The sequence below is a fragment of the Ranitomeya variabilis genome, chromosome 1 (assembly GCF_051348905.1).
Source record: "Ranitomeya variabilis isolate aRanVar5 chromosome 1, aRanVar5.hap1, whole genome shotgun sequence".
NCBI classification, from domain to species: domain Eukaryota; kingdom Metazoa; phylum Chordata; class Amphibia; order Anura; family Dendrobatidae; genus Ranitomeya; species Ranitomeya variabilis.
This window is the reverse complement of record NC_135232.1, coordinates 594,035,270-594,107,358: the sequence shown is the minus strand read 5'-3', so window position 1 is coordinate 594,107,358 and position 72,089 is coordinate 594,035,270. Positions and strand designations below refer to the sequence as shown.

Sequence of the window (72,089 nt, the reverse complement as noted above, 5' to 3'; positions counted from 1 at the left end):
CTTCAAACGAGCGAAGGATCCCTCCAGCTTGTCGTTCCAGTTAAATGTTGTTTTCTTACCCTTGGTTTTCTTAGATTGGCTGACTAACAGGTCTTGCAGTGGTGTGGCTATCTTACTAAAGTCTTTGATAAATCTTCTGTAGTAGCCTACCAACCCGAGGAACTGCCGGACTTCATGGATATTGCTGGGCTTCGGCCAGTCCTTGATCACAGTAACCTTGTCAGGGTCTGGGGCCACTCCTTCGGCGCTTACTACATGGCCCAGGTACTGCACTTTGGGCTTTAACAGATGACATTTGGATGGTTTTACCTTCAAGCCACAGTTGGACAGAGCTTCAGACACCTTGGCCAGGTGTTTCAGGTGGTCATCATAAGTCTTGTAGAAAATGACATTGTCCAGGTACAACAAGACGGTTTCGAAATTCTTGTGCCCGAGACAGCACTCCATCATCCTCTGGAATGTTCCCGGTGCGTTGCACTGTCCGCACGGCATGTAGTTGAATTCACAGAGACCCATTGGTGTCGTGAAGGCCGTCTTTTCCTTATCCGCCTCTGCCCCGGAAACCTGCCAGTACCCACTGGTGAGATCCAAGGTAGAGAAGTAGTTAGCAGATTTTAAAGCAGCTAGTGACTATTCTATTCTGGGCAATGGATATGCATCCTTATGGGTAATGCGGTTTATCCGCCTATAATCAACACACATTCTCATTGTGCCATCCTTTTCCCTGACGAGAACTAATGGAGCTGCCCAGGGTCTACAACTATCTCTGATTACCCCAGCCTCCTTCATCTTTCGTAACATATCTTTAGCTCACTGGTAATGAGCTGGAGGTACAGGCCCGTACCTCTCCTTAATGGGTGGATGACTTCCCGTGGGGATATGATGTTGAACCCTTTTACCTGCCCAAAACCTAGTGGGTGTTTGCTGAATACCCGTTCATACTCATGGACCACCCGGTAAGCCCCATGTTTCTGGTGTGATGGGGTAGAATCTATGCCCACGTGTAACTCCTGGCACCAATCTTCCATCTTTCCTGCAGAGCCATTATCCTCCACCTGATCGGACGGGACCAAGGGTTCTGTTGCCTTTAGTACATTATTATCAACAGTAAACAGTTTGGCATATCTGGTTAGGTGAACCTCCTTGTCTCCACAGTTAAGGACAATTACTGGTATCCTCCCCTTGCGGACTTCAACCACCCCTCTGGCTGTCAGGATTGTGGGCCTACTGTCTGAATGCACAGGTTCTGGGCCTGGTAGTCATTACCTCTGAGGCCTATTGCTGCCCGACACCATATTAACATTTCACTCCTAGGGGGTATTGCAATGGGGATCGGATCACTCACTGTGACACCGCCAATTTCTCCACCAGATAGTTCTACCTGCTGTCTCTGCACCAGAGCTCTGATTTCTTTTTGCAGGACTCTGCTCACTGGAACCAGCAGTTTCAGCCACCTGTTGTAATAGGACAATAACCTCTGCAAGACAATTTTAAATTACATTAGTACCAATGGTCATCACAGGGTTACATTCACGTCGATCAATATCAACAATCACCATTCCTTGGGCCTTCAATTCTACCCACCCCACCTTAATGGTGACCTCCTTGTACCACACCTGTGGCAAAGGCTGACCATTACTGGCAACTATTGTTAAGTCACTATCTGGGCCACGGGTAATGTCTGTTTCAGCCCAATAACATTTATAGAGAATATGAGGCATAGTTGTAACCTGAGAGCCAGTGTCCAACAAAACGTTCATCGGGATGCTGTCGATCACAAGGGGGAGAACTGGTCGTCCTCCGACGTACTTGGCTCGCCAGTTTTGTGGGCCTGGTCATCCTATTCCTGGGGGTTGGCCCCCTGCCCCAGGAGTCGCTCGTTTAAATGACAGTACCTTGCAATGTGCCCTGCCTGGTTGCAGCGGCGGCAGATGGGTCATTCATCCTGATGATTGCGATCATCGTCTCTTCCTCTGGTCGGCGAGATCCTCTTCTGCTGTCTCCATAGGATGTCCTCTGGTCTGGAAGCCAGCTTGATCTTCTCTTTCGGAGATTCCTGCAGGGACTGCACAGTTTTAGCTAATGCAGCTACGCTTTTAGTCAGCTCCTGAACCTCGAGGCGCAGCCAGAGGAAGGATCATCATCCAGGATCTGTGCGTCGGCCTCAACGGGGTCCTGAGGCAAGGATGCCACCTCTTGGTGGTACGTGAGGGCTGGACACCTTTGGGGCACTGTGCGGCTGGGATGAGGCTCATACAGCACCTGGATGGCCGTCCTTAAATTGTGCAAAAGTCCAGGTCAGGGTCTTGCAAGGCCAGGATGCGCAGCTGTGTCCTGTGGGTGTTGGACTGGAGACCCTCAATGAACTGTTCCTTTAAGAGTTTATCTCCACCTGTACTCTGTTAGGGTCAATCTGTTTGATGGCCCGCAGTGCCTTTTGCAGATTAAGGGCATAGTCCTGTATGTTATCCTGTGCTCTCTGCTTGCACCCTTTAAACTTCATTTTGATTTCTGCAGTGGTGCGGGTGTCAATGGTGGTTTTTAGTTTGGCAAATATCTGCTGCACCGTTCCTTTTTCCACATTTGGCCAGGATTTCACTTCTCTTAGGGCTGCGCCTATCAATTGTCCAGTTAGAATGTTGACTTTCTGATGTTCGGTCAGGGGATATACCTCAAACAAGCTGCAGAGCCTTTCCTTAAAGTCACTTAATGTATGGGACTCTCCGGAATACTGTGGAAGCCAGGCCCCTCCAGGAACATAGGGCATGGACAGCGGCATGATGGGCGCCGTAGCTGCAGCGAGATCCAACCGGCTTGTTGGGACTGCAGACACTGCAGGGTCTGGTAGCGGTATGGGGCCTGCAGCTTCATCCACCGCGGGGCCTAGGGGCATCACTGGGCCTGCAGGTGCATCGGCTGCGGGGCCTAGGGGTACAATGGGGCCTGTGGCTGCGACTGCCGCCAATCCTCCTCCCGGGTCAGACATGTCTTTTCCCCCTTGCTAACCTGGAAGAAGCCGGTGTCTCTCCTCTGGAGTCTGTAGGGGTTCCTCCTGTGCGCAGTTTGCAGTGGTTACACTTCCCACAGGTGAAGCGGGGTCCTAGGGTGTATGGCGATGATGGTGTATGCCGGTGAATGAGTAAAGGACACTGCGTTGTAGTCTATACCTGGTTTACTGTAGTTATAACAGGCCTCAGTCCATCGTACCGGCAACAGGTACATTAGGAGTCCAGGCAGCCCGAAAACAAATGGAATCCCCTTGGCAAGTCAGGTTAGGAGCCTTCCACTTTGCGCTTGCTATAGTCCCTTGCTGTCTGAAGTGTCCTAACAAGGTCCTGATTCTTTCCCCTGTCCTGGGACAGGTACCTGTATGGTAGGCAGCTTGAGCCGTGCCTTCTGGGGTCCCTGCATGGTGACTCCAGGCTCCAGGGCGCTGCTGTACCACAGGCTTAATTTGGTCAGTATACGTGTAGTCCTTCACCCTCTGGTTCTGCTAAGTGTCCTACAGTTCCACTCTAGCCTCGGGCTCCCGATACCCGGTTTCTGCGCTCTGGCTCCTCAGAGGCCCACTCGCAGCCTCCTTGAGCCCTGAAATCTCTCCTCTGCTCCTTCCCTTTCACTGTCTGCTCCAGACTGAACTGAACTGAACTCATTGGTCTCCTGGGAGCAACTGTCTAGCTCCTCCTCCAAACTAGGATCTTTATCCAGGGAAGCTGTCCTAAAACAGGGTTGTGAGCTCTCCTGGCCTGGATTCAGAAGGTGTTGTGTGTGTGTAGCGCCCCCACTGCCGCAGGGCCGAGGGGTACCCGGTACCGGGCCTCTGAGTCTCTGCTCTGGGGTTGTCACGGTGGCTAGGCCCCGGTCCGTGACCCTGCCGAGGGGCGCACGGTGAATGATGTGGATAGATGATGTTAGTGGTGCAGTGCAGTAAATAACGAGGACACCAAGTTTGTAGTCTCTTTACCTCTTTACTGAAGATATTAGAGTCCTCAGTCCAGAGCGCTGTCAACAGGGCTGTCTGAGACCGGCCGGTCCAAAGGCACATCAGGAGTTCCCTTTACAGGTGGGAATCAGTGTCTACCTTCTAGCGCTGTGTGTTGTAGTCCTTCCCTGCTGAGCTCCCGGGGTAGTCCTCACAACTGCTTCTGTCTGTCTCTGATGTTCGTTCTCTCCGTCCCCCAGATGATATGGTAGGACGCACCCGTATGACGGGGTAGGCCTGGAGTTCTTCCGGGACCCTAGAGTCGCCCCTCTCCCACAGCTGCCTCCGTTGTCTGCTTAGGTGTTAAGTGAGACAGCCAACCTATAATTGGCTGTCCTGCCGTGGTTTGCAGTAGTACTTAAAGTCTCTTACTTGCTCGGCGTTCCGGCCACCGACTGTTTGCGCCTCAGAAGGATGTTGCCTCGGTCTAACAGCACGACTCCTTCTGGTCCTAATTCCTCTTTACTGTATTCCCGTTGTGCACTGGTTAGTTCTGATCTGAGGAGTCTGCCAGGATCCCATCCCTGACAGGTCCTCTCACTAGCTCTTCCCAGCTCCTTCTCCTTGTGTGAGTGTGAGGAGTGGCCTACTAGATAGGACCACCCCCCCTGGTGGCCGGAGTGTGAAGTGTAGTGAGGTGTTACCTGGTCAGAGAAACTCCTTTAGTGCAATCAGACGTACCATAGCTCCCCATAGTGGCGGAGCCACAGTACTGCAACGACCAGGACTCTGGGGCGCTGCATGTGTGATTTACCTGTCAAAGAGATCCCTCTTGTTTCCAGGCATAGCACTGCCCTCCCCGAGAGGAAGGCAACACTACTGTGGTATCCGAACTCCTGGGGTGACACATTAGCGCCAGACATAGCGTGGACCTTGGTGGCCAAAAAGTTCAATTTTGGTCTCATCTGACCACAGCACCTTCTTCCATACATTTGGGGAGTCTTCCACATGTCTTCTGGTAAACTCAAAACGAACCTTAAAATTTTTGTGTATAAGTAAAGGATATTTTTTATGCCCACTCTTCCATAAAGGCCACCTCTATGGAGTGTACTGCTCATTGTGGTAGTATGGACAGATATTCTAGTCTCTGTTTGGGAACTCTGTGTCACATCGGATTAAGGAAATGCCCGTTGTGTGTGGCACAAAAGAGGAGAAAAATCCAGGAAAAAAAGGTAAATGGAGCCCTGACAATAGGGAGATGGACGGAGGAATATCTCTAAACACTCGACTGAGACTGCACCGTGCTCCCTATCATCCCTAGACGGGTCCTTCAACATGTGACCGATCACGTGCCAAAGCCCTGGCTAGTCCTGAGCTAACCCTGACTATTGTGTAGGGAAGCAAGACACTAGTCTCACTACTACAGTAAAAAACACAGGGAGGGAGACAAAGGAGAAATTAAACAACAAATGGAACACCACAACTTTAACTGGAACAACTTCTCCAGGGAGGTCAGCATAGAAAACCTATAAATGGCATAGGAGAGAGCTAGGAGTGAGTTTAAATAATGGAAGGCAATGGCAGCAAGGTGCTGCAGCTCAGAGTAGAATCCCAGCAGGATCAAAAAGGAAATCTTAACACTTTCACCACTAAGTGAAAATCAATTTGAACCACTCAAGTTAAATGCTGAGCATACTCCAAAGAGGACCTGCGATCTGCCAATCACAATGGCCCTCTGATCCCAGATACCCCTAAGGTCTCAGCAGGACGCTCTACATTCTTGACACTCTGCAGCTCCTTCAGGGTTACCTTTGGTCTGTGTGCTGCATCCTTGACACAGCCCCCCGAGGAAGCTCTAAAATGCGAAACGCGAATCGGGGCTATCTTTAGGACACCTTACATAGGAGACTGCACACATGGGTAAGCATAACACATGGTCCGTGGCTTAGTTATACTTGTTTCTTCTGGGCAGGTTGCAATATAGGTGGGTGTTAGTGTGGACAGGGTGTATTCCTATGAAAGGGTAACTGGTCATTTGACCTAAGACCACTGCCCCCCTTCCCTACCTTATTATGTGTGCACACATTTTTTTGCACCTTTGCCGTCTCATGTGATTTACTGTATGCCTTATACGGTCCTGTGACTGCACCCTTACATTTTTTCATGTGTGCATGTCCTTGTTGGTGTTCTTTTTAAGTCATGCACCTTATCCTCAACACTTGTTGTTTTATGTGTCTGTATTTTGTTAATAAAATTTATTGGTTTTAGATATAATTGATTGTGTTATGTATTATTGATATGGGGCATTATGCTCCTTGGAGTTTATAGGGTTATATTTATAAGGGAGTTTTGCCCCCTTTTCTTCCCCGTTGGAGTGCAATGGGCACGTCCTGTAGAAGGGATTTTTCTACTAATAATTACGTCCACAGTGTTGGTTTATGTTATAACGTGTTGAGAGCTTTGGTGGGAGGCCTTCTATTGGCAGGTTTGTTGTGGTACTATGTTCTTTCTATTTGATGGTAATGGATTTGATGGTGCTCCGGGGGATCATCAGAGATTGGGATTTTTTTTATAACCAAACCCTGACTTGTACTTCTCAATTACTTTGTCCCTAACTTGGTCTTCATGGTGTTGTTGGGAGATCTCCTTGGTCTTCATGGTGTTTTTCGGAGATCTTCATGGTGTTGTTTGGAGATCTCTTTGGTCTTCGTGGTCAGGGCTGTCATCAGGGCATTACTGCCCTGACTGGCGTATAGGGCCCAATGAGCAGAGGGGACCCGCATCGGGCCCCGTCTCTTCTGCTCATCGGGCCCCAGCGGCAGGGTTCTGCCAGTGCAGAAACTGAACCAGCATCCGGGACGCAGGTTCATGCGGGCCCGCACGACAATAGTTAAAAGCCGCCAGCTTATCAGAGGCTGGCAGCTGACGTCAGCGCGCATGTCACCGTCGTACAACGTCATTGTCATTTGCCGGCGAGTAAGCGCTTGAAATACCTAGGGTGGACGTCAGCGCTGGACCGCAGCCAGGTATGGAGAAAGTTTTTATTTTTTATTTTTATTGAAAGCGGTAAGCCACAATATGTTTTGATGGCAGGATGGAAACACATGGACGGCAGACGGGGCAGGAATATGGGGCAGGATGCAGACAGATAATAATAATCTTTATTTTTATATAGCGCTAACATATAACATATTCCGCAGCGCTTTACAGGTTGCACACATTATCGTCGCTGTCCCTGTTGGGGCTCACAATCTAAATTCCCTATCAGTATGTCTTTGGAATGTGGGAGGAAACCGGAGTACCCGGAGGAAACCCACGCAAACACAGAGAGAACATACAAACTCTTTGCAGATGTTATCCTTAGTGGGCCTTGAACCCAGGACTCCAGCGCTGCAAGGCTGCTGTGCTATCCACTGCGCCACCGTGCTACCCCATGACAGATGGGGCAGGATGGAGATACACAGTGCAGGATCATGGGGCGGGATGGAGAAACATAGTGTAGGATCATGGGCCAGGATGTATACGATGGAGACAGATGGGGCAGGATCATGGGACAGATGGGGCAGGATCATGGGACAGATGGGGCAGGATAGGACATCACATGGGGGCAGAATGGATACTCATGAGGGCAGGATAGGAAAACATATGGCTGTAGCCAGGAATTAGACACATGGTGGCCAGGATGGGGGATATTATTATTATAGGGGCTAATTAAGGGATATTATTACTGCAGTGATGTATTTTATTTTTTGAGGATAATAATAATAATAATTTTATTTATATAGCGCCAACATATTCCGCAGCGCTTTACAACTTATAGAGGGGACTTGTACAGACAATAGACATTACAGCATAACAGAAATCACAGTTCAAAACAGATACCAGGAGGAATGAGGGCCCTGCTCGCAAGCTTACAAACTATGAGGAAAAGGGGAGACACGAGAGGTGGATGGTAACAATTGCTTTAGTTATTTGGACCAGCCATAGTGTAAGGCTCGGGTGTTCATGTAAAGCTGCATGAACCAGTTAACAGCCTAAGTATGTAGCAGTACAGACACAGAGGCTATTGACTGCATAAAGTGTATGAGAGCATGATGCGAGGAGCCTGATTATGTTTTTTTTTTTTTTTTAATTAGGCCACACAGGGATAGTTAGGTTAATGCGTTGAGGCGGTAGGCCAGTCTGAACAAATGCGTTTTTAGGGCATGCTTAAAACTGTGGGGATTGGGGATTAATCGTATTAACCTAGGTAGTGCATTCCAAAGAATCGGCGCAGCACGTGTAAAGTCTTGGAGACGGGAATGGGAGGTTCTGATTATTGAGGATGCTAACCTGAGGTCATTAGCGGAGCGGAGGGCACGGGTAGGGTGGTAGACTGAGACCAGAGAGGAGATGTAGGGTGGTGCTGAGCCATGGAGTGCTTTGTGGATGAGGGTAGTAGTTTTGTACTGGATTCTGGAGTGGATGGGTAGCCAGTGTAATGACTGGCACAAGGTAGAGGCATCGGTGTAACGGTTGGTGAGGAATATGATCCTGGCAATAGTATTCAGGACAGATTGGAGCGGGGAGAGTTTGGTGAGAGGGAGACCGATTAGTAGAGAGTTACAATAGTCCAGACGAGAATGAATAAGTGAGACAGTAAGAGTTTTTGCAGAGTCGAAAGTAAGAAAAGGGCGAATTCTAGCAATATTTTCGAGATGCAGATAAGAAGAGCGAGCCAGTGATCGGATGTGGGGGGTGAATGAAAGCTCGGAATCAAGGATGACCCCAAGGCAGCGGGCATGTTGCTTGGGAGTAATGGTGGAACCGCACACGGAGATGGCAATGTCAGGCAAAGGTAGGTTAGTAGAGGGAGAGAACACGAGGAGTTCAGTTTTTGACAGGTTCAGTTTCAGATAGAGGGAGGACATGATGTTAGAGACAGCGGTAAGACAATCACTGGTGTTTTCTAAGAAGGTCGGAGTGAAAGCAGGAGAAGAGGTGTATAATTGGGTGTCGTCAGCATAGAGATGGTACTGGAAACCAAATCTACTGATTGTTTGTCCAATAGGGGCAGTATACAAAGAGAAGAGGAGGGGGCCTAGGACTGATTCTTGAGGAACCCCAACAGTAAGGGGAAAGGGAGAGGAGGAGGAACCAGCAAAACATACAGTGAAGGATCGGTCAGAGAGATAGGAGGAGAACCAAGAGAGAACGGTGTCCTTGTTGCCGATGGAGCGGAGCATAGTGAGGAGGAGCTGATGATCCACAGTGTCAAATGCTGCGGAAAGATCCAAGCGAATTAGCATGGAGTAGTGACCATTAGATTTAGCTGTTAGTAGGTCATTAGAGACTTTAGTGAGGGCAGTTTCAGTAGAGTGTAAAGAGCGGAAGCCAGATTGAAGAGGGTCGAGAAGAGAGTTATCTGAGAGATAGCAGGTAAGACGAGAGTGGACCAGGCGTTCCAGGAGTTTAGAGATAAAGGGAAGATTAGAGACAGGTCTATAATTAGCGGCACAGTTTTGGTTGAGGGAGGGTTTTTTAAAAAATGGATGTATGATGGCATGCTTAAATGAGGAGGGAAAAATACCGGAAGTGAGGGAAAGGTTGAATATTTTTGTTATGCGAGAGGTGACAGCCGGGGAAAGGGACTGGAGGAGATGTGACGGAATCGGGTCACTGGTGCAAGTGGTCGGGCGAGAAGATGCAAGGAGCCTGCTTACTTCTTCTTCTGTAACTGGTTCAAAGTCAGAGAGTGAACTAGATGCAGTGGGGGAGGGAGGACAGTGCCTGGTAAGAAGAAATTGGGAGATGATTTCCTGTCGAATGTGGTCAATTTTTTCTTTGAAGTAATTGGCCAGATCGTCAGCGCGGAGATCTGTAGTTGGGGCCTGCTCTCTTGGGTTGAGTAGGGACTGGAAAGTGTCGAAGAGACGTTTAGGGTTATTGGACAGTAAGGTGATGAGGGTGTTGAAATAGGTTTGTTTGGAGAGGTGAAGGGCAGAGTTGTATGTTTTTAGCATGAACTTATAATGGATGAAATCTTCGAGTAGATTAGATTTTCTCCACAGACGTTCGGCGCACCTGGAGCACCGCTGCAGGAAACGTGTTTGCAGCGTGTGCCACGGTTGTCGCCGTCTGTGTCGAGTTGCTCTATGTATAGGAGGAGCAGCTTCATCCAGGGCACTTTGCAGGATACCATTTTAAATGGGGGGCGCGGTCCTGTTACTGTGCAGAGCAACACTGTCACCTTTTTTTCTTCTTCTGGTGTAGTGTAGAAGTTGGGAAAAAATTAAGTAATGTGTTCTGCAAGTGGCGCTCTAGATAACTGTTATTTCCTGCAGAGGCGAGCACTGGCTGGAAGAAGTGATCACGGTCTGTGCTGGATAAAGATGAAAAGTGAAGATGAAGGACTTCACCTAGAGATGTCACTGGTGATTCAGTGTGCTACCTGTACACTGACACTATACACTGCATACTATATACAGAGGTCCTGTGTACAATGTCGCTGGTGATCAATGTACTACCTGTACACTGAAACTATATACAGAGGTCCTGTGTACAATGTCACCAGTGATCACCGTATTACATTTACACTGACACTATATACAGAGCTCCTGTGTATAATGTCATTTATCACTGTATAACCTGTGCACTAATACTATATACAGAGCTCCTGTGTATAATGTCACCAGTAATCACTGTATTACCTGTACCAGGACACTGCATACTAAGTACAGATTTCCTGTGTATAATGGCACTTATGGTGATATTAGTATTGTGTTTTTTTATTTTATTAATGATCAGTATTGTAGTATTCAGTCACTATGTGGTGGTAATATGTTGTCCGGCCATGGTGTTACCGTATTTGTTCCTTGTATGTGCGGTTATTTGGTCCCTATGTGGTGGTAATATATGGTCTGGTCATGGTGTGGTGGTATTTATTCCCTGTATGTGATATTATTCTGTCACTGTGGTGGTAATATGTGATCTGGTCATGGTGCGATGGTATTTGTCCCTTGTATGTGATATTATTGGTCGTTTTATAAAGTTAAATAAAAATATACCTAAATTGTATTGCATATTTTAGCAAATGTTTAATAGGTTAGAGTAGAGTAGGACCTGGCCAAAAGAGTGTACCTTGTTGTGGTGGCGGCTTAAAAAATCTTTTGTCCAAATGAAAAGCTGCTGTCTATGTATGTGATCTGGTGTTGGGAACTGTTAATGTGTGATTGGTGAGCATGTGGTGCAGATGTGGAGTTTTTCTATGAGTGGGCAGTGGGACTGTGGAAGGTTCAAAGGACGGAAGTGGGACTGGGATGGAACCTGGGTGAAGTCTTAAGGGGGCCCTGAAAATTTTGCCAGTATGGGGCCCCGAAATTCCTAGTGGAAGCCCTGTCCATGGTGGTGTTTGGAGATCTCCTTGGTCTTCATGGTGGTGTATGGTTAGTGGTGCCTCTTGTTAATGGTGTTTCAGCCTCTGTGGCCTTTCAGAAAAGGTAAAGTGTATATACTGATAGACATGTGACACTTACATTGCACACAGGGGGATGTCCTGTCACATGCAATTCATGAAGGAAATTGTTTGTCAGGGAGTGACGAAGCGAAATGTGCATTGTGGTGTGTGGGGGCAGTGGTGTGTCATTTTGGTTGGTATCGAGCTTTTACAATGGATTTCTTTTGACCGGTCATTTATTTTTCATCATGTTGTACTGTGTGCTGATCATACAGGCTGCAGGGCTATTGTCGCACTATACACTTTTTTTGGTGATTAATATTAATTTCTATTATAGATTTACCGTTCTGATCATCTAACATTTAACCCCTTAATGACAGCCAATACGTCTTTTAACTGACCTGAGATATAAGAGGATAGCCTCCCCATACAGGTGACAATCCAGCAGCTGTCGGCTGTACACTATAGCTGACAACTTGCTCTATCAGCCATGATCACGGTTTGCACCGTCCAAATCTGTTTAACCCCTTAGATGCTGCTGCTGTCAATATAAATATAAATGGTTAACAGAGTGTAGGGGCTTCCTCTTTATCCAAATTGGTGCCCTCAGATCATGATTGTGTGGTCCTGATGTTTGCCATGGCAATTCACGACCAAATAGTGGCCTTAGAGTCTGACTGCTATAGTAATCTGTTCAGAAGTTAGAGACATTTAAGTGGTAAAAATACACATTTTCATTTCTGTCATACCACTTTGCATTAATTCCTGTAAAGCACCTGAAAGGTTAATAAACTACCTAATTTGCAGTTTTCAATATGTCAGGGGATACTGTTATTAAAATGGTATCATGTTTTGGGGGTTTCCCAATATATGAGACCCCTAAAGTCACTTCAAACATGGATGAGTCCCTAAAAAAATAAATTTAGTAAATTTCCTTGAAAAAATGAAAAATTGCTGCTACATTTTTAAACCTCCTAAAATGCTAACAAAATAAAATAACATTTTACAAACAGTCCTGATGTAAAGCCGACATGTGGGAAATGTTATTTATTAATGGTTTGCTGTGGTATGACTATCTGGATTAAAGGGATAAACATTCAAATTTCGAAAATTGAAATTTTTTTAACATTTTTCTCAAATTTTTGATATTTTTTATAAATAAACACGAAACATATTGACCTAAATATACCATTATCATAAAGTATAATGTGTCATGAAAAAACAGTCTCAAAATCACTGGGATTTGTTGAAGCGGTGAAGAGTTATTACCACATAAAGTGACACTGGTCAGATTTCAAAAATTTGGCTCCGTCACTATACCTGCCTTATGTTCATTCACATCCTTTCTAGATTATATGAGCCACAGTGGTACTTACATCACAGATATATATATATATTTTTTTCCTGCATTGTGCACTTTATTTATTCCTATTTTTCCATCAGTGAATAATTAAGTTCAGCAGTCTCAAGTATTTTTGTCCTTTATTTTGGATATTTAATGTATTGCTTTATCTACCATGTGCCAATTAAGCTGACATATCATGCCCCCTGCATACATTGTGATTTTATATTTCGTTTTGTCCCCTTCTCCCCAGTGGGGTACTCGGTACCAGGCCCTTCGGTTCTCGATGGGGATGTCACGGTGGCTGACCCGGTCCGTGGCCCTAGGGACGTCCGTGGTAAATGGGGGAAAGGTCTTTAAAGGGATAATGTTCGTGACGCCACCTGTGGTATTCGGTCAGGGTGACCGACGCTGCTGTGAGAGGTCTGCTGGGGTGATGTTATGGCAGCTAGATAGTATGCCTTCCCACAGGTGAAGTGTATCCCCAGGGCTTCCCAGTGTGTAGATGGTGGATGATGTAAGGCGCAGTGAAGAACGAGGACAGAAGGTTGCAGTCTCTTTACCTTTACTGAAGGCTTCAGCATCCACAGTCCAGGGTACAGTCCACAGGGTAGGCAGAGTCTCGGTAAGGTCCTCACAACTATTGTAGATGTAATGTCTCTTTCTCTCTGTCCCCCTGATGGATAGGATAGGACAAACCCGTTTGACTGATGGCCTGAGGCTTTTTACAGGGACTCTAGCATGCCCTACCCCCCACAAGTTGTCACCGTGCCTCCTGGGTATAAGGTCAGGCAGCTAACGTGGAATTAACTATCCTGCCGGTCTCTGAAGTAAAGCATAGAGAACCTTACTCCCTCGCTGGTCCGGATACCGGATTCTGTGCCTCAGAAGGAGGCAGCCTTTTGCAGGGCAGAACTCCTTCTGGTTTCCTCTCCTTGTGCTATGACTTAGTTTCTCACTCGCTACAATACAATTCCCATCTAATTTCTCTTCCTTAGGATGCTGCCGCACGTGGGACAGGCGCAGCTCCGTGGCCTTCTGTCTAGGCCTCTGACAGGATCCCACCCCTGCCAGGGACCCACTACCTGAGCGAAGCCCAGATAGCAGCTCACTGGGTCAAGCCCAGCTTACTTCTGCCTCACTTCCTGTCCAGAACACCAGTTTTACCTAATTGTGAGGAGTGCCCTAATAGATAGAAGCATAGCTCCCCCTGGCGGCCTGGAGTGTGAAGTGTGTTGTGTGGTTTGTGATACCTGGTAAAACGATGTCCTTTATTGCCTTCAGACGTAACATCACTAAGCCCAGCTTACTTCTGCCTCACTTCCTGTCCAGAACACCAGTTTTACCTAATTGTGAGGAGTGCCCTAATAGATAGAAGCATAGCTCCCCCTGGCGGCCTGGAGTGTGAAGTGTGTTGTGTGGTTTGTGATACCTGGTAAAACGATGTCCTTTATTGCCTTCAGACGTAACATCACTCCCCCTGGTGGAAGAACAACATTACTGCAATGACCAGGACTCTGGGTCGCTGCATGTAATCATGTTTTATATATATATTAATAAAGTATTATTTTGCATATTTATTTCTTTGAATACTTCTTTTGGGTTATATATTCTGTGCATGGTATTCATTGTATTGTTAATTATTTTTTATTTATGGTACTCCTTTGCTATATACGTTTTTTCGTCGTCAAACAGAGCATGGATGATGCCCAATGAGATCCAGAGACCCGACTACACTGGTCAAGACCCAAAGAATTGATCTGTGCCAGTCAAGATCCAGAGCCCATACTGCGCCGGTCGAGATCAGAATCTTTGCCCTACGCTAGTCAAGATCCAGATCTCAAACAATGCCCTTTGAGAGCCGGGACACAGCCCTCTCTTTCTCAGACCTAGGAGATACTCGCTATCAGTCAAGCATCGAAGATCTGAGAAGAGACGTCAACTGGAGAAGGATGCCTGCGTTTAACCCAGGGACAACACCAGTGAGTTGGGCCGTTATTTCCAGCAATAACGTACGGTACAGGGGTCGACCTGGGTTAAGACAACAGGTGGGGTGGGGGCCGGTTGGCACACAGGAAGCTCAATGTTCCTTGATAGACTTTGTTAGAAGAACTTGCGGCCAAGCAGGAAAACCTGGTGACCCCCGCTAGGGCCATTGTTGCAGGAAGAACTACCGTAGTAGCTCCCCAGGAATGTGTACCACCCTTGTAGGAAGGACACAAGTATAATTCCTGAGAGACTTTTCCGATAATCATATTGTAATCCAAAATCTATTATATGTTTATCATCGTATGATTTACTGCTGTTTTATATTATTAACTGTTTCATAACCACTATAAATTCTCACGATATCAGAAGAAAATAAATAGGCCATTGACTGTTCCCGCCTCGTGCCTACTGTGCATTGCATTCGGTAACCTGCTCACATATGTACATGACAAACAGACAGCCTAGGATGGTATTGTACTGAGTGATGATCTCGCTCCCATAATTGTGCAATAGTAATAATATCCATCCTCATTCTTCATACTCGATGATTGTACAACGCTTCCTCTCTGCACTATTAGTCACTTCCCCAAATGGCCACATCAACCGTTAACTGATGTATTTTTATAGCATTTTCCAGTTTTATCTGTTATAAAAATTTACTCATTAACAGAACTTTTCTCACCTCTGATTATACATCCATAGACATTAATATGGAGTCGTTCCCTTTGCAGATATAACAGCAAAGATTTTGGAGAGGCCAGTGGGAATTTTTTTCCATTTGTGAGGTCGAACACTGATGTTGGGGAGAAGGCTGGGCTCACAATCTCAGGTCTAACTGTTGGTCATGTTCTTCCACCAAACTACCTTGACTATGTTTTTATGTAATAGAAAAGGACCTTCCCCAAGCTGTTCCTACAAACCTGGAAGCTGCAATTGTCCACAATGACATTAGTGTCTGAGTCCCGCCCATGAGGAACAAGTCCATAGCATTATCCCTCCTCCACCAACGGACACAATGCAGTCAGGCGGGTAACGCTCTCCTGACATTCACCAAACCCAGATTGGTGTGATCCATCACTGCACAGAACCTGTCTCCTTCAGAGTCTAGTGGTGGTGGCTTTACACCATTACATCTGACGCTCGGCATAGTGCTTGGTGATATAAGGCTGCATGCAGATGCTCAGCCATGAATTCTTTTATGATTATATAATCACTAGCTATTGAACCCGTTCTACGCCCGGGTGGCGAGCATTTATATTGGTATATGGTCTCCATCCTGGTATGTGCTGCTCCCATCTTGCTCTCCCATCCTGTCATGTGCTGCTTCATCCTGCGCCCCCATCCTGTCATGTGCTGCTCCATCCTGCGCCCCCATCCTATCATGTGCTGCTCCATCCTGCGTCCCCATCCTGTCATGTGCTCCCATACTGCGCCCCCATCCTGTCATATGCTGCTCCATCCTACACCCCCATCCTGTCATGTGTGTGCCCCCATTCTGTCATGTGCTGCTCCCATCCTGTGCCCCCATTCTGTCATGTGCTGCTCCCATCCTGTCATGTGCTCCCATCCTGCGCCCCATCCTGTCATGTGCTCCCATCCTGCACCCCCATCCTGTCATGTGTGCGCCCCCACTCTGTCATGTGCTGCTCCCATCGTGCGCAATCATTCTGTCATGTGCTGCTCCCATCCCGTGCCCCCATTCTATCATGTGCTGCTCCCATCCTGCGCCCCCATTCTGTTGTAATGTGCTGCACCCATTCTGCCTGTTCCTGTTTCCATTCTGCCATATGTTGCTCCCATCTTTCTCTCTCCGACTCTACTGCCCGAGTGCGGCTGTGCTGAGTGCGGGCAGCTGTGCTGAGTGCGGGCGGTTGTGCTGAGTGCGGGCGGCTGTGCTGAGTGCGGGCGGCTGTGCTGAGTGCGGGCGGCTGTGCTGAGTGCGGGCGGCTGTGCGTGGCGGTGCTGAGTGCGGGCGGCTGTGCGTGGCGGTGCTGAGTGCGGGCGGCTGTGCGTGGCGGTGCTGAGTGGGGGCGGCTGTGCGTGGCTGTGCTGAGTGCGGGCGGCTGTGCATGACTGTGGTGAGTGCGGGCGGCTGTGCGTGGCGGTGCTGAGTGCGGGCGGCTGTGCGTGGCGGTGCTGAGTGCGGGCGGCTGTGCGTGGCGGTGCTGAGTGCGGGCGGCTGTGCGTGGCGGTGCTGAGTGCGGGCGGCTGCGTGTGGCGGTGCTGAGTGCGGGCGGCTGTGCGTGGCGGTGGTGAGTGCGGGCGGCTGTGCATGGCGGTGCTGAGTGCGGTTGGCTGTGCGTGGCGGTGCTGAGTGTGGGCGGCTGTGCATGGCGGTGCTGAGTGCGGTTGGCTGTGCGTGGCGGTGCTGAGTGTGGGCGGCTGTGCATGGCTGTGCTGAGTGCCGGCGGCTGTGCGTGGCTGTGGTGAGTGTGGGCGGCTGTGCGTGGCTGTGGTGAGTGCGGGCAGCTGTGCGTGGCTGTGGTGAGTGCGGACGGCTGTGCGTGGCTGTGCTGGGCGCCGAGTGCTGGGGGCCTGAGCAGGCGGGGACACCGGCGCGCTGTGGGGGTCAGGTGCCGGAGTCGCCTGCTAGCTCAGGCCCCCGGCACTTGCTATATTTACCTGTCCCCCGTTCCACCGATGCGAGCTGCTCCATGCTCCACTTCCTCTGGCTGTGACTGTTCAGTCAGAGGGCGGCGAGCATTAAGCGCGTCATCGCGCCCTCTGAACTGAACGTCACAGGCAGAGGATGTGGAGGATGGAGCAGCGCGCATTGGTGGAACGGGACAGGTAAATATAGCATACTCACCCTCCTGGCTCGTCCCTGCTTCTCCGTTGGAGATCGCGGTGTGCGTTCAGTGCTTACGCATACCGCGATCTCCTGGGAGCGTCACTCTGTGGGGTTCAGACTGCTTGCGCTTGCGCAGTCTATAAAGGCTTCGGACAGAGTGACTCTCCCAGCGTTATATTATAGATATGATTTTTTAGACGATCGTATGACTAAATTCCCTGCCTAACAAGTCTGACCTGCTCTTCAAAACTTCCGGTCATTCGCAGTTCACCTCTGAAGCCCGAAAGCGTGCACCCAATTACAGAGGCGCAGTGATGCTGCCGAAATGAGCGACGTGCATGCATGAGATTTGAATAATCTGGTGGTGATGCAGGCTCGTGAAAATTATGTTATCACGCCCACAGGGGAGTGATACCATATAAAGAGGGCCGACTAGTCTGGGGAAACTAGCGCCCCATCGACTATTTAACGTCCTAATTAGCAAAAAGCCGACCTTATAAATGCTTTTTAAAACCATTTATATGGGGATGGTTAGGCAGGGAATTTAGTCATATGTATGTGAATGCTGCTGGGTTGAGAGCATGAGAACCAGAGAGGTTCCCTTTAACATAAAAAAGCCAAGTGTCTAACAAGATAAAGAAAACTTTTACAGGCATCAAACATACAGGAACATCTGTGATTGTGATGTGTAACGTACTGTACAACATCTAACCGCACAGGAACTCATTTGTATATAGGATTTTTTTAACTTTATGCAAAATTGTGACATAAACCATAGCAAAAAGTCACAAGCTAGTGTACAATAAAGGACAGCTCAATAATACAGCATAGGAGACATTCTGTCATACTCGTAAAGGAATTGTCTACTTTGGGTTGTGAGAGGTTCCCAATGACTGGATGATTGCATACATTCTTACTGCTCCCGTTACCAATTAATCTAATTAGAGTGAGCAGATACTTAGTCACTAGTGATGAGCGAGTGTACTCATTGCTTGGGTTTTCCTGAGCATGCTCGGGTGATCTCCGAGTATTTGTTAGTGTTCGGAGATTTAATTTTCATCCCCGCATCTGAATGATTTACGGCTGCTAGCCAGCCTAAGTACATGTGGTGGTTGCCTGGTTGCTAGGGAATCCCCACATGTATTCAAGCTGGCTAATAACTGTAAATCATTCAGCTGCCGCTATGAAAACTAAATCTTCGAGCAGTCATAAATACTCGGAGATCACCGTACTCGGGAAAACCAGAGCAATGAGTATATTCGCTCATCACTATTAGTCACATAATGTAACGTGCAATAATTGCCTCCGAACGTAAAGAGGAATTCCTCTATTCCCCTCTTTAAATACTAGATGAAAATATATATATTTTTTTTATTTGCTTCCACAATAAATTACATATAAAAATTTTCCTAAAATGCATTTAAAAAAGGAAAAATATCATTTTTTACATGAGTTTTGGACCTGGAGTCCATTTTCATGGATTTTTTTGTTAGTAGTGCCGTTTGGTCCATCATCCGTTTTTGGTTCACCTATTGAAAAATCTGATGATGCTTCTTTTCTCTGAAATAGTAAAAAAAAAACAAAAAAAACATTCAACGATTATTATCGTGCAGAGACTAATAATATACAGTAAAGGGGAACTCTAGCAATAAACTGCTGAGGGAGGGTGGGGGACGGCTTTGCTTCTTAGATTCCTTATGGTAAGGAGAACTAGAAAATGTCTAAGGTCCTTCAGAAAAGAGGACCACTTTGAAAGTGTCTTCTTGGCTTCATGGAATCAAGCCACCTTCTTCCATTGCTTCATGATCCAGTTTTGATGATCACTTTTGGTGGTAGACATATATGGTCACACTGACATAGCCCAATATAGTTATCAGTAATTTGTGGTACCTTTGATGCCCATCATCTTGCTGTTGGTTCACCGGTTGTCCTTCCTTAGATGGACTTTGGTATGTACAGAGGGTGCAGAAAATATTCATACCCCTTTAAATTTTTCACTCTTTGTTTCATTGCAGCCATTTGGTAAATTCAAAAAAGTTCATTTTTTCTCATTAAATATATACTCTGCACCCCAGCTCGACTGAAAAAAACTGAAATGTAGACATTTTTGCAAATTTATTAAAAAAGGAAAGTGAAATATCACAGGGTCATAAGTATTCAGACCCTTTCCTCAGTATTGAGTAGAAGCACCCTTTTGAGCTAGTGCAGCCATGAGTCTTCTTGGGAATGATGCAACAAGTTTTTCACACCTGGATTTGGGGATCCTCTGCCATAGCTCCCAACCGTCCCTCATTGTGCGGGATTGTCCCGGTTTTCAGCCTCTGCCCCGCACTCCCGCACGGGGCACTCTAATCCCGCGGCGCAGATAGCAGGACCGACACGCCCCCTTGTATAGTTAACCCATGCTCCGGGCCCTTACCCTAAGTTCTGTATGGCTGCCTGCTTTCTGCGCACAGGACCTGTGATGAGGTCACAGGAGGGGAGGAGTCAGCGGTCACATGATCGGCAGACCGGGACCTCCGTGGATTACAGGACTTGGCTGTGCTGGTTTCTGCCACCTTGCCACACACATGGTCCTGCAGGAGGTAAGTAATGCCTTGTATGGGGTCAGGAGGTGTGCGGTGTGGATGTAGCAGAGCCGTGTGTGTACGAGGTGTGCGGAGCGGAGCCGAGTGTGTACGAGGTGTGCGGAGCGGAGCCGAGTGTGTACGAGGTGTGCGTAGCGGAGCCGTGTGTGTACGAGGTGTACGGAGCGGAGCCGTGTGTGTACGAGGTGTGCGGAGCAGAGCTGTGTGTGTGCGCGAGGTGTCTGGAGCGGAGCAGTGTGTGTACGAGGTGTGCGGAGCGGAGCCACGTGTGTACGAGGTGTATGGAGCGGAGCGCGTGTGTACGGAGCGGAGCCGTGTGCAAAGTGTACGGAGCGCAGCCGCGTGTGTAGGAGTAGCTATGTGTGGCCATTATATGGTACGAAGTATCATGTGCAGCCATTATACAGTATGGGGCATCATGTGCGGTCATTATACAGTATGGAGCATCATGTGCGGTCATTATACAGTATGGAGCATCATGTGCGGTCATTATACGGTATGGAGCATCATGTGCAGTCATTATACAGTATGGAGCATCATGTGTGGTCATTATACAGTATGGAGCATCATGTGGGGCCATTATACAGTATGGAGCATCATGTGCAGCCAGTAAACAGTATGGAGCATCATGTGAGGTCATTATACAGTATGGAGCATCATGTGCGGCCATTATACAGTATGGAGCATCATGTGCAGCCAATATAGAGTATGGAGCATCATGTGCAGTCATCATACAGTATGGAGCATCATGTGCGGTCATTATACAGTATGGAGCATCATGTGCAGCCAATATACAGTATGGAGCATCATGTGCGGTCATTATACAGTATGGGGCATCATGTGCGGTCATTACACAGTATGGAGCATCATGTGCAGCCAATATACAGTATGGAGCATCATGTGCAGTCATTATACAGTATGGAGCATCATGTGCAGTCATTATACAGTATGGAGCATCATGTGCAGTCATTATACAGTATGGGGCATCATGTGCAGTCATTATACAGTATGGAGCATCATGTGCGGTCATTATACGGTATGGAGCATCATGTGTGGTCATTATACAGTATGGAGCACTGTGTGGCCATATTTTTTTGTTTATAATTATTATATATGAAACAGTGTGATCAGCAGTGCTAAATGGGTGTGGTTGGGACGTGGATATGGGTGTGGCTAATTATGAATGGGTGTGGTCAGAGGAGTGGCCTAAAATTTGCCTCGGCGCGCGTTGCGCGACGCAAACTTTGGCCCTCTTTACCATCTTCAAAAGTTGTGAGGTATGCATCTGCCATTCTTCCTTGCAGATCCTCTCCAGTTCTGTCAGGTTGGAGGGTGAAAGTTGGTGGACAGCCATTTTCAGGTCTCTTCAGAGATGCTCAATTGGGTTTAGGTCAGGGCTCTGGCTGGGCCAGTCAAGAATGGTCACAGACTTGTTCTGAAGCCACTCCTTTGTTATTTTAGCTGTGTGCTTAAGGTCATTGTCTTGTTGGAAGGTGAACCTTCGGCCAAGTCTGAGGTCCAGAGCATTCTGGAAGAGGTTTTCATCCAGGATATCTCTGTACTTGGCCGCATTCATGTTTCCTTCAATGACAACCAGTCCTGTCCCTGCAGCAGAAAAACACCACCATAGCATGATGCTGCCACCATCATGTTTCACTGTTGGGATTGTATTGGGCAGGTGATGAGCAGTGCCTGCTTTTCTCCACACATACCACTTAGAATTATCACCAAAAAGGTCTATCTTCGTCCCATCAGACCAGATAATCTTATTTCTCATAGTCTGGGAGTCCTTCATTTGTTTTTTAGCAAACTCTATGCGTGCTTTTGCAGCGCCCCAGAGTCCTGGTCGTTGCAGTACTGACGCTCCGCCACTAAGGGGAGTGATGGTACGTCTGATGGCACTAAAGGAGTTCACCTGACCAGGTATCACAGTCACACATTACACTTCACACTCTGGCCACCAGGGGGAGCAAAGGGTTCTATGTATTAGGCCACTCCTCACAATCTGGTAAAACTGGGGGCTGGATAGGAAGTTAGGGAGAAGCTGACTGGGTTTTGCCCAGGCAACATCCTGTGAGAGAGGGAGTTCCTGGGAAAATTCAGGGGGGTCTCTGTCAGGGGTGGGATCCTGACAGTGGCCTAGCAAAAAGGACAGATCGTTACGGAGCCGCACCTGCACCCGTTGCGGTGGTATCTTAAGGAAGGACACGAAGCGAGGTTTATTGTGGAGAAGTGAGAAACGAGATCACAACACAAAGGAGGATAGAACCAGTAGGAGTCGTGCCCTAAGATCGTGGCAACATCTGTCATGGTTCCCAATGGCAGGGACATAGGCAAAAACAGGACTAGCTCTAGGAAGATGGAATCTAAGCTGACCGCGATGCTGAACCTCACGCACAACTACCAGTGGCCGGGGAACGTACCTGCGTTTTATCCCTAGACGTCTCGCGCCAGCCGGAGATCTAGCTACCCCTAATAGAGGAAACACAGACCTGGCTTGCCTCCAGAGAAAACCCCAAAGTGATAGTAGCCCCCAACATATAATGACGGTTAGTTAAGAAGAAAACACATACGTAGAATGAATGCAGGTTCAGCAAAGAGAGGCCCACTAACTAGATAGCAGAAAATACAAAAGTGGACTTCGCGGTCAACTCAAAACCCTACAAAATACCATCCTGAAATGACTTTAAACTCCGGTATCAACTCATGACACCGGAGTGGTCATTTCAGTTCACTAGAGCTTCCAGCAGCAAGATTCATATAAATGCACGCTGGACAAAAGGTACAAATGATCCAACTTATCTGAATCAGCAGACTTGGAGCAGGTAGCAAGTAACAGAAGAGCTCTGGTAACATTGATAGCCGGCAAGTAAATGACTGAGAAGCCAGATTATATAGGAAACTCCCATTTCCTGATGGGAACAGGTGCACTGGAGATAGAAGACAGAAGTCAACCAGTACCACCAGTAGCCACCAGAGGGAGCCCACAAACAGAATTCACAACAGTACCCCCCCCTTGAGGAGGGGGCACCGAACCCTCATGAGAACCACCAGGGCGATCTGGACGAGCCCTATGAAAGGCGCGAACCAAATCAGAGGCATGAACATCAGAGGCAGTCACCCCAGAATTATCCTCCTGACCGTATCCCTTCCATTTAACCAAATATTGAAGTCTCCGTCTGGAAATGCGAGAGTCCAAAATCTTCTCAACAACATACTCCAATTCACCCTGCACCAGCACAGGAGCAGGAGGCTCAACAGAAGGAACAACTGGTATCTCGTACCTCCGCAACAAAGACCGATGGAAGACATTATGAATAGTGAAAGATGCTGGTAGGTCCAAACGAAACGACACAGGATTAAGAATCTCCAAAATCTTATAAGGACCTATGAACCGAGGTTTAAACTTAGGAGACGAGACCTTCATAGGGACAAAACGAGAAGATAACCACACCAAGTCCCCAATGCGAAGACGATTACCAGCACGACGACGACGATTAGCAAACTGCTGAGTCTTCTCCTGGGACAGCTTCAAGTTGTCCACCACATGACTCCAAATCTGGTGCAATCTATCCACCATAGTGTCCACTCCAGGACAATCCGAAGATTCCACCTGACCAGATGAAAAACGAGGGTGAAACCCCGAATTGCAAAAGAAAGGAGAAACCAGAGTGGCAGAACTAGCCCGATTATTAAGGGCAAACTCCGCCAACGGCAAAAAGGCGACCCAGTCATCCTGATCAGCAGACACAAAACACCTCAAATAAGTCTCCAAGGTCTGATTAGTTTGCTCTGTCTGGCCATTCGTCTGAGGATGGAAGGCAGACGAAAAAGACAAATCAATGCCCATCCTGGCACAGAACGCCCGCCAAAATCTAGACACAAATTGGGATCCCCTGTCGGAAACGATGTTTTCCGGGATACCATGTAAACGAACCACATTCCGAAAAAACAGAGGAACCAACTCAGATGAAGAAGGCAACTTGGGCAAGGGTACCAAATGAACCATTTTAGAAAAACGGTCACACACCACCCAGATGACGGTCATTTTCTGAGAAACCGGGAGATCCGAAATAAAGTCCATAGAGATGTGCGTCCAAGGCCTCTTTGGAATAGGCAAGGGCAACAACAATCCACTAGCCCGAGAACAGCAAGGCTTGGCCCGAGCACAAACATCACAAGACTGCACAAAAGCACGCACATCCCGAGACAGGGAAGGCCACCAGAAGGACCTGGCCACCAAATCTCTGGTACCAAAGATTCCAGGGTGGCCTGCCAATACAGAAGAATGAACTTCCAAGATGACTCTACTGGTCCACTCATCTGGAACAAACAGTCTCCCAGGCGGACAACGATCAGGCCTATCCACTTGAAACTCCTGCAAAGCACGTCGCAAGTCTGGAGAGACAGCAGACAATATCACCCCATCCTTAAGGATACCCGTAGGCTCAGAATCACCAGGGGAGTCAGGCTCAAAACTCCTAGAAAGGGCATCTGCCTTCACATTCTTTGAACCTGGTAGATATGAGACCACGAAATTAAACCGGGAGAAAAACAACGACCAGCGCGCCTGTCTAGGATTCAGACGCCTGGCTGACTCAAGGTAAATCAGATTCTTGTGATCAGTCAAGACCACCACCTGATGCCTAGCACCCTCAAGCCAATGACGCCACTCCTCAAAGGCCCACTTCATAGCCAAGAGTTCCCGATTACCAACATCATAATTTCGCTCGGCGGGCGAAAACTTTCGAGAAAAGAACGCACATGGTCTCATCACCGAGCAATCGGAACTTCTCTGCGACAAAACCGCCCCCGCTCCGATCTCTGAAGCATCAACTTCGACCTGAAAAGGAAGTGAAACATCAGGCTGGCGCAACACAGGAGCAGAAGAAAAGCGGTGCTTAAGCTCCCGAAAGGCCTCCACAGCCGCCGAGGACCAATTGGAAACATCAGCACCCTTCTTAGTCAAATCCGTTAGAGGCTTAACAACACTTGAAAAACCAGTTATAAATCGACGATAGAAATTAGCAAAGCCCAAGAATTTCTGAAGACTCTTAAGGGAAGTCGGTTGCGTCCAATCACAAATAGCCCGAACCTTGACAGGATCCATCTCAATAGAAGAAGGGGAAAAAATGTACCCCAAAAAAGAGATCTTCTGAACCCCAAAAATACACTTTGAACCCTTTACAAACAAAGAATTGGCCCGCAAAACCTGAAAAACCTTCCTGACCTGTTGAACATGCGACTCCCAGTCATCGGAAAAAATCAAAATATCATCCAAATACACAATCATAAATTTATCCAGATATTCACGGAAAATATTGTGCATAAAGGACTGAAAGACTGAAGGGGCATTAGAAAGACCAAAAGGCATTACCAGATACTCAAAATGGCCCTCGGGCGTATTAAATGCAGTTTTCCACTCATCTCCCTGCTTAATCCGCACCAAATTATACGCACCCCGAAGGTCAATCTTAGAAAACCACCTTGCCCCCTTAATACGAGCAAACAAATCAGTCAACAGTGGCAAAGGATACTGATATTTGACTGTAATCTTATTCAACAGCCGATAATCAATACAAGGCCTCAGGGAACCATCCTTTTTACCCACGAAAAAAAAACCTGACCTGCTCCTAAAGGGGATGAGGATGGACGGATATGTCCCTTTTACAAGGACTCCTTAATACACTCTCGCATAGCAGCATGCTCTGGTACAGACAGATTGAACAAACGACCTTTAGGAAATTTGCTGCCAGGAATCAAATCTATAGCACAATCGCAATCCCTGTGAGGAGGGAGCGAACTAAGTTTAGGCTCCTCAAAAACATCACAATAGTCAGACAAAAATGCCGGAACCTCAGAGGGAGTAGATGAAGCAATGGAAACCAAAGGTACTTCCCCATGAACCCCCTGACATCCCCAGCTTAATACGGACATTGTTTTCCAGTCAAGAACTGGGTTGTGAGTTTGTAACCATGGCAATCCAAGCACTAAGACATCATGCAAATTATGCAACACAAGGAATCGAATCACCTCCTGATGGTCTGGAGTCATACACATAGTCACTTGCGTCCAGTATTGAGGTTTATTCCTAGCCAATGGTGTGGAGTCAATACCCTTCAAAGGAATAGGGACTTCCAGAGACTCTAGACTAAACCCACAACGCCTGGCAAAGGACCAATCCATAAGACTCAGGGCGGCGCCAGAGTCCACATAGGCATTCACGGTAATAGATGATAACGAACAAATCAAAGTCACAGACAAAAGAAACTTAGACTGCAAGGTGCTAACTGCAAAAGACTTATCAACCCTCTTTGTGCGTTTAGAGCATGCTGATATAACATGAGCAGAATCGCCACAATAGAAGCACAACCCATTTTTACGCCTATAATTCTGCCGTTCACTTCTGGACAGAATTCTATCACATTGCATATTCTCCGGTGCCTGCTCAGAAGACACCGCCAAATGGTGCACAGGTTTGCGCTCCCGTAAACGCCGGTCAATCTGAATAGCCATTGTCATGGACTCATTCAGACCTGTGGGCGTAGGAAACCCCACCATGACATCTTTAACGGCGTCAGAGAGACCCTCTCTGAAATTCGCCGCCAGGGCGCACTCATTCCACTGAGTAAGCACAGACCATCTTCGAAATTTTTGACAATATACCTCAGCTTCATCATGCCCTTGAGAGAGGGCTATCAAGGCCTTTTCAGCCTGAATCTCCAAATTAGGTTCCTCATAGAGCAACCCCAGCGCCAGAAAAAATGCATCCACATTGAGCAGCGCAGGGTCCCCTGGCGCCAATGCAAATGCCCAATTCTGGGGGTCACCCCGCAGCAAGGAAATAACAATCTTAACCTGCTGAGCGGGGTCTACAATTGTGCTTAAAATTCAAAAAACGAGATCTATCTCCAGAAAAAAACTCTGGTATAGGAATTTTAGGTTCAGACATAGGAGCATGTATGACAAAATCTTGTATATTTTGAACCTTAGAAGCCAGATTATTCAGATTTGAAGCTAAACTCTGGATATCCATTTCTCAGCAGCTGAGATCTGAGCCATTCAGGGATTAAGAGGAGGGGAAAGAAGCAGACTGCAATTATGGCTAGACAGACTTCAGAGTAAAAAAAAAAAAAAAAAGGTGTCAGAGACTTCTTCTCTCTCCTTCTTCAGCCAATACTTAACACAGTTAGGCCGGCTATACTGTCATGGTTCCCAATGGCAGGGACATAGGCAAAAACAGGACTAGCTCTAGGAAGATGGAATCTAAGCTGACCGCGATGCTGAACCTCACGCACAACTACCAGTGGCCGGGGAACGTACCTGCGTTTTATCCCTAGACGTCTCGCACCAGCCGGAGATCTAGCTACCCCTAATAGAGGAAACACAGACCTGGCTTGCCTCCAGAGAAAACCCCAAAGTGATAGTAGCCCCCAACATATAATGACGGTTAGTTAAGAAGAAAACACATACGTAGAATGAATACAGGTTCAGCAAAGAGAGGCCCACTAACTAGATAGCAGAAAATACAAAAGTGGACTTCGCGGTCAACTCAAAACCCTACAAAATACCATCCTGAAATGACTTTAAACTCCGGTATCAACTCATGACACCGGAGTGGTCATTTCAGTTCACTAGAGCTTCCAGCAGCAAGATTCATATAAATGCACACTGGACAAAAGGTACAAATGATCCAACTTATCTGAATCAGCAGACTTGGAGCAGGTAGCAAGTAACAGAAGAGCTCTGGTAACATTGATAGCCGGCAAGTAAATGACTGAGAAGCCAGATTATATAGGAAACTCCCATTTCCTGATGGGAACAGGTGCACTGGAGATAGAAGACAGAAGTCAACCAGTACCACCAGTAGCCACCAGAGGGAGCCCACAAACAGAATTCACAACAAACATCCTACTGAGGCGCGTAGCCGGTGGCTGGAACGCCGAGGAAGTATTGGGCTCCAAGCATTACTTCAAACAGCGGCAGGACAGTTAATTATAGGTTGGCTGTCTCACCTAAATCACCTAAGCAGACAACAGAGGCAATTGTGGGAGAGGGGCGTCTCTAGGGTCCCTATAAAATAACTCCAGGCCTACCCCGTCATACGGGTGCGTCCTAGCCGTATCATCTGGGGGACAGAGAGAGAAAGAACATCAGAAACAGACACAACAGTTGTGAGGACTATCCCGTGGTGCTCAGCAGGGAGGTACTACAACACACAGGAGCTAGAAGGTAGGCACTGATTTCCACCTGCAAAGGGAACTCTGGATGTGCCTTCGGACCGGCCGGTCTCAGCCAGCCCTGTTAGCAGTGCTCTGGATTGCGGATCCCGAAGCCTTCAGTAAAGAGGTAAAGAGACTGCAACCCTGTGTCCTCGTTATTCCTCGCACCTTGTACCACGCACCACCATCACACCTTTCATTGGACGCCCCTTAGCAGGGTCACGGACCGGGTTTAGCCACCGTGACAACCCCAGGACTGAGACAGAGAGGCCCGGAACCGAGTACCCCGCGGCCCTGCGTCTGGGGGCGCTCCAACTTTCATATGTCTTGCACTGTGGAGAGGCTTCCGTCGAGCCACTCTGCCATAATGGTGGAGGGCTGCAGTGATAGTTGACTTTGTGGATCTTTCTTTCATCTCCCTACTGCATCTCTGGAGCTCAGCCACAGTGATCTTGGGGTTCTTCTTTACCTCTCTCGCCAAAGGCTCATCACCCATGATTGCTCAGTTTGGCTGGACGCCCAGGTCTAGGAAGACTTCTGGTGGTCCCAAATTTCTTCCATTTAAGGATTATGGAGGCCACTGTGCTCTTAGGAACCTTGAGTACTGCAGAAATTCTGTTGTAACCTTGGCCAGGACTGTGCCTTGCCACAATTCTGTCTCTGAGCTCCTTGTCCTGTTCCTTTGACCTCATGATTCTCATTTGGTCTGACATGCACTGTGAGCTGTGAGGTCTTATATAGACAGGTGTGTGCCTTTCCAAATCAAGTCCTATCAGTTTAATTAAACACAGTTGGCCTTCAATGAAGGAGTAGAACCATCTCAAGGAGGATCACAAGGAAATGGACAGCATGTGACTTAAACATGAGTGTCTGAGCAAAGGGCTGAATACTTATGACCATGTGATATTTCAGTTTTTCTATTTTAATAAATTTGTAAAAATTACTACATTTCTGTTTTTTTTTATAGTCAACATGGGGTGCAGAGTGTACATTAAAGAGAAAAAAAAATAACTTTTTTGAATTTCCAAATGGCTGCATTGAAACAGAGTGAAAAATGTAAAGGGGTCTGATTACTTTCCATACCCACTGTACTAACCAATGTATACTGGGAACACCCCACAAGACCTTCCGTATACTGGGAACACCCCACAACACCTGCTGCATACTAAGAATGCCCCACAAGACCTGCTGTATTACGGAAACAACTCACATGACCTGCTGTATCCCAGGAACACCCCACAAGCACTCAGGTATACCAGAAACAACTTACAAGTCCTGCAGTGTACAGGGAACACCCCATACCTGCCATATAACAAGAGCATCCCACATGACCCGCCATATATCGGGAACACCCCACAAGACCTGCTGTATACTGTAAACACCCCACAACACATGCCGTATACCATGAACACCCCACAAGACCTGTTGTATACCAGGAGCATCCCACAAGACTTGCTCTATACCAGGAACACCTTACAATAGCACCATATACCAACAACACCCCACTAGACTCTCCGTATATTGGAAACCTCCCACAAGATCTGCCGTTTACCATGAACACTTTATAATACCATCATATACATGGAACACCCCACAATACCTGCTGTATACTAGGAACATATTCCAATCTTACAAGATCGCCATATACCAGGAACACCCCACAAGACATGGAGTATACCAGGAACATCTTACAAGACTGCCATATACCAGGAACACCCCACAAGACCAGTTGCATACCAGGAACACCTGACAAGACCATCATATACCAGGAACACCCCACAAGACCTGTTGTATACCAGGAACATCTTACAAGACCATCATATACCAGGAACACCACACAAGACCTGCCGTATACCAGGAACACCTGACAAGATCGCTGTATACCAGAAACACTCCAAAAGACCCATTGTTTTGTAGATCACTGACCCAGTCGTTTAAACATCACATTTTGGCCATTGTCAAAGTCTCCCAGATCCTAACATTTACTCATTTTCCCATTTCCAACAAGAATTGACCGATCATTCTCTGCATAATATATCCCATCCCATACAGATGCCATTGTCACCTGACAATGATATTCTCTTCACCTTTCTGTGGTTTTAATGTTATGGCGGCTCAGTGTACATTACCAAGGAATTTGAGAATAGTACAGGACTTCACTGACATTCAAAGAAAACAAATGGGAACTATTCTGCTGCATGCGTCCGGTGATTCCTCCCCTGCCAGCAATGGAGACAATCGCTCAGATACTGGTAGTTGCGCCGGTGGAGCCATTCACCTCCACGCTATATTATGCAGGTTGTATTGTAGTAGGAGACGTGTTTTGAAAATCAGAGGATGTGGCTGATGTCTTATTTCCTGAAGCGACGCTTTGAAGCAGCCTCCGTCATTTCTTTCAGTACGGAAAATAATATTCCCCAAGTGAATAACATCACTGTATCAGTAATGTGGGGACTTATAATATTGTCTCGGATGAGATCATATATGCTGCATGGAAATGTGGATTTGACGGCATGTTGGGATCCAGTTAATTGAAAATGGATAGAGCGGACAGTCATTCTAAAAAGAGTCTGTGAGAACCCTGGTATAGATAATTGTCATTCTTCTGGATTCGAACATAATGACTAGTGATGAGCGAAAATACTCGTTGCTCGGGTTTTTCCGAGCACGCTCGGGTGGTCTCCGAGTATTTATGACTACTTGGAGATTTAGTTTTCATTGCCGTAGCTGAATGATTTACAGCTATTAGCCAGGCTGAGCACATGTGGGGGTTGCCTGGTTGCTAGGGAATCTTCACATGTATTCAAGCTGGCTAACAGATGTAAATAATTCAGCTGCGGGGATGAAAACTAAATCTCCAAGCAGTCATAAATACTCGGAGACCACCTGATCGTGCTCGGGAAAACCCGAGCAACGAGTATATTCGCTCATCACTAGTAACGACCCAACAGGGGGTCGGACAGCGAACGGCACAACACACACACAACTGGATGGAAAAGGGGAGAGGAAGGCCCTACCGATAGGGAATGAAGGATGGACTCCTCCTGAACTCCAACCTGAACCTGTCCCTACACTCCCCTAACTCCCTAAGCGGGTTCTTCTCCCCGCCGCCGTCCGGAACCTCGTTCCTCGCTGTCACCTCGCACTGCCCTGGATAGACAAGGAAAAAATACCAAACTTAGCTTAACAACTTTCTCTGCTGCAAAGCACCTCACAGCAGAAGAAAGGCACCTGGACCAACTCCACATAACCAGCTGATTCACCACTTTAGAGCTCCTTACTTGGTCAACATAGATTGCTCTATCACTGACAGACAGCTGATGCATCAGGTGACTATTTAAAGGATGGTGGCAGTGGTCTCCACCCACATTAGCTGACCTAGCAACTCTGCAATTGCAGTAAACCGCTAGCAAGAGAAACTGACATTAACCCCTGTCGGCATGAAAGGAAGAAAGCTACATAAAAATCATAGTGGAACCAGAGCTGCCACACATCCAAAAATTGATTGTGACACCTGAATTCTGTATTCTGTGGTCGGCATCTCTTTTCTCTGAGCCACAAGAGATACACCTTTTCTTTGGGTGTTTCAGTTCTATCGGTTTTGGGTAACAGGTGATTTCAATGTACTCTGTTTGTCCTACCACCTTTCAGGTGCGGCTTTAAATACCTCCCACTAATGGTGTTTCCTGCTGGTGATAAACTTTGTTGTATTCATTCACTTTGCTGTTGGTTGCAGTTGTTTTGTGTACTTTCTTTTACTCCTTAGGGAACTTCTACTCTACCAATCCTAGGAGCTTCCAGGGACATTCAGGGTAAGCCGCCATCAAGTGGGGGCGCCATTATGTTATCTCAGAGTGCCAACCTCTGTTAGGCAGGGACAGACCAGGGTCTGAAAAGGGCTTTTTGTAGTCTGAACAAGGACCTGTCAGATTCAGGTGTTTGTCTCCCTGGTTTGTACGCTACCCAAATTAATGTGCTTTGGCAGTCATAACATTAATATGGTTTAGTTCCGTATGTAGTGGGCTCTAGTGATGAGCGAGTATACTCGTTGCTCGGGTTTTCCCGAGCACGCTCAGGTGGTCTCCGCGTAGTTGTGAGAGCTCGGAGATTTAGCTTTTGTTGACGGCAGCTGCATGATTTGCGGCTGCTAGACAGCTTGAATACATGTGGGGATTCCCTAGCAACCAGGCAACCCCCACATGTACACAGGCTGGCTAGCAGCTGTAACTCATGTAGCTGAGTTGGCAAAAACTAAATCTCCCGAGCACTCACAAATACTCGGAAACCACCCGAGCGTGCTCGGGAAAACCTGAGCAATGAGTATACTCGCTCATCACTAGTGGGCTCCCCTAGTGGTGGTTGAATACAACCAGAATTTTATGATTTATCAAGTCATCTGTTTTAGCTGTTATTTGGGCCATCTACCATCTGGTTGCCTTTTACATTGCCCATGATGCATATTTTCAAAGGGGGAAGAGCCTCATTACATTGCTCCTGCTCCTACTAATTGCCAACTAATGATAGATCATTTATAATTGGTGGAGTAAAGTTGAACTTGATGGACCTAGGTCTTTTTTAAACCTATGTAACGATGTAACTAACACTACTTCCAGAATGGACTGCATCCTGTACTTTACAGGAAGTCATAGCCTGACTTCCTGTCTGCACAGTGTAGCTTGTGCTGGACTGGCAGTTACACTGGGGATGGCATGACACATGGTCACTGTTATATAATAACAGGGCAGCATTTTACTTACACACTCTGGTCTCCTCATTGCTTATATTCTGTGATTGAGCATCATCTCTGCAAGGACCGGCCAGCACATACACTGATGAAAAAGGCTGGCTATTGGATTCAATAGCGTATGCACTTCGATTCTTAAAAATGTAAGAAAAACAGAAAAACCAAGATGAAGATATAAGGACAGTTGCACTTGTTTTCCTGCCACCCTTCTTGGCTACTTTCTTTGCCGCATAGGCAGCCATCTCTCCCTTTCCTCATATTCTATGTAGGTGCATGTCAAGGAGGTGTGACTCCCATCTAAGGCACATAAATATCCAAGGTGGGACAAGGATTTATCTCTATTCTGTCTGACATTTTCCAATACTGCAGTGGAGCAAAAAGATTTGAAGGGTGTTGTCAACATCAACATTCATTAAGGTAGTGTGAGCTTTCTTAGCCTAGTGACTAGGCCTAAAGTGATATGATGATGTTGTGAGGGCCTGGTAATCCCAAGAAGCGCCCTGGATGCCGGTATTCAAACTTCCTTGGCTTGCAGTTGTATACTGGCATACTGGATGCCTCTTGTGACTACTAGGCCTATCGACCTTATGGCATCACATGAGGTTTACTGAAATGCCAGCATAATGGGTGTCTCTTGTAATTACCAGACCCTTATAATGCCATAAAGTCTCATGCCAGCATTCTAGGTCCCTGTTGTGATTGAAACGCCCCAGCGATATCATGATGTTGCAGCATTCGAACACCCTTTATCAATGACTCGAATGCCAGCATTCTGGTTGCATCTAGTGATTAAAAGGCCCAACCCATGATATCACAACATCACATGAGATGCTAAAGACTAGACTTCATGCAATGTAATGAAGTCGGGAGGCCTAGCAATCAAAAGAGGTGCTCAAGATGACGGCATTTGAGTAGTCCTCATGTGATGTCATGACATCAAGTGAGCTTAGTAATCACAAGAGGCACCCATATGTCAGCATTTGAAGTTCCTTGGTTAGCACTCAAATGCTGGCATCATGAATGTTTTCTTCTGATTATTAGGCCCTTATAACACCATGACGTCTCATGAGGCTTAGTTGGATGCCAGCATCCTAGCTCTTTGTTGTGATTACCAGGCCCTGTGACATCATGACGTTGTAATGGCCTAGAAATCGCAAGAAATGCACAGGATGCCGACATTTGAGCCTCCGTGGTGGGCCCTTGAATGTCAGCATCCTTGGCAGCTCTTATGATTACTAAGCCCCCATCCGTGACATTATAGCGTCACATGAGGCCTAGTATTCACCAGAGGCTTCCAGATCTCAGACTTCAAACTTCTTTGGTTGGCACTTGAATGCTGGCATAATGGACATCTCTTGTGATTACTAGACCATTATAATGCCATGACATCTCATGCTGGCATCCTTAGTCCCTTTTGTGGTAAAAGGCCCCAAGAACATCATGATGTTGCTGTGGCTGAGTGCTGAGGATGCCAAAATTTGGACCTCCTTGTTCAGCACTCAAATGTCGGTATTTTAGGCACGTCTACTGATTTCTGGGACCAGGCCCGTGACATCATAACATTGCATGAGATACAAACTAGACCTCATGCAATGTCATGTAGTCGTGGAGCCCTAGTAATCACAAGAGGCGCCCTGGATGTTGGCATTTGAGTTGGCCTCATGTGATGTCATGATGTTGTGGAAGCCTAGTAATCACAATAGGTGCCAAGGATGCCAGAATTCGAGTAAGCCTCATATGATATCATTATGTCAAGGTAGCCTAGTAATCACAAGAGGTTCCCAGGATGGAGGCATTCAAAGATTCTGGTTGGCACCCGAATGCTGGCATAATAGGCTTCTCCTGTGACTATTAGGCCCTTATAACACCATGAGGTCTCATGAGGCCTACTTAAATGCCAGCATCCTAGTTTTCTGTTATGAATACCTGCCCCCCCGCGGCATCATGACATTGCAGTGGCCAGAAATTGACATAAATGCCCATGATACCGGCATTCGAGCCTCTATGGCCAACACTTGAATGTCGGCATCCTTGGCGCCTTTTCTGATTACTAGTTCCCTCGCCCATGACATCATAACCTCGCATGAGATCCTAACGACTAGACCACATACGATGTCATGAAATCACAGAGGCCTAGTAATCATAAGAGGTGTCTAGGATTCTGGAATTCAAGAAGGCCTCATGTTATGTCATGTCAGTGCAGAGGCCTGGTAAACACAAGAGGCCCATAAAGTTTCAGGAATCAAGAAGTCTTTTGATGTCATGATGTAAAGGGGGCCTAGTAATCACAAGAGGTGCCCAGGATAGGGGCAATTAAGTAGGCCTCATGATATCATGGGGGCCTAGCAATCACAATACTTGCCTAGTATGCCAGCATTCAAGAGCTGCTCAAAAAAGTTGGTATTGCCCTCGCCAAGGTGCCATGGAGTATGAACATTAATCCCAAAGCTTTTTCCATCATCAATTTCTACAATACCATATTTTGGTGAAACCAATGATCCATGTGAGTTAATGGTAGACCTCAAGGGGGTCAAAAATGTTTTTTTTTTTTACTGCACCATATGATTAATATACCCCACATACCTCAGGTTTCTGGACTGTGGAGTACAATGTATGGGTGGTTTCATGTGTTTGTTCTGATACTGGTTCAGGGGCTGGTGGTCTACTTTGGGGGCAAGTTTGTGGATTGCTGTACTGTTTTGAGGACATGCCTGTCATGATTAAATAAAAAAACAAAAACACAAACATTTTATTAGTTTTGCTCTGAACATGGTGCCAATAGAAACGGTATGATTTTCCACGATGGTATTTACGTACTTCACTCTATATTTTAAAGAGAACTAAGATGGTGCTGTTAACCATAGGGCATAATATGGACACTCATGACACTTTGCTATGCGGTGAATTTGATAACATTTTTATAAAAAAACAAAACAAAGCAAAAAAAAAGCACGTGTACGAGACATAGGAGTAGTAAGTATACTAATAGTAGCCTTAGGAGTAGTAGGTATACTAATAGTAGACAAAGGAGTAGTAGGTATACTAATAGTAGCCACAGGAGTAGTAGATATACTAAGAGTAGGCATAGGAGTAGTAGATATACTAAAAGTAGGCATAGGAGGAGTAGGTATACTAATAATAGGCATAAGAGTAGTAGGTATACTAATAGTAGACATAGGAGTACTAGGTCTGCTAATAGTAGGCCCAGGAGTAATAGGTATACTAATAGTAGGCATAAGAGTAGTAGGTATACTAATAGTAGACATAGGAGTACTAGGTCTGCTAATAGTAGGCCCAGGAGTAATAGGTATACTAATAGTAGGCATAGGAGTAGTAGGTATACTAATAATAGGCATAGGAGTAGTAGGTAGACTTATAGTAGGCATAGGAGGAGTAGGTATACAAATAGTAGGCATAGGAGGAGTAGGTATACTAATAGTAGCCATAGGAGTAGTAGGTATACTAATAGTAGGCATAAGGCCAGCGTCACACTCAGCGTATGAAAATACGGTCCGTTATTTACGGCCGTAATACGCAGAAATGTTCCAAAAATAGTGATCCGTATGTCATCCGTAGGCAGGGTGCGTCAGCGTATTTTGCGCATGGCATCCTCCATATGTAATCCGTATGGCATCCGTACTGCGATATTTTCTCGCAGGCTTGCAAAACCGACATCTAATGGATTTATGTGCTCAAATATTCGGTAAAACATATATACAGTATGTATATGCAGCGCCCCAGAGTCCTTGTCGTTGCAGTACTGTGGCTCCGCCACTAAGGGGAGCTATGGTACGTCTGATGGCACTGAAGGAGTTCATCTGACCAGGTGTCACAGACACCAATACATTTCACAGCCGGGCCTCCAGGGGGAGCTAAGGGTTCTATTCATTAGGCCACTCCTCACATACTGGTAAAACTGGGGGTCAGGCAGGAAGTTAGAGAGAAAGCTGACTGGGTTGGAACCAGGCAACACCTTGTGGCAGAGGGTGTTGTGGGGGAAGATTCGGTAGGGTCCCTGTCAGGGGTGGGATCCTGACAGAGGCCTGGCAACTTGAGAGAACGTCACGGGACCGTGCCTGCTCAGCATAGCGGCGGTGCCTAAGGAAGGATTAGAAGCGAGATAGATTGTGCTGAGTGAGAAACGAGATCAAAGCAAGAAGGAGAATACCAGTAGGAGTCGTGCTGTAAGACCGAGGCAACATCCTACTGAGGCGTACAACCGGCGGCCGGAACGCCGAGGAAGTATTTCTATATTCAGCTTCAGGCAATACTTCAAACCAACGGCAGGACAGTCAGTCATAGGCGGGCTGTCTCACCTAAATCACCTACGAAGACATAGGGGGCAACTTGTGGAGAGGGGTGACTCTAGGGTCCCGGAAGAGCTCCGAGCCTACCCGTCATACGGGTGCCGTCCTAACCGTAACATCAGGGAGGGACGGAAGATTAGCAGAACATCATCTAATCGAGTTGTGAGGGAACTTAAGAAACAGACACAACAGTTGTGGGGACTTTCCGTAAGCACAGCAGGGAAGGACCGCAACACATAGCGCTAGCAGGAAGGCACCGATTTCCACCTGTAAAGAGAACTCTGGAGGTGCCATTGGACCGGCCGGACTTGCGCAGCCTGGTTAACCGTATTCCGGATTGAGGACCCAGAGATCTTCAGTAAAGAGGTAAAGAGAATGCAACCTGGTGTCCTCGTTATTTACTGCACCGCACCAACACCACCATCCACATCTATTATTTACTGTACGCCCCTCAGCAGGGTCACGGACCGGGCCTAGCCACCGTGACAACCCCAGAGCAGAGACTCAGAGGCCCGGTACCGGGTACCCCTCGGCCCTGCGGCAGTGGGGGTGCTACATATATATATATATATATATGCCGGCTCTTTCTTTCTCCTTCCCAAACCCGACATGATTGAGACATGGTTTACATACAGTAAACCATCTCATATCCCTTTCTTTTTGCATATTACACACTACTAATGTTAGTAGTGTGTATGTGCAAAATTTGGGCGCTGTAGCTTGTAAAATAAAGGGTTAAATGGCGGAAAAAATTGGCGTGGGCTCCCGCGCAATTTTCTCCGCCAGAGTGGTAAAGCCAGTGACTGAGGGCAGATATTAATAGCCTAGAGAGGGTCCATGGTTATTGGCCCCCCTGGCTACAAACATCTGCCCCCAGCCACCCCAGAAAAGGCACATCTGGAAGATGCGCCTATTCTGGCACTTGGCCACCCTCTTCCCACTCCCGTGTAGCGGTGGGATATGGGGTAATGAAGGGTTAATGTCACCTTGCTATTGTAAGGTGACATTAAGCCAGATTAATAATGGAGAGGCGTCAATTATGACACCTATCCATTATTAATCCAATAGTACGAAATGGTTAATAAAACACACACACATTATTTAAAAGTATTTTAATGAAATAAAGACACAGGTTGTTGTAATATTTTATTATACTGGTAATCCACCTGAAGACCCTCGTTCTGTAATAAAGGAAAAATAGAAAAACAACAATATCTCATACCTTCCGTCGCTCAGGTCAAGTCCCACGAAGTAAATCCATCTGAAGGGGTTAAATCATTTTACAGCCAGGAGCTCTGCTAAAGCAGTGCTCGTGCCTGTAAAAACCCCGGGGAATGAATGGAAAGCAGGGTGACCTGTAGTTACCTTGAGTCGCGGTGAAGCACCCTCTGCTGGATGTCCTCATATGAACTCGAGCGTGGGAACTTTTCCCAGGCTCCAGTTCATGAGGACATCCAGCAGAGGGCGCCTCAGCGCAACTCAAGGTAACTACAGGTCATTCCCCTGCATTCCATTCATTCCCCGGGATATTTACAGGCAAGAGCACTGCTTTAGCAGAGCTCCTGGCTGTAAAATGATTTAACCCCTTCAGATGGATTTACTTCGTGGGACTTGACCTGAGCGACGGAAGGTATGAGATATTGTTGTTTTTTTATTTTTCCTTTATTACAGAACGAGGGTCTTCAGGTGGATTACCAGTATAATAAAATATTACAACAACCTGTGTCTTTATTTCATTAAAATACTTTTAAATAATGTGTGTGTGTTTTATTAACCATTTCGTACTATTGGATTAATAATGGATAGGTGTCATAATTGACGCCTCTCCATTATTAATCTGGCTTAATGTCACCTTACAATAGCAAGGTGACATTAACCCTTCATTACCCCATATCCCACCACTACACGGGAGTGGGAAGAGAGTGGCCAAGTGCCAGAATAGGCGCATCTTCCAGATGTGCCTTTTCTGGGGTGGCTGGGGGCAGATGTTTGTAGCCAGGGGGGGCCAATAACCATGGACCCTCTCTAGGCTATTAATATCTGCCCTCAGTCACTGGCATTACCACTCTGGTGGATAAAATTGCGCGGGAGCTACGCCAATTTTTTCCGCCATTTAACTCTTTATTTTACAAGCTAGAGTGCCCAAATTTTGCACATACACACTACTAACATTAGTAGTGTGGAATATGCAAAAAAAAAAAGGGATACGAGTATCCTGTCGGGTTTGGGAAGGAGAAATGAAAAGCCGGCAATTGAATTACCGGCTTTTCTCTAACACCGGTGCGTATTTCTCGCAAGTCACACGCATGGTCCGTGTGTAATCCGTATTTTTCTCGCCCCATAGACTTTCATTGGCGATTTTTTGCGCAATACGGTGACAAACGCAGCATGCTGCGATTTTCTACGGCCGTACAAGACCGTATATTACGGATGCGTAATATACGGCAGATAGGAGCTGGGCCATAGAGATTCATTGGGCTGTGTGCAATGCGTATTTTATGGACGTAGTTTATGCGCTCATACGTCCGTAAAACTCGCTAGTGTGACGCCGGCCTAAGAGTAATAGGTATAGGAGGAGTAGGTATACTAATAGTAGGCATACGAGTAGTAGGTATACTAATAGCAGCCATAGGAGTAGTAGATATACTAAGAGTAGGTATAGGAGTAGTAGGAAATCCAGGCAGGTGGGGAGCTGGAGAGTGCAAAGACGACGGCCGTTTCACGCTCTGTTTCGCTTCTATGGGTCTTTGAAGTGAAGGGGGAGGAGGGGGATTATATACCCGAAAGGAAGGTATAGCCCGCACACCAAACCTCACTTAAAATACGACAAAATACGGAGGAGAGACGCCAGCTTCTGCAAGGTTAGCAAAGGGGAAAAGCCATGTCTGACCCAGAAGGAGGATTGGTAGCGGTCGCACCCGCAGGGCCCAGTGATGCCCCCAGGACCCGCAGTGGATGCAGCCACAGGCCCCATGGTACCCCCAGGCCCCACGGTGGACACAGCCGCAGGCCCCATACCGCTACCAGGCCCCGCAGGGCCCGCAGCTCCAATAAACCGGACAGACCCCGCCGCAGCTACAACTCCCATAATGCCGCTGTCCTTGCCATATATTCCTGGAGCGGCCTGGCTTGCCACAATATTCCGGGGAGTCCCATACATTATGTGACTTTAAAGGGAACCTGTCACCCCCAAAATGGAAGATGAGCTAAGCCCACCGGCATCAGGGGCTTATCTACAGCATTCTGGAATGCTGTAGATAAGCCCCCGATGTATCCTGAAAGATGAGAAAAAGAAGTTAGATTATACTCACCCAGGGGCGGTCCTGCTGCGGTCCAGGTCCGATGGGTTTCGCGGTCTGGTCCGGGGCCTCCTATCTTCTTACGATGACCTCTTCTTCTTGTCTTCACGCTGCGGCTCCGGCGCAGGCGTACTTTGTCTGCCATGTTGAGGGCAGAGCAAAGTACTGCAGTGCGCAGGAGCCAGGAAAGATCAGAGAGGCCCGGCGCCTGCGCACTGCAGTACTTTGCTCTGCCCTCAACAGGGCAGACAAAGTACGCCTGCGCCGGAGCCGCAGCGTGAAGACAAGAAGAGGACGTCATCCTATGAAGATGGGAGGCCCCGGACCGTGACGCCCATCGGACTGGACCGCAGCGGGATCGCCCCTGGGTTAGTATAATATAACCTCTTTTTCTCATCTTTCAGGATACATCGGGGGCTTATCTACAGCATTCCAGAATGCTATAGATAAGCCCCTGATGTCGGTGGGCTTAGCTCATCTTCCATTTTGGGGGTGACAGGTTCCCTTTAAGGGTAAGCTCTGCAGCCTATTTGAGGTATTTCCCCTCAAAAGGTCAGCATCTTAACTGGCTAACTGATTGGAGCGCCCCTAAGAGAGGTAAAATCCTGGCCAGATACGGAAAAAGGAACTGTGCAGCAGATCTTTGCCAAACTTAAAACCACCTTTGACACCCGCACCACTGTAGAAATCAAAATGAAGTTTTTCGGGTGTAAGCAAAGAGCACAAGATAGCATACGGGACTATGCCCTTAATCTGCAAGAGGCACTATGGGCCATAAAACAGGTTGACCCTAACAGTGTACAGGACGGGAATAAACTCTTAAAGGAACAGTTCATTGAAGGGCTCCTGTCCAACACCCACAGGACTCAGCTACGCATCCTGGCCTTGCAAAACACTGATCTGGACTTTGCACAATTTAAGGACAGGGCCATCCAGGTGCTGCATGAACCTCAGCCCAGCCGCACAGTGCTCCCTAGGCGTACAGCCCTCACGTACCACCAGGAGGTGGCATCATATCCTCAGGTCCCCTTTGAGGCCCACGCACAGATCCTGGATGATGACTCCTCTGCAGGACTGCGCCTCCAGGTCCAGGAACTGACTAAAAGCATAGCTGCATTAGCCAGGACCATGCAGTCCCTACAGGAACCCCAAAAGGAGAAGATCAAGCTGGCTTCCAGACCTGAGGACGTCCCCTGGCGACGACAGAAGAGGATCCCACCGACCAGAGGAAGAGACAACGACCACCATCATCAGGATAGACGACCCATCTGCCGCTGCTGCAACCAGGCAGGACACATCGCAAGGTACTGTCATTTAAACGAGTGACCCCTGAGGAAGAGGGCCAACCCCCAGGAATAGGACGACCAGGCCCACAAAACTGGAGAGCCAAGTAAGTACTTCCCATTGTGATCGATGGCATCCCGATGAATGCTTTTTTGGACACCGACTCTCAGGTTACAACTATGCCTTACATTCTCTATAAACGTTATTGGGCTGACTCAGACATTACCCGTGGCCCAGATAGTGATTTGACAATAGTGGCCAGTAATGGTCAGCCTTTGCCGCAGGTTGGGTACAAGGAGGTCACCATTAAGGTAGGGCGGGTAGAATTGAAGGCCCAAGGAATGGTGATTGTTGATATTGACCGACGTGAACGTAACCCCATGATGAGCTTAGGTACTAATGTACTAATATCATTGAAAATTGTCTTGCAGAGGTTATTGTCTTGTTACAACAGGTGGCCGAACGAAATTGCTGGTTCCAGTGAGCAGAGAGTCCTGCAAAAAGAAATCAGAACCCTGGTGCAGAGACAACAGGTAGAATTGTCTGGTGGAGAAGTTGGACGTGTCACAGTGAGTGACCCAATCCTTATTGCAATACCCCCAGGAGTGAAATGTTAATATGGTGTCGGGCAGCAATAGGCCTCAGAGGTAAAGACAACCAGGTCCTGGTAGAACCTGTGTATTCAGACAGTAGGCCCACAATCCTGACAGCCAGAGGGGTGGTTGATGTCCGCAAGGGGAGGGTAACAGTATGAGTCCTTAACTGTGGAGAGAAAGAGGTCCACTTACCCAGATATGCCACACTTGTTAAACTGTTCACTGTTAATAATAATGCAATATAGGCAACAGAACCCTTGGTCCTGTACAACCAGGTGGAGGACAATGGCTCTGCAGCAGAGGTGTCAAAATGCATTCCTCGAGGGCCGCCAACAGGTCATGTTTTCAGGATTTCCTTAGCATTCCACAAGGTGCTGGAATCATTCTGTACAGGTGATTAAATTATCACCTGTGCAATACAAGGAAATCCTGAAAACATGACCTGTTGGTGGCCCTCGAGGAATGCAGTTTGACACCTCTGCTCTGCAGGACAAATGGAGGATTGGTGTCAGAAATTACACGTGGGCACAGACTCTACCCCATTACACCAAAAGCAAGGGGCTTACCGGGTGGTCCATGAGTATGAGCCGGTATTCAGCAAACACCCACTAGATTTTGGGCAGGTAAAAGGGGTTCAACATCATATCCCCACGGGAAATCATCTGCCCATTAAAGATAGGTACCAGCCTGTACCACCAGCTCACTACCAGTGTGCCAAGAGTATGTTATGAGAAATGAAGGAGGCTGGGGTAATCAGAGATAGTTGTAGCCCCTGGGCAGCTCTATTAGTTCTCGTCAGGAAAAAGGATGGTACAATGAGGATGTGCGTTGATTACAGGCAGATAAACAGCATTACACATAAGGATGCATACCCAGTGCCCAGAATTGAAGAGTCATTAGCTGCTTTAAAATCTGCTAACTACTTTTCCACCTTAGATATCACTAGTGGGTATTGGCAGGTTCCCTTAGCAGAGGCGGATAAGGAGAAGACGGCCTTCACGACACCGATGGGTCTCTCTGAATTTAATTACATGCCATTCGGACTGTGCAAGGCACTAGGAACATTCCAGAGAATCATGGAGTGCTGTCTCGGGCAAAAGGATTTTGAGACTGTCCTGTTGTACCTGGATGATGTCATCGTCTTCTCCAAGACACATGAAGACCACCTGAAACACCTGGCCGAGGTGTTTGAAGCTCTGTCTAACTTTTGACTGAAGGTAAAGCCATCTAAGTCTCACCTGTTAAAACCCAAAGTATAGTACCTGGGCCGTGTAGTAAGCACCGAAGGAGTGGCACCAGACCATGGCAAGGTCACCGTGATCAGGGACTGGCCAAAACCCAGCAACATCCACGAAGTCCGAAAGTTCCTCGGGTTGGTAGGCTACTACCGAAGGTTTATCAAAGTCTTCACTAAGATAGCCACACCACTGCAAGACCTGTTAGTGGGCCAATCCAAAAAGACCAGGAGCAAGGGTCTTCCGTTTGAGTGGAGCGACAGGCTGGAAGGATCCTTCACTCAGTTGAAGTTGGCTCTCACGGAAGATGAGGTACTGGACTACCCTGAATATGACCAACCATTTGTGCTGTACACAGATGGCAGCAACGTGGGACTGGGAGCAGTGTTGTCCCAGGTGCAGAAAGGCAAAGAAAGAGTAATTGCCTACGCCAGCAGGAAGCTTCATCCCACTGAAAGGAACCCTGAAAATTACATTACAGTTCCTTCAAGCTGGAGTTCCTCACCATAGTCTGGGCGATAACCGAGCGCTTCAAACACTACCTGGCCTCAGCAAGATTCACAGTTTTCACGGACAACAATCTGCTGATACACCTGGAGACGGCAAAACTACACTATGTTCCAAATTATTATGCAAATGACATTTTTCTCTGATTGTCCTAAATGGTCGGTGCAAATGACAGTCAGTCTAACAAAAGTCATCACCCGATAGGGTGTACATCGAATTTTATTGAAGAAACCTCCCAATGATAACAGTATAATCTCTAAAATAAATAAAAACTCAAAATGCACTGTTCCAAATTATTATGCACAGTAGAATTTCTAAACATTTGATATGTTTTAAAGAACTGAAAATGCTCATTTGAAGAATTTGCAGCATTAGGAGGTCACATTCACTGAACAAAAAGCTATTTAGCTCCAAAACATCCTAACAGGCCAAGTTACATGTTAACATAGGAACCCATCTTTGAGATCATCCTCACAATTCTTGCATCCATTAAACTTGTAAGTTTTTGGAGAGTTTCTGCTTGTATTTCTTTGCATGAAGTCAGAATAGCCTCCCAGAGCTGCTGTTTTGATGTGAACTGCCTCCCACCCTCATAGATCTTTTGCTTGATGATCCTCCAAAGGTTCTCTATAGGGTTGAGGTCAGGGGAAGATGGTGGCCACACCATGAGTTTATCTCCTTTTATGCCCATAGCAGCCAATGACTCAGATGTATTCTTTGCAGCATGACAGCATGAGATAGTGCATTGTCATGCGTGAAGATGCTTCTGCTCCTGAAGGCACATTTCTGCTTTTTATACCATGGAAGAAAGTTGTCAGTCAGAAACTCTATACACTTTGCAGAGGTCATTTTCACACCTTCAGGAACCATAAAGGGCCCTACCAGCTGTTCTGGACCAAAACATGACTCCTCAACCTCCTTGCTGACGTCGCAGCCTTGTTGGGACATGGTGGCCATCCACCAACCATCCACTACTCCATCCATCTGGACCATCCAGGGTTGCTCGACACTCATCAGTAAACAAGACTGCTTGAAAAATAGTCTTCATGTATGTCTGGGCCCACTGCAACCATTTCTGCTTGTGATCACTGTTTAGGGGTGGCCGAATAGTAGGTTTATGCACCAAAGCAAGCCTTTGAAGGATCCTACACCTTGAGGTTTGAGGAGTCGACTCCAGGGGCACCAGCAGCTTCAAATAACTTTTTGCTGCTTTGTAATGGTATTTTGGCAGCTGCTCTCTTAATTCAATGAATTTGTCTGGCAGAAACCTTCCTCAATATGCCTTTATCTGCATGAACTCTGTTTCAGTCATAAATCTCTTCATAGTATGATAATCACTCCTAAGTTTTCGTGAAATATCTAATGTTTTCAAACCTTGTTCAAGGCCTTGCAGTATTTAATGCTTTTCAGCAGCAGAGAGATCCTTTTTATTTCCCATATTGCTTGAAACCTGTGGCCTGCTTAATAATGTGGAACATCATTTTTAAGTAGTTTTCCTTTAATTAGAATCACCTGGAAAACTAATTTCACATGTATTTAAGATTGATTTCAGTGATCCATTGAGCCCTGAGACACAATACCATCCATGAGTTTATTTGAAAAACAAAACGATTAAGTCTTTAAGACACTTAAATCCAATTTGCATAATAATTTGGAACACAGTGTAGGTGCCTTGGAGCAGCGATGGCCCGGTTGTCCAACTATGAATTCACCATCAAGTACCGTGCAGGGCACAAGAATGCAAATGCCGATGCGCTGTCCATGATGCCCAACGTACCAGAGGTGGAAGAGGATCCAGAGGCACTTGAAGAGATAGAGTTGCCAGCTTTCCATCGCCCCGGAGCGACTCAGTATTCCCATTATGTGAGGAACAAGCACAATAACAAGGAAGAAGACACGCTGAACCCATTGCCCCACCATGGATCAGCAGGGACGCCGGATAGTGACCCAGCAGTCCATCTGGTAAAAGAGCTGCTGACACATGCCGATTCACACCCTGGTCCAGATGCTCCACAAGAGACTCAACAGCTGTGGAAGGAGAAGGGCAAATTGTTTATCTATGACGGTAAGCTGTGCCGGAGGAATATCGACCCACGCACTCACGAGTTGGTCTGGCAGATAGTGGTCCCAAGACAAGATGAGCCAATGGTTCTGGAAGCGTACCATGATGGAGCAGGACACTTCGGATGGAAGAAGTTAGAGATCCTACTCCGTGGAAGGTTCTATTGGATTGGCATGAGAAAAGCGATTGAAAAGTGGTGCTGAGTGTGGCCCTTGCAACCTGCGCAGAAAGGACCGTGACAGCCAGAGGGCTGCCCATAGTCACCAAACAGCCACTTGAACTGGTGGCCTTAGACCACATGAAGCTAACTCCAAGCCGGTCAGGCTATGTCTATACTTTGACCGTAGTGGATCATTACTCCAGATTCCTGTCAAGGACCAGACAGCGAATACGGCAGCCAAAGCCTTCCAACAACACTTTTGCCACAAGGTTATCCTGAGAAGGTACTAACCCACCAAGTCCCAGCCTTTGAAGCGGAAGTGTTCCAGGAGTTCTGCAACCTGTATGGATGCAAAAAGATAAGAACAACACCGTATCACCCACAAACTAACGGTATGTGTGAAAAGATGAACCAGGTGGTAATCGATCTTTTAAAACTTTGCATTTGCATGAAAGAAACTTATGGCCAGAGAAGTTACTAGACTTGGTAGATTTGTACAATCACATCCCAGTGAATTCCACCAACTGCACTCCAGCCTACCTGATGAGAGGAAGATCTAGCAAATTACATGTTGATCTTGAAATGGGAGCACCAGAAGCAACATCACCAGATGCAGATTGGGATAATGAGCGACAACAAAAATACCGCCAAGTGCAAGAGTGTGTAGAAAGAAGCATGTCTCAGGCAAGACAAAAACAAGAGAGAAACTACAATCAGGGTGCCCCTGCAATTCCCTTGTCACCAGGTGAACAAGTGCCCAAGCGTAAAATGAGAATGCACAAATTTGATGACCAGTGGGAAGCAGAACCATATACCATCTTACCCTCAAACTTTGACAATACTAAAGTGTGCCTTATAAGTAAAGACGGAGGAGAAACTTCGACCACGGTGTCAAGAGATCACCTTAAAGTATGCCCTGATAAATTGAGAGACAAGGAAAAAGACCCAGGTACTTCTCAACTTATGGAAGAAGAGGAAAAGAGAATCCATACTGTTCTTAGAGATTTTCCCCAGTCTTGGACTCAAGTACATCGAGCCATAGTGGTGCCTGTCTTGACTTTTCCCTAGTTGGAAATACCAGAAGAAGTGACTCAGAACTGTACTGAAACAGAAGAGACTTTACACCAGCGGGCTCAAGCAGCAAACGTCACCCCAGCAGTGGAACCAGAGAATCTACCCTCCTGTATCGGTGAATCTGTCATGCCCACAGTGAGTAGAAATAGTTCCAGAAGGTCATGTATACCTGTGTTACGTAGACTCACCAGAAGTGTAGCCATAAGAGAGTGCACTACACCAGTGGTAGCGAGAATAGTGAATCCTGTCAGGTCACTATCAATCCCTGTACTGCATAAGTCAATCCATAGTACTAGAGGTCAAACACCAGCTCGTTACAGGGACTAAAGATGTCAATAATTGCTGTTACCTGTTTTAAAAATGTTTGCTTATGATGTTTACAGGTTAAAAGATGGACAATAGGGTAATGGACAGTGAATTACCCAAAAAACTTTCATTGTACATAGTTGGCACCCTCTAGGTGCACCCTGGTTCTGCCCACTTTGCCGGCGTGGGTAGGACCTTGTTTCTTCAGACCTGAAGCTAAAACCATCTGGCGTGGCGAACACCAGGCCTGGATATGCCTTGTAGCCCACCCAAACCTACGTTGGGGGTTTATAACGGGTCTCTCCCATCGCTACTGTTTTATATGAACAAGGACACCCTGGTATAAGACCAGTTGTACATTTATAAAATGTTTATTTGCAACGTTCAAGCCAAAAGTGCCTCCCATAAGGGAAGAAAAAGTTATTAACCTGTTCAAATGTATTTCAAAATGTTTTCACACCTTTGTAACCTGATGTTTATGTTTCCTTTTCTCAGTCCAGGAGTACTGGATTTAACGGGGGGGTTGTGGATTACGGCAAGGTCCACAGCAGAGCCAGAGGGCACAGGACTATAAGGATATTGCCCATACCATACCTGAGGCAAAGCAGCAGTTAAAGCCTAGAGTCACGAAGTAAAAGACCCCAAGAGTACAGCTCAAGCTGCCTGCCGTTCAGGTTTCAGGTTCTGTCCCAGGACAGGAGAGAGAAAGGAGTACTCTATTAGGAGTATACTAATAGTAGCAATAGGAGTAGTAGGTATATTAATAGTAAGTATAGGAGTAGTAGGTATGCTAATAGTAAGCTGTTGTGAATTCTGCTCTTGGGCTCCCTCCGGTGGTTGTTGGTGGTAGTGCAGTTGTCTTGGGGTTGTAATCCGGGCAGGTGTTTCTGCTGATTGCAGCTCTATTAGGTATTTAGGTGTGCAGGCTCCATGAGTCAGTGCCAGTTGTCCATTGTACTTGGAGGGATTGCATCTCTCTCTGGCTCCTCATACCCTGCTGTCAATTCAGCTAAGATAAGTGTCTGTTTTTTTGTCTCTGTGCACACATGCAGTGTGCTTTGCAATTTAGTGCAATTTATTGTGTTTTTGTCCAGCTTAGACTTTGTTTGGATTTTTCAGTCATGCTGGATTCTCAGGAGATGCAGATATACTTTCTATGTCTTTAGTTAGATGTGGAATATTTGTATTATCTGCTGTGGATATTTTTAGGATTTTAATACTGACCGCTTAGAATTCTGTCCTATCCTTTTCTATTTAGCTAGAAGTGCCTCTTTTGCTAAATCCTGTTTTTCTGCCTGCGTGTGTCTTTCCTCTTATACTCACAGTCAATATTTGTGGGGGGCTGCCTGTCCTTTGGGGTTCTGCTCTGAGGCAAGATAGAATTCCCATTTCCATCTATAGGGGTATTTAGTCCTCCGGCTGTGTCGAGATGTCTAGGACGTGTTAGGTACATCCCACGGCTACTTCTAGTTGCGGTGTTAGTTTAGGGTTTGCGGTCAGTACAGGTACCACCTTTCTCCTGAGAAAGTCTCTCATGCGGCTCCAAGGTCACCAGATCACAACAGTAGGCATAGGAGGTGTAGGTATAGTAACAGTCAGCATAGGAGGATTAGGTATACTTATCTACTATATAATTGTCTAAGGGTCACTTCCGTCTTTCTGTCTGTCCTTCTGTCTGTCTGTCACGGATATTCATTGGTCGCGGCCTCTGTCTGTCATGGAAATCCAAGTCGCTGATTGGTTGCGGCAAAACAGCCACGACCAATCAGCGACGGGCACAGTCCGGCAGAAAAATGGCCGCTCCTTCCTCCCCGCAGTCAGTGCCCGCTCCATACTCCCCTCCAGTCAGCGCTCACACAGGGATAATGGCTGCATTACACCACGTTATGCCGTGGTGTAACGCACTCCCTTAACACTGCTATTAACCCTGTGTGACCAACTTTTTACTATTGAGGCTGCCTCTGCAGCATCAATAGTAAAAAGATCTAATTTTAAAAATAATACAAAAAATAAAAAATCGTTATATAATCACCGTCCGTCGGACCCCGCATCTAGAATCGGCCTTTACCGCTCCTCGTGACGCTCCGGTGACCGCTCCATGCATTGCGGTCTCGCGAGATGATGACGTGGCGGTCTCGCGAGACCACTACGTCATCATCTCGCGAGACCGCAATACACCGCGCGCCCAATCAGCGACATTGCCGCGTGATTTAAATCCCGCTTCGCAGATTGGTCGCGCCCAGCCGGCGCGCCCAATCAGCAACATAGGCGCGGGATTTAAATACTGCTTCGCTGATTGGTAACGTCCAGCCGGCGCGTGCGACCAATCAGCGACATTGGCGCAGGATTTAAATCCCGCTTCGCTGATTGGTTGCGCCCAGCTGACATTGGCGCGGGATAAATCCCGCTTCGCTGATTCGTAGCGCCCAGCCGGCGCGACCAATCAGCGACATTTAAATCCCGCATCGCAGATTGGTCGCGCCCAGCTGACATTGGAGCGGCATTTAAATCCCGCTTCGCTGATTGGTTGCACCCAGCCGGCGCGACCAATTAGCGACATTGCCGACATTGCTTCGCACTGACGAGGGCCAACAGCCCGAAACACCGTGTCTGCGAATTGAGATACTGATTTGGCTTTTATCCTAAGTCATATTGCACGACTCGTTAAAGGGTTGATTGTGACTTGTAGGATCGCTACTTCCAACAGGTGGCGCTATAGAGTTAAGTCCTCTTTTTCTCAGAAGAGGCAATTTGCATATTTAAATTCCCAGAGGAGCATTGCACGGCGAATAAGCCTCCTTACCTTGACAAGCCAGCTGGTATGTCACTCTCCATAAGGAGAAACGTTACCCCTTAGACCCCAGTCCAGAGCCTCTCACCCAGCTAAATCAGTTCTCATGCTTCGCACTGACGAGGGCCAACAGCCCGAAACACCGTGTCTGCGAATTGAGATACTGATTTGGCTTTTATCCTAAGTCATATTGCACGACTCTTTAAAGGGTTGATTGTGACTTGTAGGATCGCTACTTCCAACAGGTGGCGCTATGGAGTTAAGTCCTCTTTTTCTCAGAAGAGGCAATTTGCATATATTACATGAGTGATATCTATTGTGCATTCTATATTAGCTCAGAAACCAGACAGTATAGTCCTCTATACAGAATAATGAGCCCCATATATTGCTCCAAACAGGATAATGAGCCCCATATATTGCCCCATACAGTATAATGGCCCCATATAGTGCTCCATACAGTATAATTGGCACCACATAGTCCTCTATACAGAATAATGAGCCCCATATATTGCTCCAAACAGAATAATCAGCGCCCAATATTATGCTCCATACAGAATAATGAGCCTCATATAATGCTCCATACAGTATAATGGGCACCACAGAGTGCTCCATACAGAATGAGCCGCATATATTGCTCCATACGGAATTGACCCTATATAATGCTCCATACAGTATAGTGAGCCACATATAATTCTCCATACAGTATATGATGGGCCCCATCTATTGCTCCATATGCAATGGGCCTCATATAATGCTCCACACAGTATATGATCGGCCCCATACAGTATACTGAGTCCCATATATTGCTCCATACAGACAGAATGGGCCCCATATGATGCTCCTTACAGAATGGGTCCCATATAATGCTCCAAAAATAATTGGCCCCATAAGATGCTCCATGTATAATGGGCCCCATATAATGCTCCATATATAATTGGCCATATAAAATGCTCCATATATAATTTGTCCCATGAGATGCTTCATATATTATTGGCCCCATATACTGCTCCATATGTAATTGGCCCCATATACTGCGCCATATTGAATTGGCCCCATAAGATGCTCCATATTAAATTGGCCCCATATAATGCTCCCTATAGAATTGGCCCCATAAGATGCTCCCTATATTATTGGCCCCATAAGATACTCCATATAGAATTAGCCCCATATAATGCTCCATATATGGGCCCCTTCTGATGGTCCCCATATATTGCTCCAAATATTAAAAAAAATAAATAAAAAAAAATGAAATACTCACCTCTCGTTGCTTGACGCTGCTCTGCTCTGGACTCCTCACCATCGGCGTCTTCCTGCTCTCTGTGCTGCGACTGCTCAGGCAGAGGGTGGGCACTGGTGACGTCATCGTGCCCTCTGACCTGAACGTCACAGTCAGAGGATGGAAGATGCTGCAGCGCTGGAACCGGGAGAGGTAAGTATCGCAAGTGCCGGGGCCCGGAGCAGGCGGGGGGTCCACTCGTGGGGACCGCACTATAGCGCGCCAGTGTCCCCGATGGCGAGTGGGCCCCCTGCCTGCTCTGGGCCCTGGCACTTGCCCGGGTGCTGACGTCGGCCCTGAGTATGCTAATAGTAGGCATATGAATACTATGTGGACATTGTCAATAAGATATTTTGATATTTAAAATATTTTCACTCAGCGATATGAGAATAGAAATGATAGGTGGAGAAGAGCTGTGTCCCACTTACCCCTGTTGCATTTTTTTGTTATCAAAATTAGCACCACAATTACTATAATAACACCGATCAATGTTGGAACCAAAATGTAAAGAATTAGGCCATATCTGGTACCTACAGGGAAAAAAAGAAGACAAAAAGCATTACTAGCGGCACCTTTTATGAGCACTGATCTCTTTAAAGGGATTCTCCCAAAAGAGAAAGCTTTCTTCAAGTCATAGGACATCCTGAGCGATATATGTTCCTCATAGCCACAGTCTATCATCCCTACATATATATATATATGTTCCTCATAGCCACTTTCTATCATCCCTACATATATACAGTATATGTTCCTCATAGTCACATTCTATCATCCCTACATATATATATATGTTCCTCATAGCCACATTCTATCATCCCTACATATATATATGTTCCTCGTAGTCACATTCTATCATCCCTACATATATATATGTTCCTCATAGCCACATTCTATCATCCCTACATATATATATGTTCCTCATAGTCACTTTCTATCATCCCTACATATATATATGTTCCTCATAGTCACTTTCTATCATCCCTACATATATATATGTTCCTCATAGTCACTTTCTATCATCCCTACATATATATATGTTCCTCATAGCCACTTTCTATCATCCCTACATATATATATGTTCCTCATAGTCACATTCTATCATCCCTACATATATATGTTCCTCATAGTCACTTTCTATCATCCCTACATATATATATGTTCCTCATAGCCACTTTCTATCATCCCTACATATATACAGTATATGTTCATCATAGCCACATTCTATCATCCCTACATATATATGTTCCTCATAGTCACTTTCTATCATCCCTACATATATATATGTTCCTCATAGTCACATTCTATCATCCCTACATATATATATATATATGTTCCTCATAGTCACATTCTATCATCCCTACATATATATATATATATGTTCCTCATAGCCACATTCCATCATCCCTACATATATATATGTTCCTCGTAGTCACTTTCTATCATCCCTACATATATATATGTTCCTCATAGTCACATTCTATCATCCCTACATATATATGTTCCTCATAGTCACTTTCTATCATCCCTACATATATATATGTTCCTCATAGCCACTTTCTATCATCCCTACATATATATATGTTCCTCATAGCCACTTTCTATCATCCCTACATATATACAGTATATGTTCATCATAGCCACATTCTATCATCCCTACATATATATGTTCCTCATAGTCACTTTCTATCATCCCTACATATATATATGTTCCTCATAGCCACTTTCTATCATCCCTACATATATACAGTATATGTTCATCATAGCCACATTCTATCATCCCTACATATATATGTTCCTCATAGTCACTTTCTATCACCACTACATATATGTATATGTTCATCATAGCTACTTTCTTTCATCCCTACATACACAATTGCTTCTCATAGCCACTTTCTATCACTGCTACATATACATATGTTCCTCATAGCCACTTTCTATCACTCCTATCATTTTCTACTTATACATATGTTCCTCATGATCACTTTCTATCACCCCTACATATATAATTGTTTCTCGTGGCCACTATCTATCACCCCTACATATACATATGTTCCTCATAGCCAGTTTCTATCATCCCTACATATATAATTGTTTCTCATAGCCACTTTTTTTATCATTCCTACAAATACATATGTTTCTCAAAGCCACTTTCAATCACCCCTACATATACATTTGTTCCTCATAGCCACTTTCTATCACCCTTACATATACATATGTTGCTCATAGCCACTTTCTATCACGTGTACATATACATATGTTCCTAATAGCCACTTTTTATCACCCCAACATATACATATGTTTTTCAAAGTCACTTTCTATCACCCATTATATATATATACTATATATATTTTTCCAAAGATTCCTAGAAATGACAAGAAATATATATTTATTCCTCCAAATATTTGAACACCTCCACTGTCCACACTAATATTGTGACACCTAAAGCACTCTGTGCTGCTGTAATTATTTTTACACAGCGTCTGTAATAACTCCTACTCCTATGTGAAATTTTAAGGTAGATATTTAAAGTACAAGGCTACCGGACACCTGTTTTTCCGCTTTATACATATTTTCACTGGGTCTTACCCTGATATGGATTGCACACAGATGATAATTTATGCTCGCTTGACTCCTCGCTTACAGTATTTTTGGCGGTGCACCGGAAGGTGCTGTTAGCGTTCTCATTGGTGATGCTGATCTCTAATGTGCTGCCATCATGAATCAGGAGCTTATCATCTCTCATCCAGCTGAACGTCACGTTGGTCCCGCTGTGCATCAGACACGTCATGGTGACCCTACAGGTGTTATTCTGGGAATCCTCCGTTACACTCAATGTCAAATTGGAGATCTGTTCTGTTCCAATAAAATGTAATACTATATTAAGTAAACAGTAAATAATTTTATTTTAGATTTTGCAATATTCTCCTCTTTTACAAAGTTTTCCCTACCTGACATCCATAGTAAAACTCAGTTACCTGCAGCAGGACAGTAAGAATAAAGGTGTCAGATCTATTCGGACAATTTTAGGCTCTATCATGAATCGCTGTACCCAACACAAACTTTAAGATTCGGTTTAGACCAGCGTAATTTCAGTCTGTGCACATCAGATTACACATAGACAACACAAGGACTAATTCGCAACAGTGATCATCTCATATGTTTTGCCAGAGACAATGCGACTTTTACTTGTGTATGTACACATAGTGTATACTTGCCAATATTAGAGTTGGGAGTATATGGCTATTTAAAGGTTAGCTGTTAGTGTTGATTGAGAACTGAAATGCTTGAGTGCCCGAACTGCACGTCGGATGCTCGGATGTGCTCGAATCGAGTAGCGAACATAATGGAGCTGAATGGGAGATTCAAGCATTTTTCCGGTGAACAGTAAAATTCTCTCTCTATCTTTCACCGCCTGGCTCAGATAATTCATATGACCGAGCACTAGAACACCACACAATACTCAGCACTCCTCAACACACAAAAGAGCACCCCAATGCTCCATCGAATATTGAGCAGTGCCGAGCACGCTCAACCATCACTGGTAGCTATCATTTCCAAACAGATTTTATATATGGGCTGCAAAAGGCTGCTGATCAATAGGGTCCAGGTTTCAAGACCCCACAGATTGCTCAAAACATGGATCTGAAGCTCTTGCAGATTGAAGCACAGCTCGAAACGCTCAGAGCGGTGTACAGACTCGATAGGGTGTCTGGTCTACATTCTAGGATAGTATCTGAAAAATTGGGATAGCCCTTCAGGACTGCTGATGGTGTGTACCTGTCCACAATCTGAATGAGAGCACAGAATTCACACACTCTTGTGAACTTGATTTAAGAGTATACAAGTCTTTTTGCTACGTTTTTGTAGAGGAAACTAAGCCAAAACGCTAAGATTTTGAGGATGATTTGGAGAGTTTCTGTTCTGTGTCTATGTGCACACAGAGTCTTTTTTGCAGAGTTTTCATAGCAGAAACTGAGCAGAAGTGACAAGTTTTTTAGAAGTCTTGTATTTTTTAGGAGGATTTAGAGAGTTTCCACTCAGTTTTTGCTCCAAAAACTTCTCAAAAAAGTATGTGTGCATACAAAGAGTGTGGATGGCATCAGACAACTTTGTGCCCACAGTCCCATTGCAGGTCATTTGATTTTGTCCACCAGGGCTCTGGGGAGTGATAAAGGGCACATTCTAAGGATTTGATGGGTCTCAACCTCTTCCTTACACATGCCATGCACCTAATTGTCTGTTCCTTAGATTCAGTTGCATCCACTTACACTATCCACTGGATACATGCGTGTTTCACAGATGAAGAAGGCTGTGCACCTCACCTTGCTACACATGTGCCATGAAGAAAGTTGTACTGTCCTTGCGCTGAACGTACTGGAGTCTCACCAGTGACATGAATTAATTTACTACCTAATGCCAGGTTTTTGACATTGACATGTTTGGACCAGTAAACCCCTCGGTGGTTTAGAAGTCCCAATACTACTGATGACTTTCCTTTAAGTAGAAAACATTCAAATTTGTCATCGCCATGCACCCATCTTTCTCAGCCTCGCCACATCTTATTAGATAAGATAAGGAGGATGGGACTCACCATAGACTTTCACCTCAAAGTGACAAATGTCCTCATATTTGTTTGTCTTTTGCAATGTGAGCTCGTAATCGCTCTCATCCTCCTCCTGTAATGGCTGGATCACAACAGATAAATCTTTTGTATTAAACTGGTATCTACTGTGGGAATTATTTTGGTCATTTTCTTTGGGGGTCTTTAAATTGTGTTCCAGTACCATCTTCTTTGATGTGTAATTTGTGCTCCTCAGGTACAGTTTTTCATAATCTGGGTTGCTTTGTAATTTATATAGAACCAAAGATTTTCCAAGGGTCCCATTCCAGGTCTTCGTATCTCCACATAGATTGGAGTCACCTTCAAGAAAAATGGACATCAAGTCAGACCCATGGAAAGGATGATAAATATGTGATCGCTGGTAGTCTGATTGTTGGGTCCCCCCGCCGTTTTCAAAAACGGAGGTCCCAAATTTCTATGCATGACTGAAACAGACCTCCATCGACATGGGATCCCCACAGGCTGCATGCTCACATTGGGATATGGCTCATATAGGGATTTACCAACAAACCAATTAAAAAATGCTTAAATCTGATATGCAAATTGCCTCTTAAGAGAAGAAGAGAACTTAAACTCTATAGCGCCACCTGTTGGAAGCAGCGATCCTACAAGTCACTATCGAGGGGGCAACACTCCGAAACACCTTGTCTGCAAATTGAGATTCTGATTTGGCTTTTATCCTAAGTTACCGTATATTGCAAGACTCGTTAAGGGTCAATAGTGACTCTTAGGATCTAACAGTGCCCTATATAAGTAATCTCACAGCAGTAATGTACAATGTGTACATTACACCACCATACAATTAATAATAAAGGGTAGATTGTGCTGCATGGAGTACCCAAAATATGCACAAACCCCAACTCAAAGTACATATACACAGGGAACCCTAAGCTAAAAAGACACAATAGCAGTAGATTATAGAAAAATTAAAACTTACCAAAATGGTAAAAACACATACAAAATACCACGCACAACAAGACAGACATGCTTCAGAAGTCGCCTCGAACAAGTCTACAGAGGTAATGCTTTAAAGTGCATCGCTCAGCTAAAATTCTGTAAACGGAAACTTTTTTTTTTCTTTTGTCAAACCACTGAAGTGAAGCAAACATCCTATATATTTCAGGTGAAAAAAAGTAAAATCTCACAGTCCCATATTCTGCTTGGTCCGTGGAAAAAAAGAGAAAAAATTGACAAATATTTTTATTACAGATTTTTTTTTTTTTTACTGATTGTCCTCTGCTCCATTTTGCGATATTGTGAGAAAAAACATCATGGAGTGATGGACATGAATGAGGTTTGAGAGATCATTTAGTTAGGATCTGTGTCCTTTAAAAAATGAGTGGACTGTTGCTGTGACACAGCTGGGTCACATGGCTGCATGGGGGTAACCACCATACACGCATCCACGACCCAATAGTGTTGCACACACCATAAGAGGTTACCGTTTTCTACCAGTTGAGGTGAGAAATGAACATACTGAGTAGAAGAGCAAAAGGTGGAAAAGTACCTGCATAGTAACTAACTAAAAGTAGGGGAGAGTAACGCTAGCTACATGTGCTGTACTACCACATGGCTGCATTATTGGCCACAGAGGAGTAGAAACCCTCAGTTAATACAACTTTTGATGTAGTTTGTTCCACGTAAGGGAGACCAACCTACCTACGAGAGAGTACTGCCGTTGTGAAGAAGAATGAGTGAAGTCAGTAGTTTTCCAGGAGGTGATAGATCCACTTTAAAGCTTGCTGAAGCAAGTAAAATGGGAACAATCTGTAAGGCTAGTTTCACATTTGCGTTAGAATCCGTAGCGTTTAATCTGCATCCGCAAGTGCAGGAAAAACGCATAGAAACACGTACAAACGCAGCGGTTTTTAGACGCATACGGGAACGCATACGGTTAAAAAAATGCTGCGTTTTCACGCTTTTCCATGCGTTTGCGTTTTTGGTGCGCATGGTGAAAAATTTTACAGGAGAAAAATCTAGATAACCAGACACCGCCAATGTGACTACAGAGGGCGTGTATTATGGGATCTCTATATATAGACCCTAGGACTGCTGAAATCTTAACAATGTGCTACTGTATCCTGTGTCATGATGGATCTTCGCAAGGAGAGCTTTTATTTCAACCTGGATTTAAGCATCAAGCTGTTTCTTGCCTGTGCGTTTGCTTGGGAGCAAGACAGAAATCGTGAAAGATTGAGATGGAGACAGCGTAGGCGTTTTTGGGGACACCCCATTATCGAATTACGTGAGAGCCGTGGAGCCTATCACATGCTGTGTGGTGAGCTTAATGACAACCCGGAGAAATTCCCGGATTACCGGGATTTGCTTGCTCGTGTCTAAGGCTATGTCTCCACGTTCAGGATGGCCGGCGGTATCGCCGCAGCGGTGAAGCCGCTCGGCGCTAAGCCCCGCCCCCTTTCTGGGACGCGATCATGCCGGATGTGTTAACTCTTCACATCCGGGATGATCGCTCTGTCCCATAGGGCCCTGTGATATGCCTTGCGGGGACGCTGCGTCCCCGCAAGGTGTACGGACATGCTGCGATCTGAAAAGACGCGCAGCATGTCTGGAGTCGCAGGGCCGCCGCGTGCGGGTTTCCACGCATAGTGGAGACGGGATTTCATAAAATCCCCTCCACTATGCTGGAACATCTAGACGCTGCTTGTTTGACGCTGCAGCTCTGCGCAGCGTCAAAAAAGCAGCGTTTCCTGACCATGGAAACATACCCTAAGGCTTCTTTCACACTTCAGTTGTTTGGCATCAGTTAGCTCCGACATCGTGACGGATCGACGGATCCGTCAAACTTGTTTAGAAAACGGCTCTAACGGATCAGTTTTTTTGATGGATCAGTTACACTGATACGTCAAAAAAAGGGATCCGTTAGGACTGTTGCGACCATTTTTACATCCGTTGTAACCGTTTTTTGACGGATCCATTTTTTAAAAAAGGAGGATCTCAATGTGATTGGCTACTAGAAACTACTGGAAAACTATATATACAGTGTATTTACACCACATCTTTGAAACGTTGTAGAGAAAGTGGCAAAGATGGAAGGGGTGCTGGCGAATATTGTGAAGATATGTGCGGATTTCACTTTTGAGGCTAATCGGTTGGCAGTAATCGTTCGAGACAAGGAGGAAGAAAGACTGCGCATCCTGCGGAAGAGAAGGCTGTGGATCCATCCTATCACAGCCCAATGCATGACCCGTGGCGTTTATTCCACACTGTACATTGAATTGAGGGAAAATCCTGAAAAAATTTTCAGCTATGTGCGAATGAAAGCGGAAAATTTTGAAATTTTGTTGGGCCATGTGGAAGAATCAATACGGAGACGAGACACCCAGATGCGCTTCTCCATATCACCAGCGGAGCGTCTGATGGTTCGGTAAGTTATTCTTTTTTTTTAATGATTCTCATTCATCAGACTTATAACTGTAATGTTGTTTTTTGAAGTTTTTATTAATTATTGTCTTTTCCTTTTGTTAACAGATTCCTTGCAACTGGAGAATCATTTTCATCCCTATATTTCCAGTACAGGCTTGGGATATCCACAATCTCAGGGATCATCAGAGATACCTGCCGGGCATTGTGGGATTGCTTACAAGCGGAATACATTCCAGAGCCATCACAGGAGAGGTGGCTGGAGATTGCCCGCAATTTTGAACAGATATGCCAGTTCCCAAATTGTGTTGGAGCAGTCGATGGGAAGCATATAAGGATTGTCAAACCTTATGGCTCTGGAACAGAATTTTACAACTACAAAAAGTACTTCTCAATTGTATTGATGGCCATAGCCGACGCACACTGCAAGTTTATCGCTGTGGATATCGGTGCGTATGGACGCGCAAATGACTCCCAGATTTTTAAAACTTCACCAATGGGGCGTCGTTTGTATGGAGAGACATTTGACTTTCCACCGCCTAGACCTCTCCCTGGAACCACCGGTCCACCATTACCATTTGTGTGCGTTGGAGATGATGCCTTCCAGCTTTCACACTTGATAAAACCCTTTGGAAGTAGTGGACTGACCCAGAGGAAGAAAATTTTTAATTATCGCTTAACCAGAGCACGAAGAGTTGTGGAATGTGCTTTTGGCATATTAACTGCTAAATGGAGAATCTTACTAACTGCAATTAAACTGCAGACTGACACTGTTGATGATGTGGTGAAGGCTTGCGTGGTACTTCACAATTTTGCATTATCCAAAGAACATGTTTCCCTGGAGGATAATGTGTCAGAAACCACCTTGCGGGATTACCACAACACAAGTTTTCGCAGTCCAGTAGCAGTCTCCAGAATACGGGACAATTTTGCAGACTACTTCATGTCTCCTCAAGGATCAGTTGACTGGCAGTACGAAATGGTGTAAAAAATTATTTTTTTCACACTTGTAAATATACCATGTTTTTTGTTTTGTTTACAAAACCTTTGGACTTTAACCTCGCAGTATTGTATGTTTTGAACCGGTACCCCTTTACACATTTTATACTGTTACTTTTACCATAACCTTGGTGGTTTTTATACAGTTTAAAAAAAAAAAAAAAAGGAAAGACAATAAAATTGTTTTTAAACCCCAAAAAGTTTTGTTTATTTACAAGTTTACAGGTTCTCATAATTTGGGGTGGAGATAGTAGCGGAGGGGCTGACAGGGTGGACCACGTCGATAGCGGGGCTCAGGACATCACAAGGAGGAACAGAAGTGGAATGGGTGGTGAAAACATGAGGTTGGGCAGGGAGTTGAGGTATAGATGTGGACTGTGGGAGGTATGGTGAAGGTGTTGGTGGGATTGGGAACGGTGAAGTTAAAGGGGAAGAATGGAAAGAGGAAGGTAGGTACTGGGAAATACTGAGGGGGAAGGAAGGAATGGCGAAGGAGTAGAAGGAGGATGGACGGGAGGAGGATGGATGGGAGGAGGATGGACGGGAGGAAGATGGACCAGAGGATAGATGGCGGCTTGAGAGGGGAAAGGTGTTGAAACATGAAGGGTAGGTAGAGGGGCTTGGGACATCGCCTGCGCTAGAGCAGTGTGGCAGCCGTGCATCACATGCATCTGCAGGTCAGGAGTTAGATTTTCCATGTGCCTGAGGACCGACTGAAAAAAACAGTGTCTTGGTGACTAGTTTGCATCTGAATGCATCCTATCCAGACGACTGCTGAGTTCAAGTATGCTTTTGTTAAGCATATTGTACCCAGCAGATGTTTGCTCACCCAAAAGCTTGATGGCATTCTGGAAGGCTGCATTCAGATGCAAAAACTCAGGCGCATAGCTCCTTTCCTGACCTCTCTGGCACTGCCGTCCTGACCCCAAAGGTGGTCTAGATGTTGCGGCAGTGTCAGAGGGGTGGGGTAAAGGGAACTCTAACTCATCACCTGCAGCTTCAAGTGACGAAGTCCGCCCTGCTGCTCCAGCGCTGGTGGATGGGGCCGAGGATCACACAAAAGGGAAGGTACAGATACAAAGGGGTCGACGTGGTCCCCGGTGGCGGACTCCTGAGAGATCGCTCCAGAGGGGTGCAACTCTGATGCAGGCTCCCGAGTGCTGCAGACAGTGCTGTTAAAGAGGAAAAAAAAAAATTTGGGTATCTTGATATTACAATTGCCCTTGCTGCCAAAAAAAATTGAAGGTTACACAGTTTGACTGAAAACATGTGGTGTTGAATATTTACCTTCTGCTCAGCAGCGTCGACCGGAGGAACAACAGGGCTCTGGCATATTTATACCTGCGCCTGCGTCCTCTAGATCCACTCAGGGCCTGCATCTCCTTGTTAAACTCCCTCTTGAAGCGATCCCTGAGTGACCGCCACCACACGATAACCCTGTTACCTGGAAAGATAAAGCAAAAATTGGTTACTATACAACACATTAAATCATGCTAACATAAGGTAATGAAGTGTGAATACTTACGCGCTAGATCCTGGGCCCCAGCGTCGAGTTCCTCCCAGTTCTCCAGAACAGCACTGCACTTCCTCCCATAGCCGTCGGGTGACGAACTGGTCAGCATGGCGGCGGTCTCCCATGTTCCATAACGGCTCCCGACTTTGGACCGCTTGGATGAGGGTGTCAACATCTATCCCCTCCTCTTCCTCAGCCTGTTCGGGAGCACGCTGTGAAGCCTTAACAAAAAAAAATTATAAAGGGAAAGATTATACCACATGAATTTTACAGTTTACTAAACACCAAACCAAAAAGGAACTTACTGTTCGGCGACCGCTGCGATTAGCATTCCGACGACTATGGGAGGTGATTGTGAAGACTAATAAAAAAATAAATAAATAAATAAATCATGTGCTTGGATGGAGGCATATGTACTGTGTGTGTGCTGTGCTGAATGTTTGTGTTGGGTGTAGTGTGTTTTATGTGAGGATCTGTCTCTGCAAAACTTACACTATGCGCTCCCGCTCCTTGCATTTCTCCACCCTGCCCGTCTCCTTCTGGAAGCCCCTCTGCTTCAGCTTCCTGTGAAAACAATAAATACATATAGGGTTCAAAAACATATGTTACCAGAGATGTACCAAAAAAAATTTATGAAGAAAAAAAAAAAATCACCTCAGGTGGCTGACGATGTGAGGGGGGGCTCCCAGAAGAAAACATTATGGTCCTGTTTTCCAGCGTCTGTCTTGGGTCCTTGCTGCGTTTCTCTCTGTGTCCCTAAGAATCTGCAAGTATAAAGAGAGTTCTAAGCTACTATACCAAAGGATAGATACAGCTTTCGGGACTTTATACTTACATCTGTTTTCCAAACTTGGGGGGCCTGGCTGCGTCTGTATTGGGTCCTTGCTGCGTTTCTCTTGGGTCCCTAAGAATCTGCAAGTATAAAGAGAGTTCTAAGCTACTATACAAAAGGATAGATACAGCTTTCGGGACTTTATACTTACATCTGTTTTCCAAACTTGGGGGGCCTGGCTGCGTCTGTTTTGGGTCCTTGCTGCATTTCTCTTGGGTCCCTTGCTTGGTCCCTCTAAGAATCTTCCAATTTAAACACAGTTTTAATAAGAATGATTATGTATTGGTATGCCAACATACATTTTGATTCCCCCCAAAAAAAATTATTACACCAAAAAAAAAAAAAAAAAAATAGTGTTAAATGTTACCTTCAAACTTGATATGCTTGATGCGCAAGCTGCAAAACCCTCCACCTCCTGTTTCCCCCCCAAATTCCTTGAAAGCAACACCAAAACTACTTCAAACTTGATATGCGCATGTTGGTAAACCTACCCCACCCCCTCCTCCAGACACAGTTTCAACCTTATAAAAAATTTCCCTCATTCAAAGTTAAAATACCAATACCCAAAAATGTTAATTATGGTTACCCTACAGTTACTATTTTCTAAAACCAGATAACATTTTCTATACCAAAGGTTTGCATTCCGCATTTGTATATAGAACCTCAAACACCTTTATTGAATGTAGACCCAGTTTTAAATTTATCTTGAAATCATACTACGGACAGTTTTGTGGAATGTTGGAAAGTAGGAGCTACACTGCTCTCTATTTTAAATACCAGTACAGTATGTTAATGTATGAAAAATAACAAAAATGCAGGACACACACATCACACGGCATTTATACACACACCACACACATGTCACAGCACAGCCATTCAAAATACCAGTGCAGCGCCCCAGAGTCCTGGTCGTTGCAGTACTGATGCTGCGCCACTAAGGGGAGTGATGGTACGTCTGATGGCACTGAAGGAGTTCACCTGACCAGGTATCACAGACACACACAGTACACTTCACACTCTGGCCACCAGGAGGAGTGGTTCTATCTAGTAGGCCACTCCTCACAGTCTGGTAAAACTGGGGGTTGAACAGGAAGTCAGTGAGAAGAGAGCCCGGGAGAGTAAAAGAGAGGATCTGTCAAGGAGGGGATCCTGATAGCGGGCCTGAAAAGAGAGAGATTGTTACGGAGTCGCGCCTGCACTATCTTGAGGCGGCATCTTAAGAAAGGACACGAGGCGAAGGATACTGTGGAAAAGTGAGAAGAGTGATCACAGCATTTAGAAGGCACCAGAAGGAGTCGTGCCGTGGGACCGAGGCAACATCCTTCTGAGGCACATAGCCGGTGGCCGGGGCACCGAGAAAGTAAGAGACTTTATTTACAACTTTGAACACGGCAGGACAGCTAATCATAGGTTGGTTGTCTCACCCAAATCGCCTAAGCAGACCAAGGAGGCAATTGTGGGAGAGGGGCGACTCTAGGGTCCCAGAATAGCTCCAGGCCTCCCCGTCATACGGGTGCGTCCTAGCCAGATCATCTGGGGGACAGAGAGGAAGAACATCGAACGCAGACACAGCAGTTGTGAGGACTATCCCGTGGTGCTCAGCAGGGAAGGACTACAACATATAGGCGCTAGGAGGTAGGCACTGATTTCCACCTGCAAGGAGAACCCTGGATGTGCCATCGGACCTGCCGGACTCTCACCGCCCGGTTAACCGTATTCCAGACTGAGGATCCTGAGCCTTCAGTAAAGAGGTAAAGAGACTGCAACCTGGTGTCCTCGTTAATTACTGTGACCGGCACTGCACCACATCATCACCACCACCCACACATCGAACTGTTATTCCTTTATTGGATCCCCCTTAACAGGGTCACAGCCCGGGGTCTAGCCACCGTGACATCGCCAGAGCCAGAAGGGAGACCCGGTACTTAGGACTCGGTGGCCCTGTGGTAGGGGGCGCCCCAACTTGGCGTCACGAACAGGATCCTACTTAAGCCCGAGGCTCGGGTCATGTGTGCCTTGGAACTGTAACTGAATTGTGCTTTATTGAGAAGACTGTGTATTGCCGCCAAAAATTCGCCATTGCCGCGCCGAGGGGAGGGGCCATAGCTTCGTGGGCGGAGCCGGCCGAAAAGAGCGCGGAACGAGAAGGCACGGTGAAGAGCTGACTCCGGAAAAAGGAACTCTGACCCCGGAAGGCTAGCAAGGGAGAAGAACAGCTATGTCGGACCCCGGAGAAGCGGAGGCGGCGGCCGCAGCCACGGAGGCACTTCCGGACCCCGCAGTAGCCGCAGCCGCAGGTCCGGTATCACCGCCAGAAGCCGCGGGGCTTGCCGCTCCCATCGGCCAGCCGGACACTGCTACAGCTACAACAGCCATAATGCCCTTCTCCATGCCGTACCTACCAGGAGCCGCCTGGCTCCCGCGATACTCTGGAGAATCCCATACGTTCACTGACTTTAAAGAAGGGATCTGCAGCCTGCTTGAGTTCTATCCCCTGACAGAGCCTCAGAAGGTCCATATGATAACCGGACAACTCTTCGGCGCAGCTTTAAGAGAAGTGAAGTCCTGGCCCGCCGCGGATAGGAAAACTGCACAGCAGGTCTTTGCAAAGCTAAAAACCACCTTTGACACCCGCACCGCTACGGAAATTAAATTGACGTTCTATGGGTGCAAACAGAGGCCGTAGGATAGCTTACGGGACTATGCCCTTAATCTTCAGGAGGCACTGCGGGCCATCAAGCAGAGTGACCCCGGTAGTATGCAGGATGAAGATAAACTCCTGAAAGAACGGTTTGTCGAGGGGCTCCTGTGCAATCACCAAAGAGCCCAGCTACACTTCCTAGCCATGCAGAATCCGGACCTGACCTTCGCGCAGTTCAAAGATAAAGCCATCAAGGCGCTACAGGAGCGACAGCCCAGCCGCGCTGTCCTTCCCAGGCGTCAAGCTCTTACATACCATCAGGAGGCGGCGCCGGAAGCACCTGTCTCCGCTGAGGCCGATGCCCAAATTCTGGACGACGATTCCACCGCAGGACTACGTCTCCAGATGCAGGAGCTGACCAAGAGCGTTGCTGCCCTAGCCCGGACCGTCCAGTCCCTACAGGAGGCTCCCAAGGAAGAGATCCAGCTGGCTTCCAGACCGGAGGATGTCCCCTGGCAGCGACAGAGGAGGGTTTCGTCGGCCAGAGGCCGAGACAACGACCGCTTTCATCGGGATGGACGACCCATTTGCCGCCGCTGCCACCAAGTGGGCCACCTTGCAAGGTACTGTCATTTAGATGAGCAACCCCTGGGGCCAAGGGCCAACCCCCAGGAGTAGGACGATCGGGCCCGCAGAACTGGAGAGCCAAATACATTGGGGGGCGACCAGTTCTCCCCATCGTGGTCGACGGCATCCCCATGAACGCTTTGTTGGACACCGATTCCCAGGTGACGACTATGCCCTACGTCCTTTATAAGCGTTATTGGAAGGACACTGACATCACCCGCAGCCCTGATGATGATTTCACCATAATAGCTAGTAATGGTCAACCACTGCCACAAGTGGGGTATAAAGAGGTCACCATTAAAGTGGGGTGGGTGGAGTTGAAGGCCCAGGGGATGGTCATTGTTGATATCGATCGACGTGAATGTAACCCCATGATGACTATTGGTACTAATGTCATAGAAAATTGTCTTGCAGAAGTTATTGTCTTGTTGCAGCAGGTAGCCGAAACAGCTGGTTACAGTGAATAACGTGCCTTACAGAAAGAAATCAGAGCTCTGATGCAGAGACAGCAGGTGGAGTTGACTGGTGGTGAAATTGGCCGGGTCACGGTGAGTGATTCAAACCCCATTGCGATACCCCCCAGGAGTGAAATGTTAATATGGTGTCGGGCAGCTATAGGCCTCAGAGGTAAAGACTATCAGGCCTTGGTTGAACCTGTGTATTCAGATAACAGGCCTACCCTCCTGACAGCCAGAGGGGTGGTTGACGTCCGCAAGGGGAGGGTGCCAGTCCGTATTCTCATCTGTGGGGAGGAAGAGGTCCACCTAACCAAATACGTCACACTTGCTAAACTGTTAACTGTTAATAACAACGCGATACAGACACCCGGGCCCTTGGTTCCGCCCAGTCCAGCGGGAGACAATGGCGCTGCAGAGCAGTTGAAAGAATGGTGTCAGGAATTACATGTGGGCATTGACTCTACCCCATCTCACCAGAAACAAGGGGCCTACAGGGTAGTTTGTGAGTATGAGCGGGTATTTAGTAAGCATCCCCTAGATTTCGGGCAGGTAAAAGGGATTCAACATCACATCCCCACGGGAGATCACCCGTCCATAATAGAGAGGTACCGTCCTGTACCCCCAGCTCAGTATCAGTGTGCCAAGGACATGTTGCGAGAGATGAAGGAGGCTGGGGTAGTAAGAGACAGTTGTAGCCCCTGGGCAGCTCCATTAGTTCTCGTTAGAAAGAAAGATGGCACCATGAGGATGTGTGTGGATTACAGGCAATTAAACCGCATTACACATAAGGATGCATATCCCCTGCCCAGGATAGAGGAGTCCTTGGCTGCCCTGAAGTCCGCTAACTATTACTCTACCTTAGATCTCACCAGTGGGTACTGGCAGGTTCCCGTGGCGGAGGCGGACAAAGAAAAGACGGCCTTCACGACGCCGATGGGTCTCTGCGAGTTCAACTATATGCCCTTCGGGTTGTGTAATGCCCCGGGGACGTTCCAGAGGATGATGGAGTGCTGTCTGGGACACAAGAACTTTGAAACTGTGCTGCTCTATCTGGACGATGTCATTGTCTTCTCTAAAACCTATGAAGACCACCTGAAGCACCTGGCCGAGGTGTTTGAAGCTCTGTCCAACTTTGGCTTAAAGGTGAAACCGTCCAAATGCCATCTGCTAAAGCCCAAAGTGCAGTACCTGGGCCATGTGGTGAGTGCCGAAGGAGTAGCTCCAGACCCCGATAAGGTCACGGTGATCAAGGACTGGCCAAAGCCCGATAACCTCCATGAGGTCCGGCAGTTCCTCGGGTTGGTCGGCTACTACCGAAGGTTTATCAAAGACTTCACCAAAAAGGCCGCACCGCTGCAAGACCTGTTGGTGGGTCAATCCAAGAAGCCCAAGGGTAAGAGTGCCTCATTTGATTGGAACGATGGACTGGAAGAATCGTTCACATGCCTGAAGTCGGCGCTGACTGGAGAAGAGGTACTGGCTTACCCTGAATATGACCAACCGTTTGTGTTGTATACGGATGCCAGCAACGTGGGGCTGGGGGCCGTGCTGTCCCAGTTCCAGAAGGGCAAGGAAAGAGTAATCGCTTACGCCAGCAGGAAACTTCGCCCCACTGAGAGGAACCCTGACAACTACAGTTCCTTCAAGCTGGAGTTCCTTGCCGTTGTTTGGGCTGTGACGGAGAGGTTCAAACACTACCTGGCCTCGGCCAAATTCACCGTCTTCACGGTCAATAATCCGTTAACGCACTTGGACACAGCGAAACTCGGTGCCCTGGAGCAGCGGTGGATGGCTCGATTGTCTAACTACGATTTCACCCTCAAGTACCGGGCAGGGCATAAGAATGTGAATGCCGATGCATTGTCCCGGATGCCTCACTTGTCAGAAACGGAGGAAGATCTGGAAGCGTTCGAGGAGGTGGAGATGCCCGCTTTCCATTGCCCCAAGGCAACCCAGTGCTCCCATCAGGTAGAAAACCGGCGCAAGAATAGACAAGGCGCCCCGTTGAATCCCCTGCCCCATCACGGGTGGGCAGAGAATCAGGATGGTGATCCTACAGTCCGTCGGGTGAAAGAGCTCCTGACGCAGGCAGGTTTGCATCCTGGCCCGGATGATCCGCCAGAGGCGTTGCAGTTGTGGAAGGAGAGGGGCAAGCTGTTTATTCACGATGGTAAGCTGTGCCGGAGGAGCATCGACCCCCGCACTCATGAATTGGTGTGGCAGATCGTGGTCCCAAGACAAGATGTGCCAATGGTCCTGGGGGCGTACCATGATGGGTCCGGACACTTCGGATGGAAGAAGCTAGAGAGGCTACTCCGTGGGAGGTTCTACTGGATTGGTATGAAGAGAGCCATCGAGAAGTGGTGTCGGGAGTGTGGCCCCTGTAGCCTGCGCAGGAAGGATCGTGATAGCCAACGGGCCCCCTTGCAGCCTATCATCACCAAATGGCCGCTCGAGTTGGTCGCGCTAGATCACGTGAAGTTGACCCCAAGCCGGTCAGGCTATATCTATGCTCTCACCATAGTGGACCACTACTCGAGATTCCTGGTAGTCGTGCCGGTCAAAGATCTAACGTCTAGGACGGCTGCCAAAACCTTCCAACAGTACTTCTGAAGACCTCATGGGTACCCAGAGAGGGTATTGACTGACCAGGGGCCAGCATTCGAAGCGGAAGTGTTTCAGGAATTCTGCAACCTGTATGGGTGTAAGAAGATCAGAACCACGCCCTACCATCCACAAACCAACGGGATGTGTGAGAAGATGAACCAGGTGGTGATCGACTTACTGAAGACCTTGCCGGTAGAGGAACGGAACTTGTGGCCCTCAAAGTGGCCGGACCTGGTGGATATGTACAATCACATCCCAGTGAATTCCACCAACTGCACGCCGGCATACCTGATGCAAGGAAGGTCCAGCAAGTTACCTGTGGACCTGGACATGGGGGTCCTGACCCCTGAGGATATCTCGCCAGATGCGGATTGGGATACAGAGAGGCAGCAAAAGTACCGCCGAGTGCAGGAATGCGTGGAAAGAAGTCTCGCTCAAGCCAGACAGAAACAGGAGAGGGATTACAACCAGCATGCTCCTGCAACTTCTTTGTCGCCTGGGGAGCAAGTACTCAAACGGAAGAGAAGGCTACACAAGCTTGATGACCAGTGGGAAACGGAACCCGTATACCATCCTGCCATCCGATTTCGACAACACGAAGGTCTGCCTCATCAGCAAGGATGGAGGGGAAACCTCGACGGCAATATCAAGAGACCACCTGTGCCCTGACAAGTTGAGAGAGAGGGAAACCGCTCCAGGGACCTCCCCACCTGTGAGAGAGGAGAAGGTGATGCACACTGTTCTTGGTGATTTTCCCCAGTCTTGGACTCAGATCGATCAGGCGATTGTGGTACCCGTCCTAACGTTCCGTCAACCGAACCTGCCAGAACTAATTGTGGGACCAGATCATCCAGGTTTGCAATCTCCGCAACTCCCGCCTGAAGATGCCATGCCCACCGTTGATCCAGCAAGTCCTCCCTCCGCTATCGGCGAATCCGCCGTACCCAGCAGCCCAGAGAGCCCCAACATGCCAGTGATACCCAGACTCACTAGAAGCGTAGCTAGAAGACAGTGCACTACACCAGTGGTAGCAAGCATAGCGGGCCCTGTTAGGCCGATAGCCACCCCTGCGCTGCGAAGGTCTACACGCAGCACCCAGAATCAAACTCCCCTCCGCTACAAAACGTGGAGGTATTAATGAAGGCTGCTACTTGGTTGAAAATGTTTGTGTGCATATCTTTTGTTATAGATTTTAAAAATGGTCAACGGAGTAATGGACAGTGAATTGCTCCAAAAACTTCTAAGGGGACCCCTTTGTTTACCCGGGGTCCCCGCTGTTTCAAACACCGAACTGAGAGTCATAAACTGTGCATGACCTAACTTTCGCAACGTTCAAGAATCCTCACCTCCCGTAACGGGAAGCACTGTTATGTTTAATTGTTTATGTCATTTCAAAATTTTGCGTGTGTTTTCTATTAACATTATTGTTGTTCTTATTTTCCCAGTCCGGGAGTACTGGATTTAACCGGGGGGGAGTGCAGCGCCCCAGAGTCCTGGTCGTTGCAGTACTGATGCTCCGCCACTAAGGGGAGTGATGGTACGTCTGATGGCACTGAAGGAGTTCACCTGACCAGGTATCACAGACACACAGTACACTTCACACTCTGGCCACCAGGAGGAGTGGTTCTATCTAGTAGGCCACTCCTCACAGTCTGGTAAAACTGGGGGTTGGACAGGAAGTCAGTGAGAAGAGAGCCCGGGAGAGTAAAAGAGAGGATCTGTCAAGGAGGGGATCCTGATAGCGGGCCTGAAAAGAGAGAGATTGTTACGGAGTCGCGCCTGCACTATCTTGCGGCGGCATCTTAAGAAAGGACACGAGGCGAAGGATACTGTGGAAAAGTAAGAAGAGTGATCACAGCATTTAGGAGAAGGCACCAGAAGGAGTCGTGCCGTGGGACCGAGGCAACATCCTTCTGAGGCGCATAGCCGGTGGCCGGGGCACCGAGAAAGTAAGAGACTTTATGTACAACTTTGAACACGGCAGGACAGCTAATCATAGGTTGGTTGTCTCACCCAAATCGCCTAAGCAGACCAAGGAGGCAATTGTGGGAGAGGGGCGACTCTAGGGTCCCAGAATAGCTCCAGGCCTCCCCGTCATATGGGTGCGTCCTAGCCAGATCATCTGGGGGACAGAGAGGAAGAACATCGAACGCAGACACAGCGGTTGTGAGGACTATCCCGTGGTGCTCAGCAGGGAAGGACTACAACATATAGGCGCTAGGAGGTAGGCACTGATTTCCACCTGCAAGGAGAACCCTGGATGTGCCATCGGACCTGCCGGACTCTCACCGCCCGGTTAGCCGTATTCCAGACTGAGGATCCTGAGCCTTCAGTAAAGAGGTAAAGAGACTGCAACCTGGTGTCCTCGTTAATTACTGTGACCGGCACTGCACCACATCATCACCACCACTCACACATCGAACTGTTATTCCTTTATTGGATCCCCTTAACAGGGTCACAGCCCGGGGTCTAGCCACCGT

The 72,089-nt window shown here is 46.8% G+C and overlaps 1 protein-coding gene across 1 annotated transcript; it reads right to left on the bottom strand.

Annotated features, from left to right (window-relative positions):
* Positions 1 to 18,664: 18,664 nt before the first annotated feature.
* Positions 18,665 to 57,562, bottom strand: LOC143807642 (signaling lymphocytic activation molecule-like). The gene is made up of 7 exons (XM_077289482.1): positions 57,489 to 57,562; positions 56,522 to 56,851; positions 54,517 to 54,783; positions 52,359 to 52,460; positions 35,617 to 35,744; positions 33,047 to 33,167; positions 18,665 to 19,039 (listed from the first exon to the last, which is right to left on the bottom strand). Coding segments are annotated over exons 1-7 (999 nt in total). The 5' UTR covers positions 57,538 to 57,562; the 3' UTR covers positions 18,665 to 19,037.
* Positions 57,563 to 72,089: the final 14,527 nt, after the last annotated feature.

What these genes read in the sequence shown, in the direction of transcription:
- LOC143807642 (XM_077289482.1), bottom strand. Translation starts at nt 57,537, where the DNA reads ATGTCTGTCTTGTTGTGCGTGGTATTTTGTATGTGTTTTTACCATTTT. An exon ending in CTTTGAGGTGAAAGTCTATG is followed by an intron (nt 54,784 to 56,521) that starts GTGAGTCCCATC and finishes TTATTGGAACAG; the next exon opens with AACAGATCTCCAATTTGACA. An exon ending in AACAAAAAAATGCAACAGGG is followed by an intron (nt 35,745 to 52,358) that starts GTAAGTGGGACA and finishes TAATCATGACAG; the next exon opens with GCATGTCCTCAAAACAGTAC.